The 72,089-nt window shown below is 42.2% G+C and overlaps 3 protein-coding genes across 3 annotated transcripts in view; 2 read left to right on the plus strand and 1 right to left on the minus strand.

The window, feature by feature from the left end:
* Positions 1 to 2,156: 2,156 nt before the first annotated feature.
* bin2b (bridging integrator 2b) lies at positions 2,157 to 16,244 on the minus strand. The gene is made up of 12 exons (XM_085272982.1): positions 15,891 to 16,244; positions 13,573 to 13,653; positions 12,603 to 12,657; positions 12,091 to 12,185; positions 10,059 to 10,154; positions 9,827 to 9,934; positions 9,638 to 9,723; positions 8,820 to 8,895; positions 8,652 to 8,734; positions 6,175 to 6,796; positions 5,925 to 6,017; positions 2,157 to 3,139 (listed from the first exon to the last, which is right to left on the minus strand). Exons 1-12 carry the CDS (start codon positions 15,981 to 15,983, stop codon positions 3,026 to 3,028), a joined length of 1,602 nt encoding a protein of 533 aa, XP_085129108.1. The 5' UTR covers positions 15,984 to 16,244; the 3' UTR covers positions 2,157 to 3,025.
* A 7,066-nt stretch (positions 16,245 to 23,310) lies between these two features.
* txnrd3 (thioredoxin reductase 3) lies at positions 23,311 to 34,457 on the plus strand. Its single transcript, XM_085272983.1, has 16 exons — positions 23,311 to 23,678; positions 24,270 to 24,330; positions 25,312 to 25,421; positions 26,060 to 26,161; positions 26,593 to 26,665; positions 26,767 to 26,886; positions 27,033 to 27,175; positions 27,526 to 27,641; positions 28,490 to 28,715; positions 28,937 to 29,029; positions 29,435 to 29,511; positions 31,032 to 31,188; positions 31,529 to 31,636; positions 31,890 to 31,985; positions 32,100 to 32,234; positions 33,462 to 34,457. The coding sequence occupies exons 1-16, from the start codon at positions 23,562 to 23,564 to the stop codon at positions 33,528 to 33,530; spliced, it is 1,803 nt and encodes a 600-aa protein (XP_085129109.1). The 5' UTR covers positions 23,311 to 23,561; the 3' UTR covers positions 33,531 to 34,457.
* Positions 34,458 to 48,814: 14,357 nt separating this feature from the next.
* Positions 48,815 to 72,089, plus strand: part of chst13 (carbohydrate (chondroitin 4) sulfotransferase 13) — a 26,410-nt gene continuing 3,135 nt past the window's right edge. Inside the window, exons 1-3 of the mRNA XM_085272986.1 lie at positions 48,815 to 49,422; positions 65,781 to 65,860; positions 71,075 to 72,089. The exon at positions 71,075 to 72,089 is cut by the window's right edge and continues 3,135 nt beyond it. Coding sequence (XP_085129112.1) covers positions 49,329 to 49,422; positions 65,781 to 65,860; positions 71,075 to 71,920 — 1,020 coding nt within the window. The 5' untranslated portion in view covers positions 48,815 to 49,328 and the 3' untranslated portion in view covers positions 71,921 to 72,089. The remainder of the gene's footprint in view (positions 49,423 to 65,780; positions 65,861 to 71,074) is intronic.

Raw genomic sequence — 72,089 nt, forward strand, 5'->3', positions numbered from 1 at the left:
ACTGTTAGCGTGTATTCCCACAGGTAGCTTGAAAAATATTCTGAACTGAGGCAGCCAGGTTTCTCTGTCAGTCCTTAAATCAGTGGAAACATTTCACTGCAACACAAAGACAGGAAGAAAACTAAAACTTAGAGCAGCTTTTTTTGTTTGTTTTTTAAGGAAGTAAAGAATGGAGCATGCTCAAAAAGGAAATAAAGCATTCGTTATATTGTGTTTGTTATGAAGTACAGAGGACCTGTAATAACCCCAACCAGGCCTTCTCCACCTCCAAAAGGCTTCAGGCAGGTTAACTACGCTAACGCTGAGCCAGTGCAACATACTTGGATTCCTGCCTCCTTGCTTTGAACTGCATCTCTGCAAGGCCACATTACAGAAGCTAGTTTTGCTAAACACCTGAAGTAAATGTACATTAACTTTCTGTAGCATTCAGTTTGTTGGCATTGGATAGCGTCTACGACAGCATAACAAAAGATTTGTTCGTCTTTATGGCAGTTCTACAAAACTCAAAGCCATCAACAGTAGGGAAAACGTGAGCAGGCAACTATGCTTCTCCTGTGTTGGTTGAAAAGTTGTAACTCTGATATCAGTGACAGATATTTAGCTATGCTAGCCAGATGTTGGGTCCTGAGTCAGCACTGAAATATCCACAGATATTCGTGCTGGCAGGAGCATGAACTGATATAACTCTCTGTAATTCCCTGACACTTGGGTCCAGTGCCACAAGGTCGTTTGCCTTGAACAGCTGCATTTCCAGTGATTTTAAATGTGGTTTCACAGAGGAAACCAAGGGCCAGTGACCATGAGAAACACCAAATCAAACCACTTGGAAACCAAAAATTCAGCAACTGGTGATTTTAGGTTAGAACAGAGGCCGGCAACCTATGGCTCATGAACCACGGATTAGATTTATGGTTAACTGTAACCCTATTAATCCATGTCCTATATTTATCAATTTATCATCTCCCAACTACATCTGCCCATCTGTCCCCGTCACCCCCTGCCACCAGCGTGTGCTGCTCCTTTTTTTCCTGTTGTTTGGTAGGAGGAGCTAAAATGGCTCTTTTGATGTTGAAGGTTGCCCACGCCTGGACTAGGAAATGATAGGCAGTGGATCAAACCACTATGAGACGCAATGCTTTGGTGTTTAACCAATTTTGCCATCGCATGGCGACTCTGGTCCCCATTACATAGTAGTAGTGTTCATGTTGCCATTTGTTTTCCTCTTTTGTGGAATTTGAGCGTGCTAGTGAGTCAGCCAAGGCAGAACTGAGACAATGGCATAAAAGGCTAAAGGGAAATATTGTGTATTATTATAAGTGGCAGTGGTAGGAAGCTAACATTAGCATGTTTTGCAATCACTGTACCACAGTACAGTGATGCACACTGCTAACAATGCACTGTAAAAACTCTGAATCTCAAGTTGTTTTTCATTTTGTTTTCTTTGTTCTGTTTAAATGTACGTTATGAGGCTAATGCATTAAAAACAGGCTTTTGTTATTGGGCCTGTTGAAACCCATTTTAATACATGTGAAACTCTGAATGTAACTATTATTTATGTGGCTATAAGACATCAGAAGCATTCATTACTTTAATTTAATTAAGTTTGTTTACATTTTTAGTGATAAATATCACAAAAAGGTTTTTGATCACAAGACTTCTTCAGTCTCAGCTGACTGCAGGTTTCCCCAACCTTATAAACAGTACATGTGCATAATGACCAAAACTAGCACCACTGACAAGGTTAGGGAAGATGACCGGGACTGATGAAGGTCGCTTCAGGGACTGAGAAGTGAAGAAATACAGAAGACAGCTCAGGTTGCAAGAAGTCACAACCTCTCACATGTTCTTGGCGAGTTATCGGTCTTGTGGCTAGTTTCAAGGTTTACTGGCTAGAATGTGGGGCTCATTTTGTAGACAGCGGTCCCAATTAGATTAAAAATGGAGGGTAAAGCAGACTACGCTTTGGCACAGACCTACCTTGTCACTGATGAGCGATGTTCCATCACCACAGAACACCAGCCAGGGTGGGAGTTTGGGAAAGTGCAGTAGCCCCATCACCTATGTTCACACTTAGAGTTACAATATAGAGAACTAAATATGTAATGACACCAACACCCTGCACATAATTCAAAATGAACAATAATCCAGGGGTGTAAATTTCTCTTTATTGCTTCGTTTTTCAAACTAAAAGTGTGATAGGAACTCATGTTTGTTTTGGAAACTGGGAGTTCCAACTTGCAATGTTGCACAGGGGAAGCCCCAGCAAATTACATTTCTACTTTAATGTCTCAAAACCTTATGTGACCAACAAATCACATCAGGCTGTGTCGTCACACAGAGCTGCCTCGTCTGGTGATAGACTTTCTCATTCAAACGACAGAGCTGCCAGGCTAAGGGTAGTCTGCCCCAGCTTTTTGTTTGTTTTTATATTTGACAGATCCCACTTCCAAAAAGCTCTCACAGTCGATCAGTCAATGTGTCTCGAGTTTCAAGTCCTGACAATATTTTCACATTCCTTTCGAGTGAATCACTGCAGCTCTTTCTCGGGCTCAGGCTGTTTATCAGCGGCCCTGCAGCGACATTATGCTTTATTTAAAAACATACAGCAAATGAAGCCTACTTTGTTAAAATCTTACATCAGAACAACAACTTTTTTTTTCTTACAACTTTATTAGGAAACATTACACAGGATAATAACATGGGCTTAAAAACATTTTTTTTTTCACAGTGTCTCATAGAGCAAAATGCCTTAAGATTTCCAAATGTCTTTTACAAAATGTTCTTCGGCTCGTTCGCTTTTGTTCCACAAGTTGCAACATCATAGCATGAGGGAAACCACGTGGGAATTGTGCTCATTTGTTTGGACAGCTTCTGCACCCATAACATATGGGTTCACTCCCTCTCAGTGTGTGTGTGTGTGTGTGTGTGTGTGTGTGTGTGTGTGTGTGTGTGTGTGTGTGTGTGTGTCACCAGAAGTGCCTGATGGAAGAAGAAACAGATTACAGACCGAGCAGTGACTATTGCCTCACTCTTCTTTAATGGGTCGGATAAGTTTTTCTGAGAAGATCCCGGAGTGATTTTCTGCATCCTGGTGCTCGTTCCAGCTCTGCTCCCTGACCCCCCTCACCACACCTTCCTCCTGCAAGACACAGTAAACACATGTGAGGACTCAGGGAAACAAATCCACCCTCTGATTAGATACTCGGGACATGACAGTAAGATTTACTAACAGGGTGAAATGGTGCTTCTGAATTCATTTCCACACTGTGTACACAGTGACTGGGAGACCAGTCCGTGAAAGTAAACTCAAACTCAGCCGTGACCAGAAAAGGAGTGTGAAAAGATGCTAGATAACCTCGACATGGAAGTTGAAAGATAATATAAAATTATGAACAACTTAGAAGGTTAACAGTTGTCACTATGGGAAGCCAAATGTGCATTTCCATCTTTTTTTCGGGACTCGTTGAATGCCATTATTATTTAAATATCCTGATCAGAGCAGCTCTTAATATGAATTAATTCTGTTTTTTCTGGAAAACAGGCCTGTGTGTCTCCTGTGTACATTGTTTTGTTGTTGTTGTTCTTAATCATTGTAAGTAAGCTTTTTCTCACAGCATCTGATTACAGACTCCATTCATGCATTTTCTCCCATCCGGGTCTGGGTCATGGGGTAGCATAAGCAGACATTCCCAGATGTTTCTTGATCCCAAGGCAATCTTTCCGGTACATCCTGGGTGGACATATCTGAAACGCCTCATCTAGGAGGTGCACAGGATGCATCGCTGTCAGATGACCCAACCACCTCGACTAGCTCCTTTTAATGCCTGGGAATCAGTAACACTAGTCTGAGCAGCTCCTTAATAAAAGAGGTCTGGGTGAGCCCAGACATCATTCAGACACAGCTCATTTCTGCCACGTGTCTTACTTGTTGTGTGACAACAACAACAAGGCATTCTTTATACTTTATTCTAGCTGCTCCATGCTTCTTCGCCATGGAACTACTTCCACAGTTTTTGTGCAATTTTCACCATTCAAATCTTTAAAAAAAAATCTGCTATTTCTGCTAATGCCAGCTATGACTTTTGGTGCTCAGAACTTCTATACTTTTTGAAATACTAAATTTTTTATGCAATTTTTTTGTCCCATTGAAATGAATGGACCACATTATCAGTGTTGTTACTGATTTTGCTTGCCGGGGTGAGCTGTGCTCAGTGAGATGAACAGCCGTTCTCAGAGCGGGAGGCCCGGGTTCAAATCCCGCTTTTTTCAGTTAACACTTTAGCTTTTTAAACTCTTTTCAACACAAATTTCAGCTTCTTCACCCCTTTTCAGCAAAAATACCAGATTCTGCAGCTGTTTTCAGCACAAACTGTTTTCAATGGAATTTTTTCACCAGTTTTGAGCACAAATTTCAGTTTCTTCACCTCTTTTCAGCAGAATTTTCAGCTTTTCCACCTCTTTCAGTTACCTGAGAACTAGTTTGGCTCAGTGAGATGAGTAGCTGCCTTGAGACCACAAGGTCTGGATTCAAACCCTGCTCATGGCAACATTTCTTTTCAGCTGACAGTTCAACTTTTTCACCTCTTTTCAGTACAAATTTCAGCTTCTTCACCCCCTTTTCAGCAGAATTTTTGGCTTTTCACCTCTTTTCAGCAAACATGTCTGCTTCTTCACTGGATTTCAGCACAGTTTTACTTCTTCAGCTGTTTTCAGCAGATTCCACTACATGGCATTCACACTGCATTTTCGCAGGAAATGCAACTTTTTCTAGTTTTCTTTCAGTCACTACTCGCAGCCATAGGTGAAAGCAGGAATGTAAACAGAACGTACAAAAAAGTACCGAACTGGAAGAGCAGTATCCCCACCCCTGTACTGTACATGGCCTCTCACTCAGAGCAGCTCCATAGGGGAAGCAGAACCTTTCACACTAGTTTGTGCCCTTTTCCCACCAGAGAGGTGAAGTTTCATGTCTCTTTGACCAGATTTGGCAACCAGGGATCAGACCATTAAGGCCTCTTCATCTTACAGCTGCTCAATCCAATTTTTGTTACGGCTGTGACAAGAAGTTAAAGCTCTCTCCAATCCCATGCTTCCAACACCTTGTCATTTTAGTGCACAAGTACATTCACAGTTTTATTTATCCCACCATTTAGTGCAGAAGAGTTAAATGTGGAACACTGTGCATGCCTTGCCCTCAATAGTGGCAACAACTGGCTTTGTAATAGAAACAAATAAATTTAGCATCCATGATGATGCTAACTATAAATGGCTAAAAGCAGATTTTTTTGTTGTGGGCTTGTTTAGTGTAGTAAATGTTAAAATATCACCTTGTCATTTTACTGCACATTCACAGTATTGTTTATGCTAACCATTTACTGCAAAAAAGTGAAGTTAGGTTTAGGGTCATCCTCACTACTGAAGAATTTGGTACCTTGTGTTATCAGAGGCGCAAAATGATGCAAAAGTTCAAAAACATGCAATAAGTAGAACAACAGAAGTGAAATTTTGCTGTGTTGTCATTTGATGTACATCCATAACACGTCAGGTGCCATTTCAGACACTCTGCTGTGGATATTCAGAATGCTGAACATAGTCTACTACATCAAACTACAGTGTAGTGTAAACTGCAGTGAATTTTGGTTTGATTATAGATTCTGACGACTATTCCAAGTTGATCAGCACAGCAAACTATGTACAAACTATCACCTCCCTGCAAACGACTGGACTACTTTGATTTGCTGGTGGGTTGAAATACACAGGCATGTGATAAAATGCACGTTAGCAAGTACCTACACAGAAAGGCCAGAAACAAACACAGTGGCCTAAATGACATGTCCAGGTCCAGAATGTACAGGATGTGTGTAATCTCTAGAGTGCAATGGGAAGTAAGATATGGTTTACAAGTACACACTACACAAACACACCTGTTGAGTGTCAGCAAGAACCATGATGACATCGCCCTCTTCAAACTGGAGCAGGCCTTCTTCAGATGCTGCGTGACTCTCTAGTGCCACCCCCTGGTGTAAAACAAAGCTGTTTTATTCCACATTACCACACGGCTGTGACGTTTAAAGGCTTAGCTCACGCAAATTATTAAGACTCTCCAGGTTATTTTAGGGGGACTTTACTGTTATAGAAATGTCAGCTGTAGCTGCTTTAAGATTAAGCGTGTACCTTATAGAGGAAGCCTGGTGGACTGGGGGAACCCGAGTCATCTCCTGACTCTAACCCTTCGTCCAAATCCTCCTGCTCCTTAGCAGGTAAGAGGGGGCTTTCATTGGAGCGGAAGGATACACGAGGGGCTGGAACTGGTGCCGGTTTGGTATTGGCCTCCTCTGATGTTGGATCGCTCTCAGCATCCTTATGTGGGGCATCGCCACCAGCAGAATCCGAGGGATCAGTGATCTCCTGGCTTGCTGCTGCCTCTGACTTTGGTTCTCCCTCCTTGCTGTCTTCTGACTGGCTTTCAGCGGGCTCCGACGCAACTGCTGCCTCTGGATTTTGACTGCTCGTGTCGCTGTTGTCATTGTCACATAGCGACTGCCTCTTCGGTGAGCCGGTGCCACTCGAGCTGAGATCGGAATCTGATGAGCTAACACTTTTCGAAGGGATGCTGCTCTCTTCTGCTGGGATGCTTTCTTCAGCGATGTTTTGAGTCTTTGGGACAGGGGAAGAGGGTGCAGCACCTTTGCCGTTTTGGGAATGCACGGAGACGTGGTCAGCTGGGAAAGCGGTGTTGCAGGGTATGGGATTGGATATAACCAGGGACTTTCTCTTCTTTGACTTGCTGCTTGTGCTATTTAAAGAACAAAAGCACATTATTTGTGACAGAGTTATCATTAACACCCCAGCATACAGGAAAGAAAAGAATAAGTGTCCAAAAGTAGCAGAACCCTTTAAATTTAAAGATCTAGAATTTTCTGTGAAATCAGTGGACTTTGTTGCAGTCAAGTATCAGTTTGCTATTCTTGACGCTGAAGCAAACTCCACGTCATTTGCCAAGTGTGGCTTCCTCCCATCTACAAGTTACATTTCTACCCAAAGTTGCACTGAATTCGGTGAGGAATGCAGGCAAAAATCAACAGACAACAGTCCTACAGTGTTTTAGCCAACCTCAGTACTTGTAGAGTTCTGTTTTAGGTTATTTTCCTGTTAAAGGAGCAATGACCTGCAACTGCAACTGCAACAGAGTTCTTGAACACTCTTGACAAGTTTTTTGCCTCAGAACACCTTTATAATTTGATCCAATTCAACTAATACTGCACAGCATCAAGCAGACACATCTGGGCCTATAGTATACCTGACATTTAGCCCTAATGAGAATGAGCTGTGGCTAAGATGTGTCAGCAGCACTGTGAGAAATAGCCAAAAGTGCATCAAAGAAAAGTGAACGCATGGGCCAAATATTATTGCATAACATATCTTAGACTCCTCTGTGTTTCATAGTGAAAGATTTTTACTCGTAATACCTAACATGCCTCACCAAAAAGCTTTAAATGGTTTAATCGAAGGTGCAAATTTGTTGTTTTTTCCCCCCATACAAAAATAATTAATAAACCAAAGCAGTACTATATATTCTGAAGCCTGTGGTTGACACACTGGAGAAATACTTTAGGACACTTTTAGGATTTTTGAGATTCTCAAAATGCTTTGAATTTAATTTGTCTTTAATTTAAATGATGGTAGTTTTCACACTGAAAAAGCAAGGCCTTCCGGCTTAATGAAGAGCTAAAATGGATCCACATCATCCCCCTCTACAAAGTTTCATTGTCTACAACAGGGGTGGGGAACTGCAGGCTTCAAGGGCCGGTGTCCTGCAGGTTTTAGACCCTGGGTCAACACATCTGAATCAAATGATTAGTTCATTACCAGGCCTCTGGAGAACTTCAAGACAAGTCGAGGAAGTAATTTAGCCATTTAAATCAGCTGTGTTGGATACATCTAAAACCTGCAGGACACCGGCCCTTGAGGCCTGGAGTTCCCCAACCCTCAGTCTACAAGATAGGAAGCACTGAAAGTGAATGCTAGTTTGAGATTTTGTTGTTTGTTGAGTTACAGCCCATTTAAAGATCCAGTATGGGCAAAAATCGCAACCTGGTTTACGAAAAACACGAAGAACAATCTCCCAGAAGCATCAGTACAGGATGCAAGTTAGAAAAAATTGTGGTCAGAGACAAAAAAAAAAAAAAAAAGTGGTTAGAGTATTTCATTTAATTTGGTTTCATGAAGAACTGAGCGTTCTTATACGAATACAAACACTTTTGTGCCAAACCCTTGCATGTCTGTGTCATTTATTTCAAAGATAAAACTTTTGCAAGGCTATGTATGCAACACCTTCCACTCGCCTATGTGGCCATCTTATCGCTTCCGACACAGAAACAAACAACTCTAAAAACAAGTGTCCACATTTGGGCAACACAATGAGAGCAATGGAGGTCTCTACTGTGCACGCAAACCCACATTATCTCCCATTGTTTTCATCTCCTCTCAGCACTAAGAACCATTTTAGCATCTTTCAGTTATTATTTTGGTTTCACGGGAGACTATTTTAAGCCTGAGAGACAGAGTTTGTATGCGTTTCAAGACAAGACATTTCTTAATGCGCACACAGCTGCCACAAATGATGCAACATGTGCAGCAGAACACCCTACCTGTTCAGGCCCTTGATGATGAAAGCTTTGCCCGAGTGTTGAGTCTCCAGTTTCTTCATCACATTGTACAGCTCACGGTTCAACTGTAAACACAAGCACACCGTCCACCTTCAATTCACATTGCCGGTGAGAGAGTGAGGAAGTTGAAGGCGATGTGTGACATCTTACCCCGCTCATTTCTTTATAGAAAACATCCCTCAGGTTGGAAATGTTTTCGAAGACCGTCACATAGCAACCTATCCGACTGCACAGACAAAAAGACAAAGTTGAACTTTCAGTTTGTCCACATGACACTTTTCTTAGGTTCAGTTATACTGGCTGACGTACCTTTAAACATATAAGCCACGTAAATATTGGTTCACATCTTTCTCTTTTAATTCAGCTGTTCTTAGTCTCTTTGCTACATGTGTATAAAATCAAGCACCTAACTATGCAGTCTACCCTTTATAAACATGCGAAATAATGGATTGTTCTAAAAGGTTAACTGAATGCCAGTGTGGTACCGTAATAGGGTGCTACCACTGCAAAAAGTCCATTTGTGGAATGTCTTCCCTCTTAAATATTCCACAATCAAGTAGTATTATTGCAGTGTGCAAGCCTTTAGGAGTCACCGCAACTCAGCCACCAAGTGGCAAACCACATGAAGTATTAACATCAGCACAGAAACTCCACACTGAGAGTTTCATGGCATGGGTTTCCACGGCCGAGCAGCTCCTGTAGGTGTAACGTGAAGGTGACCCGGGACTTGTCAATATAGTGTATACCCTGTCATCTCAACTTTGTATCCAATACAAACACAAAAGCTCCCAAAATAATACAAATCTGTATAAATTTAATCTGAAAGGTGATTTCATATAAGAATGGTCGAAATATGCAAGTCTTAAAAACCTACATCCATATTCTACTTTTATTTATCCACTCATGATCCAGATTCCCACTGAGATTCCACTGAGCTAGTTCTGTGTCTACTTGCTGCTGAAGCATACCTCTGATGGAGAACAGGCAGCTCCTCGCGCAGCTCGTTATTTATTTCTTCAAAGACATTCTGAGCTTTGTTGAATTCCTCTTCTGCCTGTTAAGGAGGATTTAAAAGAAGAAAATACAGTCGAGATCAGACGTCTTTGTCAGCGGCACACTGCACGTCTGTGCTGCGCAGGCTTTAACAGTAATGTAACCTTGGCTATTTTAGCTTCATCCTTTTTCTTTGCACCCTGCAGCGCCTCCAGGTGGTGTCGTGCTGAGTCATAGTCCACCAGTTTTCGTCCACGCTTGGCAACTCGTTCCTGAAAAAAACAGTTTTTCAAAGTGAACACAGAAATTCAAAGACCTCTTAGCACCTGAGAGACCAAAGTAGCTGTTTTAGCATCGCCTTGCAGTTCTGCAGGACTCATTTGAGCGTCGGCTTACCTTGACTTCAGGAAACTGGCTTGTATAGTTCTCCATGGTGCGGACAAGCTGGTCATTTATCTTCTCTTCGTAGTCGTTCCACAGCAAGTCTTCACTCTAAGAAAAACAGATGGTGCCACATTAGAGTTAAAAACTCTTGTTCCCATTGCACTAAGCCACAAATATAGGCAAGCATACAAACAGTGTTGCACATTATGGAAAGCTTCAGTCGCAGTTTGTCCAATGTGAGAGCTGACTTACTAATGGAAACCATCCCATCCACAAAATAATTAGTGACAAGGCCCTCGCTTTATAGTTGACAGTTAGTCAACAGTGGACATTCCAGGCTTTGGTGTGTAATTTAACCCAGTACTCGCCCAATGCTCTCCATCCATTGTTATTTCATCCTTACAAAGATATTTTTATTGACATTCCATGGTCTGTGTTTGACATATTGCTGCTTAACTAGCATTAGTCTAATTTTGAATGTCTCATATAAATATTTAAGACAACTATAAAATTTGCATTTCCTGCAAAAATGCTGTGTGAAGCTGTACGGCTGAAGCTGTCTGCTGAAACTAGCTGAAAAAGCTGAAAAGTTGTGAAAACTGTAATAACTTTGCAGAAGCATAACAACTTAGCAAAGATGTAATTACTTAGCAGAACTGCAATAACTTAGAAGAAACATAATACTTGGCAGAAACACTATAACATAGCAAAACTTAGCAGAAATATTGTAACTTAGCACAAACATGATAACTTCTCAGAAATACAGGAATTTAGGAGAATTATTATATTTAGCAGAAATACTATAATATAATATCTGTATTCAATGGGTATAACTTGCTTGACTCTTTGACTCTAGATGACGGTACTTTTAGCTGCTCCTTTATTTCCCATGAGGTCACCACACCAAACAGAACCACATGTTTGATTTGGCAGAAATTTTACACTGGATACCCGTCCTTACTCACACTCCCATTTATCTGGGATTGGGACCAGCACTAGCAGTACTCTAGCTTGTGACCCGTTCCTTTCTCCTCCCAGAACCAGGGATATTTCATTTGTAAGGCGAATTTCTTCACAACTACATCCCAGCACAGTTGAGTTCAGCTGTGCAGTGGCAGATATACCTGCTCACTGTAGCAACGATGTAGGTAAACATAATTATTGAATTTCAGACTGTTTGTTTTAGCCAGAGACTCCGTGTCAACTCTTTGCATTGAGCAGCTGGAGAGAACTGCATCTAGAAGGACTTTGGAATTAAGCAGCTCAAGACAGAAAAATAATATCCAAACTCTCCTCATGAGTTTCTGGACCTCACACCAGAGAGTGAACTTGCATTTAAATGTGGGTATTTGTTAGTACATGTTGCATGAAGGTCACTAATATTTTAAAGAAGTGTGTGATTCCAGCCAGTGAAACATATTGATGACATGATCCACAGTAGTCCTAAGTAAAAACTGTATCAGTAGGATTCAGTTCAATTCTATTCTATTTATGAATCGCCAAATCACAGTCAACATCACCTAAATCAACAATCACCTCAAGGTGCTTTAAACTGCAAGCTAAAGACTCCGCAATAATGCACAGAAAACTATCTATCAGATGACCCCCTGTCAGTAAGCTCTTAGCGACAGTGGGAAGGAAAAACTCCCTTTTAACAGGAAGAAACCTCTGCCACTAGCATTCTTAATAATGGCCAGCAGGGGGCAAATCCTTTATAGTCTGGTTGTACAGAAATCTATGGAAAAATTAGCCTTCTTCTCAATTAATCCATGCCCTCAGTAAACAATTTTCGTATCAGTTTATTGCCCCATTTGCTCGTTTGTAGTCATGGCGAAGACAAATAATGCCCAAATTGTAAATTAGAGTTAGTAGATTGACGACAAAGAAGGGCTGGCCTAACTTGTGACTGATAAGTGTTCAAACAGTCAGATCCCAATCTGTGCTTGTGGCATTTAGCTACCATGCCACAAGGGGGGGGGGGGGGAGACACACACAACCAAAGTGGGACTTCCCAAATAAAACAGTGGCTGCATCATAATCCTACTTCTGTTATAACAGCGAGATCTTTCACTCCATCCCAGTCCGATTCATAGATGTCGCTCAGCGTCTGGGATAGCCGCTTAGATGTCTCATGCATGCCTGTAAAAAGGAAGAAAAAAAAAAAAATTTAAAATGTAGTCATGACTCCATGGGAATGAGCCCATCTACCTTCTGGCAGCACAAACAGCACCACGGTGGTATTGTTTTTAATGTTTCTGGTGCTGCTGCTGCACCCACATTACAAAGGCCAAAACAACACTAGTTTCCTGACTGGAGCTCACAATGCAGGCGCAAAAGCTGACAACATGAAAAACAACGGTTTCTCATACATGACTCACATATGCGATGCTGCGTCTGCTATTTTTTTTTAAGGCGGGATCAGGGATCTTTACAACTTGGTAGCGCAGACAGGATTGCAAAAGTCTCCCACAAAAAAATAGAAGACTTTCACTTCCCTAGTTTTCAACTTCTCCCCTCAGTAAGACTGGGGATTCAATCCATGCTTTGCAAACCCACCTTTCACTGCTGCATAGTAGGCTTTGACATCTTTAAACAACCTGCTTCCGTCGATCTGCGTGCAGGAAGAAAGGAGAAAAGTTCAATTCAGTGACGCCCAGTAACAGTTGGACAATATAAGAAAATTGTGCTGCATCATTTCCTTGACATCAGTGTGCTTCAGCTGGACTGCAGGCTGTTAGTTTGCTGTGAAACTCTCTCTGCATCAGTTTGCTTGACATCGCAGCTCCTTGCAGTCTCACCACAACTTGGAGCTTAAATTAAATAACAATCACAATATCTTATGTGGTTTTTGTGAAGTGAAAGCAGCATGGAGTGTCAGTGGGTAGACTTCCTTCCTGTTGCTCTTCGGCAACTTCCCTGCAGTATGTAGTGTAGTTGTTTGCCACTCGGTGAACTTAAAACCTGAGCAACAGAAGCCCAACAGTGGCAGCGATTACAGTATTAATACAGTAACATGGAATACAGATCACCAGTACGCAACAATAAATGAAGGCATTTTGTTACTTTTAAAATGAAAGTGGTTTTGCTTCCTCTTTTCTAAATTTTAAATAGTCTACATTTAGAGCTGTTCAGAAAGGCCAGTCTGAGGCTTTCAGTTCGTCAGCCTGTAAAAACCTTTCTTAAATGACAGCTCTTTCACAATTTAGGGTAATGCTGCACACAGATCTCTAGGGGAGACATAGTAAGTCGTATTTACACAGAACAGATAAGAAAATAGGCAGGAGCTCTGTCTTGCATTTCCTGTTTTCAAGGCCAGGATGATTGCCTGAACTTGTGAGTTGGCACGTCAGTGCAGGGAAAAAAAGACACAAAACACTTTTTGGCCCTGTTGCAATTATGTGAAGAATTTTGGTAAAAGGAAACAAATGAGCTTCGAGATTAAAGATGTTAAAGGGGTTTTATCAAGGTTGTAGAGCAGAAAGCAGAAGACTACCATTTAGAAACTGTGGTTACGCTGTTGGAGTACCTGCTGTTTGTTGAGGTTCTGGGAACAGAGCTCAAACTGCTCATCTTTGGTTTCCATAGTTTTGCCCAGTTTCTGAAGGACCTGAAAGCATTAAAAAAAAAAATCAGATTGAGTAAATTTTAACAATATGCCACGAGAGGTTTCTACAGATTGTGCTCATACAGATTAAAGTTAAACTATATCAAAGCCTGCCTACAGGTGTTGTAGAGTACATGCAAGTGCAACTAAATAATATCGCCTAAAGTTGGAATTTGAAGAAAGCAAATAGAAAAATTAGGAACTGCAAGTAGTAAGTTCATCAGACCTCACCTAATTTTACCAATATTTAGCAGGTATAACACACCTGAATCTCCCACAGAACTGTTGAGTTACTTTATTGGTGATTGTTTGTGTTGTGTAGTTCAGCTCCACCATTTGTAACGCCTTTTTTTTTTTTTTTTTACACTATATAAATGCAATAACATTAAACCTAATTCATTGAGTTTTCCTTCACATGATGTTTTTGCAGATACTGTATATTAGGTCCACAATGATGCGTAGGCAGTCCAACATGTAGTAAAAAAAACATTTCAGCTTGGTCCTCTAGTTATTTAGTAGCTCTGCTTCAAGGGCGCCCACAACAGGAGAGCTCCGACATTCCCTCACATTCAAATGGTCTGTTTAGTGCATAGACTGTAAACAAAAAACGGCTCCCATCACATCACCAGTGGTTTACAGACTTTCATTCTGAAAGTTCAAGATTGGCATTTTGGCTGCCGCCAACTTGATGTTTTGAAACGAGACAAGATGAGCTAAGAAACCAAAGGATCCTGAATGCTCATACTGCAGCACCTTGCTAATCACATGGTAGGCCCACCCTAAATCACACCCTGCATTGTCATCTGTTCTGAACCTAAGAAAGACCGTAATTTACAAGATTAACATCATGCTTTTTTCACTAAGACTTGAAACCAGCATCTGTGTCCAGACGTTTACTGAGGTCACAGACATGTAGGATATGTTCAACATGTCTGATCTGCAACCAGCCATGTTGCCCCCTGACAGCCATTAGAAAGTTTACACCACTTTGTCACCACCTTTAAAATACAATCTATGACCAAATTACATATTTTTTTAAAACTATATATTAAACTCTGCCTCCAGCATCTGGCTGCTGAATCACTGAATGATGAATTTTTGAGGCTCAAATTGAAAAAAAACAACAACTTAAAAATAGGTTTTGCAAACACAGAAAATACAGATGACTGTTGATTCTTTAAAGGTTTGTGACTACGACATGCAGTGATACACACACTTTCAACATAACAAAATAAACCTGTGTAATGTAAAGTGGATCTATCTGACAGTGTGGATATACTGACCTAACCAGACTAACACTCTACATAGAGCACCATTTACACCCGTCCCAAAACTTAACCAGACACATGTGGCTAACTTTTTCTGAGCCCTTCACAGCCCAACGAGTGCAGCTGTTTGAAACCTTTGACTTGAAATCTGCATATAAAAGCTCATCATCATGCCCATTCTTTAATTTACCACCACAGAAATCACAGAGTCGCCCCAAAACAGCCCTTTAGTCTTCACTGTACCGAAAAAGCAAGCCTTTGTAGCTGCTGCTTTTAGGTGGAGTGGTGAATTCAAGTTTGTTGACCACAAACCGAGAAAGACACAGCTAGTGAGAGGAAGTGCACAGTCAGGAAGTAGCAGCATTTCTGTGTCCGCACACAGCTGCATAGCAGTGAACAACAGCATGTTGCTCAGACGGGGGAAATCTAAGCTACCGTTTTATTAGTGGTTAAAAAAAGGGGCCAGTTTAGTGAGGTTAACGGTGAACCCACACGCATGAACTGGAGTAAGTGGCTCAGTCTGGTACAGCACAGTGTGCAGACTGCTTTGAATGCTGTCTTGTGGTCAGGATCACAGTGCGTAAACGCGTCCAGATTGATTGATGCCCTTACAAACCATGCAACGAAACACAGCTGAAAAGACGGCAGTGATGAAGTCGAGCAGTTCTCTCTCACACACACACACACTGATTACAAAAGTGAAATCAGTGGGGGATTTTTTTCAACCAATCACCCTGCTTAGAAGCGAAACACGATTTCAGAAGCCTGTCATCGTGGGAACATGATGCCAAGGTCTCTCTCCCTCTCTCATACTGGCTTTTCCAGCCCTCAACACCGAGCAGCTTAATAAAACAAGCTCAATATGTCCGTCTCATAGTTTAACAGAGCCGTGGCAGTGACTTTCGGGCACTGTCAAGAAGTTGCGTGGGCTCAGTGAAACTTTTTTTAAAAAGTGGATCTCCTCTGGCTCACCTTCTCCTGGGCTCGATTCAAGGACTTCTGGACCCGTTTCGCGAAGATTCCGGCTCCAGCCTGGAGGTTCGGGCCCATCTTATTCTCCGCCATCGTCAGCTGTCGCGCTGTCTCTCTCTCCTCCCTGACTGCTGTGCGCTTCCTCCGTGCGATTCAACTGCGACTTCAGCTGTTGTAGGCGGAGGTGGAGCAACACAATGTCAAAACGCGCGCGCAGCCAGAGACCAGTCAGCTCGTCCTGTTGCGACTTGTCAAAGAAATTAGGCCATTTGGAAACGTTCCTGCGTGTTTTCATCTGCTGAAAACACGTCACGTAAGAGTTGAGAAATCCACTCCTGCACCTGCGGCCAGGTAAACTCTTCCAGCGAAAACTCACCTGAAAATTATGTGCGTAAATTACGCTTCTGTGGTGCAGCGCAGCTGATTCAGCGACGTGACGTAGGCGGGCAGGGTGAGGGTTAGCGGCAGCAGATGATGCTGCCAATTATTTTAATTTTTTCAAAGAGAATTACACAAGACCTCACGTATCAGCCTTTCATATTATATATATATATGTCTGACCGGAGATTTCTTTACGGTCGAATATTGTTATTCATATATAAAGGAATAATCGGATCTGTACGCTTACTGGCCACTTCATTAGGTACTTTTTATAATGTTCAAATAATTATAAAAAGCTAATGGTGGTTCGATTCCATCGGAGTATGAATGTGTGTGAATGTTAGTAAGCACTAGAAGCATAGAAGACAGTGCTTGTGTGAATGGGTGAATGTGGCATGTTGTATAAACTGCTTTGATGCTCCGGGAGAGTAGAAAAACGCTATATAAGAAACAGTCCATTACCATTAGCTGTTCAATCACATGTTCAATCACTTGAATAGCCTTTCTTGCCCATCAAGAATGGGCAAGAAAGGCTATTTAAGTGACTTTGAATATGGCGTGGTTGTTGGTGACCAGACGGGCTGGTTTGAGTATTTCAGAAACTGCTGACCTACTCGGATTTTCCAACACCACCATCTCCAGGGTTTGAAGAAGATATTTAGTGAGCAGCAGTCATCTGGGCAAAATGCTCAGAAAGCTGCTGTTGATGTCACAGGAGAATGACTAGACAGTTTGGAGCTGATAGGAAGACAACAGTGACTCATACAACCGCTCGTTACAACCAAGGTATGCAGAAGAGCATCTCTGGTCAAACCTTGAAGCAGATGGTCTACAGCAGCAGAAGACTACACCGCGTGCCACTCATGTCAGCTAAGAAGTCCATACAGGCTCACTGAAACTGGATAATAGATGGATAATGGAAATACGCTGTCTTGTCTGATGAGTCTCAGTGTTTGCTCTAACATTCTGAACTTGGTAGGGTCAGAATTTGGTGTAAGCAACATAAATGCATGACTTCACCTGCTTTCTATCAACAGTTCAGTACACTGGTGATCTAATGGTGTGGAGGACGTTTTCTTGGCACACTTTGGGCTCTTTAGTACCAACTAAACATCATTTAAATGCCACAGCCTAGCTGAGTATTGTTGCTGGCCACTTCTGTCCCTTTATGATCACAGTGTACCCATCTTCTGACATGGTACAAAGCTCAGATCATCTGACACTGGTTTCTTATACATAACAATGAATTTGCTGTACTCAAATGCCTCCACTGTCACCAGATTTTAATCCAAAACTGCACCCCTGCGATGTGGGGAAATAAGAGCATTGCATCATGGATGTGCAGCAACTGTGTGATGCTATGAGATCATTATGGCTCAAAATCTCTGGGGAGTGTTTCCAGCACTTTGTTGAATCTATTAAATGGCTGTGTGTAGTTTGAAAGAGCCATCTGTGATCTTTAAACCACAACAATCTAGCCACATACATAAAATGTGATTAGGTGGAACTGCAATGTCTATCTTGGCCACTGTATTCAAGATGATGAGTCAACATGGCGGCTTACACAAACTGGCGCCTGCTCCTATGTATTTTTAAGATGTAATTACACCCTAATCAGTGTGTCAACATTGTACAACATAATCAATGTACAATGTTTTTAAATAACCTAATAAAATTATTTATTGCTTCCTTATGAGCACAGCAGTTACTTAAAAGTTATTTAAAACAACAAGATTATATCCATTTAAAAGAAGGCGTCACTAACAGCAGCTAACAGCAGCGCTCCCCAGCAGCAAGCTTCACGGACCATCTCCAGTCAGACTCTTTCACAAAGTTTTACAGCCTCCTCCAGAGTAAACAAACACGGACACATATTGACACATGACGTGAGCTTCCTGACAGCCTACACTCGCTACAGATGAATGGCTGCCAGAGCTTTTTGTTCTACAGTGGCTACTGTAGCTAGGACTAAGGTATACTTGCCATATTGGTTGCTTTGCTCAACACCCACACAGGGGGCACACAGCTAGCATAAAAACATCATTGTACGCTTGAATTGGGAAGTGGTAAAACAGAATTCAGCTGCAATCTGCTGACATCTAGTGGTGATATTTTAGACATTGTAACTTTAAATCTTTTTAAAATGACAATACTTTGAATATTTTCCATAATTACATGTTTCATCCAGCTGGTGTTTTCACATTTCTACTTAAATGCGAATAAGTTGTTCTGTTTTCACAAACTTCTTTGTTATTAGCTTACATACAATGCAGTAAAAAAATATTCACCTCCTTCCTTTTTTGCATATTAGTCACACTTACATGCTCCAGATTATCAAATACATTTTAAGATTAGACAAAGATAACCCAAGTTAAAATACAGTTCTTAAATGATTTTATTTATTAAGGGGAAAAAGTTATCCAAACTTACCTGATCCTATGGGAAAAAGAAATTCCTCCTAAACCTAATGACGGTCTTGAAGTCCAGTCAAGTTTTTGCATTAACTGGCAATTAGTTGTCCACAATGCTCTTTTTTGCAGAACTGGTTTCAGCCACATTTGAGATTTTGCAAGCATGAACGGTCTGTTTAAGTTTATGGCAAAGCATCTCAGTCAGATTTATATTTAACTGCTTATTATTTTGCACCTTTTAAAAATATAAATCCTCTATATCTACATTATAACATAGTACATAAGTAATCAATAAACCCAATCCAGTACTATGTATTTTTATTTCAGCAAAGAACATCAATGCCTGTTTAAACACTTTGCACGACAGTTATTCCAGGCAATCAACTCTCCCTATTTAAAAAAAAAAGGATTCCTGGAAACTGCTCTGACTTCCTAACACGTTTTCTGATAGGAAGCTATTGACACATCTCCTTCTTGACACTATGACTAATATGTTATGATACATCCTACAGCATAATAACAGAACAAGGTCAGACAATCACGGCTGATTGTTAAATTCAGCTAATATTCACAGAAGGCTGTTTAATTAGACCTTTAGGGAACTTTAAAGCTATTTGGGAACTATTGTTAACCCTGCTGTCCTCATTTATTTCTTATTCTGTTTGTGATGAAGATTATGAAGAAAGTACAAATTCTGGGAAACTCTGTGAACACATGAAGTGTGGGCAGTAGATCAAGTTTTACTGGCTCCATATTTTGCTATCTTGATGGGGGTGGTGATAGGCTCATTTTAGTTACTTTGTATAATATTTTAGCTTCATCTAGCTGTAACTTAACATATCTAATTATTAATTAATTAATATTATATGAATATCTCACATGTACAAAAATAAATGTAATAGTGTATGAATAAATGTCACCAAAACTTGTTATACATTCGTCCTACTATCCAGTATCTGGATGTTACATGTTAATGGTTTATTGCCATGCTTTAACAAAGGTGTGGTCGTACTGGGGAAATACAGTCGTAACCACATACCAGTGCAGCAACTTATAGGTGTGTGTGTGTACTTGTATTACTCATTCATTTTGTTGGGACAGACCTCAGTGAAAAACATGTATCAATCATGTAAAGTTAGTTTTAGGTTAAGATGAGGACAAGTAGCTATAGTGTGCATTAGAGTGAGGAGGTGATTTATTTCACTGCTAAGTGATTAAAAGTTCCTTCTAACTTCATGTGGACAGAAGGTTTGTTTAGAGTTATTGTAGGGTGGATGTTTCTGCCTTTTGGGGACATTTTGGCAGGTCCTGGAGAAACAAAAACATCTGTTGTTGGGTTAGTGACTCACAGGCAAACACCATAAGCCTTAAAATATTTCTTAAAAATCCATCACTTGATCCAACTATCCCAGCTATAGGCCAATCTCCAAACTTCCTTTTATCTCAAAAATTCTTGAAAGAGTAGTTGTAAAACTACTGTGGACTATTAGGGCCAAATTAAGAGAAATAAATATATTATTGATCATTTTGAGAAAAATGTGGAGATTATACTTATTTCAAAGCAAACTGGTGTGGTTGCTGTACCCTCTAAAAATGCCTTCTATAGATGAATTAGTAAGATTGTATTTCAGAATAGTTTTAGTTACAAGGAAATGATTTCTCTTTTAGCACATAAACATAGTGTTGTAATCAGTATGGGGACTGGAAAGATGCTCCAGAAAGCTGCATCGGATCAGATGTGGAAGAGCTGATTTGTACAAAATGAAATGTCTGACAGTGGAGAGATGCAAGGATATCGATGGTTACACCCTCATACACTAAAGAGGATGTATGCTGTGTCACAAGACAACTGATCAAATTGTTTCAGTAACTCATCTACACAAACCATTCTGTAGATTGTATAGCAGACAGTTTTGGCTTGAAGCAACTGTAACCTCCACACTTTTTTGACTTTTTTCTCAAAATGATCAATAATATGTATATTTTTTCTTAATGTAGCCCTAATTTGTATAAAACCGCTAACTGATCATCTGCAGATGAATGGTTTATTTAAAAAGTTTCAGTTCTTCACAGCACAGAAACAGCATTAGTGAAGGTTATAAGTGATCTTCTTATGGCCTCTGACAGTGGACTCATCTATGTGCTTCTCTTTTTAGACCTCAGTGCAGCTTTCCACATTATTGAGGTGCTGCACTGTAGTGGTTTGACTCATATCGATCGAAAAGATTCTGATTTGTTCATGTAAATGAAGAGTTTTCTTCACACAGAAAAATTATCCTGCGCTAGGTCCAATTCTGTTTACATAATACATGCCTCCCTTAGACCACAGGTGTCAAACTCCAGTCCCCGAGGGCCCGTGTCCTGAAACTTTTCTTTATGTCCCTGCCGCAACACACCTGAATAAAATTAGTAGGTCATTAGCAAGACTCTATACACTTGATTGTATGCTATTGACTTCTATAGAGTCTTGCTAATGACCTACTAATTTTATTCAGGTGTTGCGGCAGGGACACATGTAAAAATTTCAGGACACCGGCCCTCGGGGACTGGAGTTTGACATCTGTGCCTTAGACCAGCAGTCTCCAACCTTTTTTGCGCCACAGACTGGTTTATGTCCGACAATATTATAAATACATAAATACAACAAAATAAAACCATTACCGGTACCAAAAAAAATAAGATTCCTTCAATGCAAGGCATCTGCTATGCAAATGATACCCGACTTTATCTATGCATGAAGCCAAATGACACACACTAATTAGTTAAAAGCAGGAATGTCTTAAAGACATAAGGACCTGGATGACCTCTAATTTCCTGCCCCTAAATTTAGATTAAACTGAGGTCCTTGTACTCTGTCCTAAAAATCTTATAAATACGGTCTCTAACTAGATACTTGGTCTAAATGGCATTACTTTAGCTTCCAGTAACACTATACTATAAATGGTAAATGGCCTGCATTTGTATAGCACTTTACTTAGTCCCTAAGGACCCCAAAGCGCTTTACACTACATTCAGTCATTCACACACAGGTGATGGCAAGCTATGTTGTAGCCACAGCTGCCCTGGGGTGCACTGACAGAGGACACTGGCGCCACCAGGCCCTCTGACCACCACCAGCAGCAAACATGGGGTTAGTATCTTGCCCACGGATATTTGCCATGCAGCCAGGAGGCAGCCTGGGATCGAACCACTGACCTTCTGATTAGTGGCTGATCTGCAGCCACCCCCTATAAAAAATAACATGAAGTCATTTTTGACCAGCTTATGACTTTTATTGTGAATGTTAAACAAAAATGACACAATGGGCTTATTTGAAAGTGAATTCACAGGCAGAGGCTTCAGCTTCCAGGCTCCCATTTTGCCTTTATGAGTTAGATAGTCTCTCTACTTTTAAGATTAGGCTTAACACTTTCCTTTTTGCTAAAGCATATAGTTAGGGGTGGATCAGGTGACACCGAATCCTCCCTTAGTTATGCTGCAATAGTCTTGGCCTGCTGCTATTATCAATCTCTGGTTCTCTTATACAGTGTGTCTTCTTTCCTGTCTTCCTCTCATCACTCCCAACCAATCACAGCAGATGCCCACCCCTCCCTGAGTCTGTTTCTAATTGAGGTTTCTTCCTGTTAAAATGATTTTTTCCTTCCCACTGTCACCAAGTGCTTGCTCATAGAGGGCCATTTGATTGTTGATGTTTTCTATGTTGCTTCTATACTATTGTAGGATCTTAACCTTACAGTATAAAACACCCTGAGCCGACTGTTGTTATGGTTTGGTGAATACCATATATGAATAATACAAAATTGAAATATTGGTTTATGCATGTCTTTATCAATCTATCATCTTGTCTATGTTCTTTCTTCAGAAACCAAAAAAATCGAGAGAAAAACATTTGTATTAATATTGGTTTACGTAGTTTTTATTATTTTAAATTAAAGTGTATTTAAGACATGACGTTTTATTATTAGGGTTACTGAACTTTTAACAGAAATTGTGCTACAGAGTGGACATCTGGAGTTTGCCATAGGAAGTTGTGACAAAAGGAAGGAATAGCCCGTTTAAGAAGGAAGAACCTGGAAAATTATTACGGCGAAAATGTACCTGTGGCACACTTACCAGCAGATGGCGGTAGACACCAGCCTGTAAGCGTTACAGGACCCACAATTAGACAAGTAATATTCACAATACTGCTGAAATACTCAGGGGCTAGGGGCTCACACGGTTGTCAACTTAGCTTTCTGTTGCTGTCAAACGTCAACAATACATCAGTACATTCCTGTACAGCTCCTCTTCAATTCACTCCTGTCTTGAATTAGGATTAGCTGTCTTCCGGAGACGCCTGTAGGCCCCCAACTTGTGTTAGCGTCCCCTTAACTGACAGTTGCTACTTATTTTTTACGTAGATGCGCGTTTAATTCTAAAATACTTTATTTTAAGCGGAATATTTTGATTGCATAACAGTTCTTGTACTTTACGGCAGGTAATTAGCCGACCCTGTGACGTTTATAGTTAGATGCGTGTTTTATAGCACGAGGTTTCCCGAGCGGGAGGGGTTCTTCCTGCCCGTAGTGATTACCAAGGGAGCTCACGGTGAGCGCGGTGACTCAGATCGAGCGCACCCACCGTAACGAGACAAGAAATAGTAAAAGACGTTTGGCGCGGTTGGTAGACTAGCTGCTGACAGCAAAGGGAGTAGATTCGGGATAGACCCGCGGCTCGAGTATATTTTTTAGAAGTACTTTCTCTGGGAAACAGACTCAAGAGATTTAGATCTGTTCTCGAGTTTGTACAGAGAGAGGCGGTTTGTTCGGTTTTTTTTCACCAGCCGTAGCCAGCCGTCTACCTAAGCTTGCCCTGCTCAGGCAGACGGAAATATCCGAAAATGCCTCCCGTCGAAAATGACAGTGGGAAGAAGGAACTCAAATCTCAGATACAAGCGCTTATCGACTCCAATCAAGTGATTGTGTTCAGCAAAAGCTACTGCCCATTTTGTGTAAAGGTAAGGCGTTTAGTTTGTCGTAGGCGGTAGAGGCTCCGCGCCGGTCAGAAACTTCCACCTTCTCCCGCGAAGTACACGGGCTTGGTCTAATTGCTGGTTTGGCCTTGCTGCGTTAGTACAGTCATCAACTTTGGTGGCTAGAACTTTACTATTACGCATAAGCTCGCTAAATGACAAAAACAAAACCGAACAGCATAGCCTTTAATGTAATTTACGTTAGGTCAACAATGGCGGAAGATAAATATCCAGTGTTATATATTTAAGCCTGGGACGCTTTAGCCGCCTCTGAACGAGCTCCTTGAAAAGTCAGCTTTACATATCGTATTGTTCTTAGTTAACTCTGCTAGTGATTCGCTACAATGTGCTGTAAATTCTGAACGCACTGTATTTAAAAAGCTGCGCTAATTTATTTAAAACTCATACTTTTCTCCCATTTTTAAAATGCTGCCTTCTGCCGCCATAACCTGGACACAAAGGCTTACCTGACAGTTACAAGATGACATATTTGTTAGTATGAAAATGTTCTAACGTGTGGACAAGTTTGTGTGCGTTTGATGTAGGATTAATCTTTTACCTTATTTGTGTTTTCAGGTGAAAGACTTGTTCAAAGAACTGCAAGTCGAGTGCAATGTGGTGGAGCTGGATCTTATGGGTAAGACGAGCATTGTGAGGTAACTGATAGCCGCTGTGAGGGATATTTAATGTGTTTGTCAGCAGCTGTTACACTCCGTGGCTGCCCATAAGTAGCTTTATGTGTATTATTCAGATCGCGAATGACTATATAAAAAAACAGCTGGGAGTATTGTAAAGTAAGTGCTTTATAGTTAGCTATAGTGTTGTATCAAGTTTTCCATTTAAAGGCTTAAAACTGCAGATTACTTTGAGCAAAACAAATGTTTCACTTCTTACAGCAAATAAGTTACAAAGAGGCAGGTATAAACAGGGGAGTGACCATCTTTGTCTGTGACCTGGTATAACTAAAGCAATACATGTTTATTGTTTGCTTTATTAGCTATGCTAACATTTTAGTGTAGGTTTTTAATAATTCACTCATGACAGTCCAGCTGCTTGTTTAAGGCCCATGTTTCTAGTTTGTCTGTTGAAAGCCTCTTCCTGTTTAATGTACATTTTGCTTTGTGCTGTCAGTTTCAAAGCCCCTAATTTAATATAAAATTTTCACAGTAGTTAATTCGGTTTTCTGTTCACATATCGGAAACGTTGTCCTATACTGGTTCACGGTCTGGGCTGTCTTTGCAAAAGCACAAAATGTGCTGAGTCATTCACCGAAGATGGCCCTGTGCCATTATCTCAGTGCACTCGTACCTCACTGCTCCTGTCTTGCTGAGTTAATTACCAAGGTTTAATGCTAGAGGTGGGTTGCACGTGGTGGATGTTAAACGTTAGTCAGTGGAAAACCTAACAAACTTAATTACCAGAGGCTATAATTGATCATAACGTGCAGTAAAAGTCAGCACAGGATCAGCTAAGGAAAGTGTTTATTACAGCAGTACACATTCCAGGGTTACCCTTCCCTTTTGTTATTTGTATTTCATTTGCACATCAAAGATGGTATAAACGCACAATGCATGGCTAAGTTTCAGCATGTGAAAAACTTGCCCCCCCCCCCCTTCAGATAATGGGACAAGCTACCAGGAGATGCTGCTTGAGATGACCGGACAGAAAACGGTTCCTAACGTTTTCATCAACAAGAAGCACATCGGTGGCTGTGACAAAACATTACAGGTAAGCAATGAAAGTCGTCTTGCAGCTCAGATGTAACTTGTTTTTTCTTGTAACTTGCCTCTTCTCATAACAGAAATGGGTTGGTTGTTTTTGTCACAACTGGAAAGAGGTGAAAACAAACCATGTGGTTGTCAGTGTATGATGCCACTAAGCCAAGCTGTGAGAAACTCATTGAAAATGTAAAAAAGAAAAAGGTTTATGGTGATTATTCCATCAGGGGTGCATGAACAGGGTGGGCTATGTCGTCTCATACACTTCATACAGCTGCAGGAAAAAGAAATAGAAAAAAAACACCACTGTTTAAAATCTTTAATGAAAATATTCAGAAACATTCAGTAAAATGGCTGCAGCTAATCTTTGTAGACCTAGTTACTTGTAAATAATAATATTATCCCGACCGGTAGCGTCCCCTGGAGACTTGAATGGCAAAATTTACCTCTCGCTTAACACACTGCTGATACGAATCCACGTCAGATAATGGGTGGCAGTGCTAATATCTGACTTGGACTGGGATATCTGTTAATAGCAACACCTAGTATGAAAAAGCTCAGTGTACCCTTTGTTTGTTTGTTTTTGTTTGAAATGATTAGCATTGCTAAGTGCTACAGTAACAAACGTTGTGTTGCTGTTTGTGTCAGGCCCATAAAGACGGCAGCCTGCAGCAGCTGCTTAACGGCGATAATTACGACTACGACCTGATCGTCATCGGAGGCGGCTCTGGAGGCTTGGCCTGCTCGAAGGTGATGTCAGAATTCAGTATTTAGCTCTGATTTGACTGCTTTGTGTGAACTGGGGATCCCACAGACAGCCGTGCTTTTGTACTTGTGTGGGGGTGCAGCTGTAACTTTGGTCACTGGCAGAATTTCAGACATTTGCAGGCTTTTGTCTTTGGGAGGATTGTTAGTGAGATTTTCACACACTTGTATGATAAACAGGGCACAGGACAGAAACTAGAGTACTAGTGTAAATGACAGGAAAACAGAAACCTGTGAAAGGCTAAAATGTGTTATCATAATGAAATATAGTGCAAGGTGGTTCTTGATCTGTGGTGGTTGGTGATTTCTCAGAACTAGTGTGAAACTATTGCTGATGATGTAATTCACTTACACCACTTCTGTTTGCTCCATAAAACTGTGCAACACAGCAGTAAGATATAATCTTTTAACAACAGGAAGCTGCTGCACTGGGGAAGAAGGTCATGGTGTTGGACTACGTTGTGCCCACACCAAAAGGAACCACTTGGGGTATGATACTTCCTTTTAGTAAGACTTTTGACGCAGGGTTTGTCTGGATCTGTAGTGGCTGCTAAACGACAGTTTTGCTGTGCTCTGGCTGTGACGATCAGGTCTTGGAGGAACGTGTGTGAACGTAGGCTGCATTCCCAAGAAGCTGATGCACCAGACGGCCTTGCTGTCCACGGCCATGCAGGACGCGCGCAAGTTCGGCTGGGAGTTTGATGAGACAGGTGAGGGCTCAGGGGACCGACCCAGGAGGTCACGCAGGGGTGACATCACACCAGCTTGCCGTGGTAAATCGGAGGCGAGCCCATTTAGGAGGCACCCCGTAGTCTTTCAACTGCTTCTACTGATGAGTGTCTGTTTCTGTCTTCAGTGAAACACAACTGGGACACGATGAAGACTGCTGTTAACAACTACATTGGCTCCCTGAACTGGGGCTACAGGGTATCACTGAGGGACAAGAATGTCAACTATGTCAATGCCTATGCAGAGTTTGTGGAACCACACAAAATCAAGGTAACCGACTGCTTTCAATGAAAATGAATCTTCAATAAAGTCATGCAGAGGTTTAGTCGTTTCATAACTTAATAAAGTCTTCGTTCTCTGCTTGCTCATGTTACCATCTCGCAACCTGTTACTAATCTGTATAAGCTGTCAGCTTTGAAATCATCCTGTTGAATTAACTGTTATTTTTGTCCTAAACAGGCTTTTCAAAAATACTTATCGGTGTTTAGAAGTTGTTGCTGTCGTTGCAATCACCTCACTAGTTGCACAAAAAGCAGATGTTTCAGAAACATCCACTACATTGAAAAAGCTTCCTGTTATGTTGCATGTGTGTCAAAATATCTGTTTGTGTTTCCTGACAGGCTACAAACAAACGAGGGAAGGAGACGTTCTACACAGGAGCCAAGTTTGTTTTGGCTACGGGTGAGAGGCCACGTTACCTGGGCATTCCCGGAGACAAGGAGTATTGCATCACCAGGTGACAGCACCGTGCAGAGTACACAGAATCTGACAATTTATGTTATAATGTGTGTGAGTGACTGAAGCTCCACCCAGAGCTCCTTTTTAGACCAGTGGATGGGTTCATGGCTGAAATAAGTGTCACTTCCTTAAGGTGTGATCTCTGAAAACAAACCTGCCCTTTAGTGATCCAGCAGGTTGTTGTGCCTCAGAGCAGCCGTCTGTCTGCCTGCTCTGCGAATGCTGACGTGAGATTATCCTCAGGTGTCTTTGACGATTATGCTCCTGTCTTGGCAGAGAGGCTCATTTATTCCACAAGGTCTTAAACCAGAGCTGTCTGAACAATGTAAGAAACAAGCCTGGGCTTGGTAGGGTTTATTCGGGGATTCTCTTCGGATCTCACAGCTGTTGTTGGACAGTCAGCCAGATTTGGTACTTTTGTTGTCAGCTACTGAAATTAAGCTACACATCCTATAGCTCACACCTGAAAACAGGATAAGCAGTAATACGGGATATGGTTGGATTTATTTGTTGTGACATGAAATATTTAATTATTTGAAAATCTTTGAAAAAAAGAAATGAATTTAAAATTTTGAGTGACCAGCTTGTAGGAGCAGAGTGCAGGGCAGCACTGAGCAACATCATGAACCTTGTTCTATTAAATAATCCACAGTGTGGCTCAAGGCTTTAAATAAGTATTAGACAGCATCTCTCCACACCCTGTGAGGTAAAAAGAAAAAATATCCTGAAGGTCTAGATCAGCAGAAGCAAGTGTCACACCTGCTAAATTCTTTGTATGCAAAACTAGCTGCACAAAAACCTGCTTTAACCTCACCTTGTTTTTGTTTGTTTGTTTTGTTTTCACAGTGATGACCTCTTCTCATTGCCTTACTGCCCGGGGAAAACTCTGGTGATCGGAGCGTCCTATGTGGCTTTGGAGTGTGGCGGCTTTCTGGCCGGCCTCGGGCTCGACGTCACCGTCATGGTACGGTCCATCCTGCTGAGGGGCTTCGACCAGGACATGGCCAACCGCGCTGGTGAACACATGGAGGGGCACGGTGTCAAGTTCCTCCGTAAATATGTACCCACAAAGGTGAGCGTGAACACAACCTGCTGTTTGTGATTTAGCTTATTGATCTCGGAGTATGCCTACATGCAATGGTAATAGCTGTAATCTTTAATGTTGTCAGGTCATGTGCTTAATAGGTCAACATTAAAAGCCTTTGATTTATAGTGAACGCAGGAGGTGGTCAGACTCTGATCAGCATATAGATGAATGATGTTTTAAGCCTTTTCTCTTAAATTATGTGTCAGATAGAGGAGCTTGAAGCAGGAACTCCTGGCAGGCTGAAGGTGACCGCCAAGTCCACAGAAACCGACGAGATCATCGAGGGAGAGTACAACACTGTATGTATCGCTTCGGTTTTCCTTCACCCCTCTCTCTGCTCCGTCGTCATGTATTTCCGCCAAAAGAGTAAACGGTTTCTCTCACAGCTTATTTCTGTGAAAGAAACTACATTTAGTGTTGCAATAATCACTATTCTGTGGTCACTTTAATATTAATCGCGCTCCGTAGTGTTTAGGGTACTTTTCTCTCTTTTTCTTTTTTTTTTAAACCCCCATTTTTACAGTTTAACTAAACCAAAGATATGATGATTTTACATAATCTGTGATATGTTGAGATACTGCCATGTAATCATCAGCTGTCATGTTAGTGTTGAGAAGATGCCATGTCTCTGGAACAATTGGCAATGACAAAGGATTAATATCACACTGCATTAAAGCTAACAAGCTGGGGTTTTTGTTCTTCAGGTGTTGATCGCAGTGGGCCGAGACGCATGCACAGACAAGCTCGGCCTGGATAAGGCAGGAGTCAAAGTCAACCCAAAGTAAGTTCAGTATGTTGTTACTGCCGAGGAGGCCATGTTTCGGGTGTATTTGCACGTGTCATTAAATCATCATTAAACTTGATAGGTCAAACTTTTTTGTGGCTTCTGTAGGCATGTAGAGTGGGGTCGTGGTCTGAGAAACTATGATTGTGACAATCTGGTGTGTATTGCCAACACATGGAAATTTTAAAATCTTTATATGGTATTAGCCTGTCACATTTGACCTCTGGCCTCTCCTTCAAGGTCAAATGAGATCAAACTTTCATAAAATGTCATCTTTAAAACTATTTTTAAAGTCTGCATCCAAATATCATGTGAGACTTGACCTTTGACCTCACATTTACATTTCACATCTGTCTTTCTGTCCAATTGGCCCCAAAATGTGTTTCTTGGAATGAGATAGAAATATACTGTAGTATAATATTTTAGTCCACTGCAAACTTCTTGAAGACCAGAGAAAACACAGTGAATATACAGAAAATACAATTAAAAGTAAACACCGCCCAGGGTGAGCTGGCTTGATTTGCTCTCAGAGTGCTTGTACGTGTGTTCCCCTGTCCCTTTAATACTCGCAGTACAGTCACAGTGATTCAGCAGTTCTTGCTGCTCAGGGCTCTCTGCCTGGTGTGAGTGTTGGGGGAATTTGGTGGGGAGGTGAGGGGTGGCTTGTGGGTAAGATGAGAACACTGCTGTAAATCACATTGGTATTAAGTGACAGAACAAAGGAAGTATCTATATTTTAAAAAAGGCTTTCTGTTCTGAGTTCGCTTGTTTGTTTGTTTGTTTGTTTGTTTGTTTTTGAAAGAGTAAAAGTATAAAATTAGGTTTGGAAAAACATTCTTACAGACTGACACCTCCTGCAGGTCATTATTGATGCTGTTGATACCAGCATAGAAATGCAGTGTTTTCTATAAGGCTTTCTTTCCACTCTTGTGTGAATAACTGAATGGCTGAGCCTGTGTTGTGAGGCCTGTAGGGATTAAGACGGCATGAGTCCAGCTTTAAAGAGTGTTCTGAGTCTCATGACCATAGCAATTTTTAGTTGAAGCCCAGCGTTAGCCAGAGGGCTTCTGTGCTCAGGGGCCTGTGGCTGTTCTGCTCCTGCGCAGCGCAGATCCAAATCACTGGCTACTGCCAGTGATTTGGATACTACTACAAGTGTGCTTCTCCTTTTTGCTAAGTATGAATGACCACATAGCCAGTTATCCATTTCTGCTTTGTCACTGACACACAAACGTTTATCTGTGTGGTGCTCTTTAACCTTGTTTCCTGCAGGCTTTTTGCTGAGTGTATAACTCTTTTTGGTGCTTTCTATAACGGTCCCCAGTCATCTACACAATGTCAGGCTTATTGTAAAGATTTATTATAAAGAAAATATCTGTTATTCACAGTTAAAATTGTGTAATTTTCTATTATTGTTACACCCACTTAACTTTGAACTTCAACACTCGGATATTTAATTTGAAGTCACAAAACGGGATAAAAGTCTTAAATGTATGCTCGATGATCCCATCCTGCAGGAATGGAAAGATTCCTGTGAATGATGAAGAGCAGACCAACGTGCCCCACATCCATGCTATTGGCGACATTCTGGAAGGCAAGTGGGAGCTGACACCTGTAGCCATCCAGGCTGGCAAGCTGCTGGCCCGACGCCTCTACGGAGGATCAACGGTCAAAGTAAGTACAACGTGACTGTGTCATGATTTCTGACTGTCATTCTAAAATCTATTTGTCCATTAAACTACAACCAACTCAATACTACCAGACATAAAGTGTCTGAACAGTCTCTTAGTACCTATTTAAGGTGCATAAAGGCCTGTTTCGTAGGATGGAAACTGAATGTTAAGGTGCCATTAAGACTAATCTTATTTTAAAGAGGTATAGTGTTAAAATCTGAAGTAAGCCATTGAAAGGGAAGGACATAAAGAAGGTCAGAGTGTTTTGTGCTCCAGATGATGAATCTGGTGTTCCATAACAAGATTTTGTTAATCACTAACCAAATGCTGTTTTTTTGCAGTGTGACTACATCAATGTTCCCACCACAGTCTTCACCCCGCTTGAGTATGGTTCCTGCGGTCTGCCAGAGGAGAAAGCCATCGAGCTTTACGGCGAGGAAAACCTCGAGGTAACAGCTGAATTGTTGATGACAGACGAGGCTCGGCTGACTGTGCGCTCTGGTCGCTGCTTTCACATTGAATGAAACTGTCTCCAACTTACTTGGTTGTCACAGGTTGCCATCAAGCAAATGCATGCGTTTAGTGTTTTATTCCAGGCATACAAACTCTTCAGTACATCTGTGAATGCGAGCTGACGTTGGACCGCAGAACTGCGTTTGTTTTGAAGCTTTTACATTCATGTGTTTCTGGTCTCATGTTCAGGTGTATCACAGTCTCTTTTGGCCTCTGGAGTTCACCGTGCCCGGCAGGGACAACAACAAATGCTACGCCAAGATCATCTGCAACAAACTAGACAACGTAAGATCAGAGCAACTAAAATGCAACCGACAAATGTGCCTGAATCTGTGGCAGCCACCAGCCTAAGCTCCTGATTTGTTTTTTTTGTTTTTGTTTTTTAATGCCACACTGCAGGATCGAGTCATAGGTTTCCACTACCTAGGACCAAATGCAGGAGAGGTGACGCAGGGCTTCGGTGCAGCCATGAAGTGTGGCGTCACCAAAGAACAGTTGGACACCACCATTGGCATCCACCCAACCTGTGCTGAGGTAAAAAGACGATGCTGCCACTTTATTTACTTGGGTATCTTCCTGTATTAGTGGACTGCCTTAGATCCTGCGTTTATGTATTTAGGATGGGGTTTGTTTTTTTGGGGGGGGGAGACACGTAGCCAGCATCCGAGAATCGGTCCAAACCGGGCCATCTGTAAAAGTTATCGCCACCCTGCCGGGTTGGCAGGTGGCATGGACACCAAACTGAATATGAGAACAAGGCGACACAGGATTTTTAAATTGATACCACAAGTATATCTACTAAAAATCTTGAAGTTTAAATCTCAGTGACCTTGACCTAAAGGTCAATGGTGTGGGTTTTTTTGTTTTTTTTTTTCTCTTCTCCTGTCTCTCTCTCTGTCTCCCGCCCTCTCCCCCTTTTTGTTTTATTTAGTTATTTTCCACGGTTTTGAGTCATGAACGTTTCATAGTGTTTTCAGTTCCTTCTGTTCTCTATAATTTCAACAAAGTTTTAATGACGGTAAAATGAATCAGTTTTTCATTGAGGCAGACCGCACAGTTCAGTGTCAAACCACTCCAGGTCCAGTATGACAGCTAATAACTGTTAATTTCCACAGCATGTTGCAATAGTACTTTCATCAAGCCAGTAAGAACAGGAAATGACACTGGAGCTGCCTTTAGCACACAAACTGCACAGCAAATATGCTGAAGGCAGAAAGAAAGCTGTGTATGTCTGCAGTTGTCCTATCAGACGGCCAGGATAAGACACCAGGTCCAAAGAGCAGCCATAGACGGCTTGTTTAAAGTGCTTGCTGTCTCTTTAGTGGTCTCACACTTTTATCTTGGGCTGGAACAGGATATTCATCGTGTGTAGAACTTAAACAATCAGTGTCTGAATTGTTTGAATAGTGTGTGTGTGTGTGTGTGTGTGTGGTGATGCATGCTTGGGAATAATTGGTGTAATTAGGGGACATGATTATTCATTATGTTAATCGTGCTGGTGCTAATGACAGTGCATTAGGCTGCTGAGGATCCTCTTGTTTGATGGGTTTACATCGTATTTCTATTTTCTGACGGTTTAGCCCAAATATGTTCATCTGAAACAAACGCAGTGCATTGATGTGACAGCCTGGTGTGAAGTTTCATGTTTGGCTGTAGATGACTAAACAAACGGAACTAAGAACAATTTCTTTTCAGCCAATGAGAACATGCCTGTGGCATTAAAGATGTTAATTATGTTCCTGTGTCCTCTTTACCTTCTAGGTCTTTACCACTCTGGAGGTGACCAGGAGCTCTGGTGGAGACATCACACAGTCCGGTTGCTGAGGTTAAACCCTGCATGTTTAGCAGGCTGCTCTCACATTAGACTCCCCTACTAAACATTTTCCTCTTGACTCCCAGTCAACCTTTAACTTCAGCCTCACCTCTAGCCCCTCCCTTTACAGGGCATTTATTTCTCAGGAGCACCTGAACGTAAAACTCTCGGTGTGACTGGGAGCTACGAGGTAAATGGAGATGGTCAGGGCTGAAGATCTGCGTGTCTTCTGCTCTGGCTGAAGGAGTCTGATGTGAAAGCTGCCTGCTGAACAGCGGGGTTACTCTGCTAATGTTTCTATTGGGCCCCACCAGCGTGTCACTCTCGGAGAAGCCCAAACACACACCATTCCCGAGTGTGTGTTTGGGCTGTTTTTGACGTCCTTACCCGTAACCTCAAATAATTAGGTGGGCAAGGATCGATTTCCCTCTGTAGAAGCACCTGATGGTGGCCCGAACCCTTCGTCCAACCCCCCCACCCCCCAGATTCATCTATTATAAATTGGCTCATTACCAGCGTTTGAAAGGATGCACAATTCTGGTGCGTACATAGGTTAGCACCATGCCTTCATCATTCCATACATCCTTCGTACAGGTTTATAAGTTGACTTATATGAATATACATGTCTTTGTCAATATTTATCTTTGCTTTGTGGAAGCACCAGAGTTTTCAAGAGAAACCTGTGATGCATCAAGAGCCTGGAGACTGTTTCAAATAAGCGAATGGCAAGTTTCCACCTGGATTGCTCTGGTCGTGTTTTTGCTCAGTTTGTAATTTAATGACTGCTTGTTGCATTGTGCTGTCTCGTGCGTCGTTTGGAAGACGGCGCTCCCGTTGCTGTTGACGACATTTCATCTGTATAAATGGCTTGTTTGTTTGTGTGGAACTTGTAGAGACTACTCAGTGTTAAATAAAGGCATGTCTATCTTCAGGTTTCATCTGTCTTTGACTTGTGTGACCCAGTTTGTGTGAAATGATTTCAGGATTCTCACAGAGCCTGCTCACAGATTTCCATTTAGTTCAAGAGTAATAAATGTAAAAAAAAAAAACAAAGGTACGAGTTACTTAGTCATACGGTGCTTGATAGTGTTTCTGCTGAAGGATATGCTGCTTAGTAAATGTCATAGGATTTAACTGGACTGATATTCACAACACTGGCAATACACTGGTGTACATGGTGTGAACTGGTTAAAATGGGACTTTAAATCTCTTGCATTGTAGTTAAACTTTGCTTTTAGATCAGTAGCACACCACACTTTTTAATTTGTCATTATTTAAAAAAAAAAAAAAAAAAAAGCATGTTAGCCTGGCAGTACCATCAGCAAACATCTTTTTTCCTTCTGCTCAAAAAAGAGAGAACACAATTTTGATTTTAAGAAGTATCCATAAGTTAACAGACTTTACAGCCGTTAGACCATTGCAGCTTTTGCTATCCTGGTCCAACTAATAGTCATATTTGATTTATTTCATTTTGCATTATTGGAATCAGAACAGTCAAGACTGGTGAACAGGAAAGAAGTTTGAGAGGAAGTTAATAGAAGAAGAGGGATGGAGAGAAAAAACAGAAAATCTGCTTCATCACCTGCTGGGGAAAAAACACCATGTGTGCTTGTGTTCAGAAGGTTTCTCCATCTAAGTTTTTAATAGTAGGTGTGGGGAGCCACAGCCCACCGCAGGGGGCAATTGTGGCACCCACCTAGAAAAGACCGGGGTCATCCAGCAGCCACAAGGGTGGCAGGCAGCTACACCAGAGTAGACCCAGCCCCAACCAGGGTGAATGTAGTCTTTCACCCTTAAATCATCTTTGTTTCACCCTGCATGGAAACCATATAGTGGTCAAAATGCAATGAATGAATTATGTAAATACTCCAAAAATGTAGCAATACATAGTAAAGCTAATAATAATGGTTTTAAAAATGCAGTTAATTATACATTTTTCTTTTGCAGTGAACTCATTAAATATTTTCTGTGAGTTAATGTCCAGTTTTCCATTTATTTATGTCATACCACATAGTTCCAGTGGTCTCGGTGCTGAAGTAAGCAGAGGCGGATGTTTGGCGTGTTGCATATATACACAGGTACACCAGATGAACATCATCCCATTGAAGTGGTCAGCCTATTCATGTGGCCTGCATCAGAGAGCCGCGGGGAGATAATAGCATCATTTCCTCCAGGTTTCTGTGGGACTATTCAGCCTCCACAAGTGGCGGTTGTGATCAATAGCATCCAGGCTGGTGTGAAGCCTTTGTTGGGTTCACCTGCTCACATCTGAAAACGCTGTCACCTGCACGGCTGCCATGACAACGAGCGCTTTGATGAGTTTTATTTGGCGGGTAATCATTTGTTTTAGGGAGTGTTGTGAGCTCAGTGATTCACTGATGTTTGTTATGCCAAAAGCACTCAAAGGCAGAGGCCTCTCTAAAGGTCTGTGAAGCTTCTGGTGTTGGTTTCTGAGCTGAAATGTCCCTGACTTCCTTCTACCTGAATCATGCTCACTTTAGGAACAGTTTATTTGTGCATGTAAAGCAATGAAGAAGGAGTGTATAACATTACCACTAGCTCAGGTTACCTGTCTACACATCAGTGCTGCTTTGAGAAACTGACCTTCAGCTGATATCAGTGGAGCAAATTCTAAACAACTTCAAAACTAACTCACTGTTTCACTTAAGGTGTTTCCAACCCCAGTACTGAACTGAAATCATACCATGGAAATTGCATTGTATTGGCAGTGTAGTGCACACATTAGCCATCAGTTAAAAGACAGCTTTTGTTGATCTTTGTGACAATTTGTGCCTCTTTTTTTGTGACTGATTAAACATAAGCATACAGTTATATGGGGTATTTATAGTTTCTTTTATGGATATTTTTTCCCCTTCGAAGTTATTTTGCATCTCTCTGTAGTTATGTGACGCCGCTTTGTGCCTTTCGTTGATCGATTCCATTTCTGTAGTTGTTTTGCATCTCTTTGTAGTGCTTATGTGTACATTTATTGTACATCTTTGAAGACGTACAATAAATTCCACCTTTCTTTGTTGTTTAAAATCCCTTTGTAATTGTTTTTGTGTCTGTTTTTTGATGCTTGCAGTTGTTTAATGTATTGTGTATACTCCATCTCTGTTTGTTTTTGTTTACAATTCTCTGAGGGTGCTTTATATGTCTTTGAAGTTGCTTAGCGTCTCTTTGTAGTTGGTTCGTGTCCCTTGCTAGCATTTTTCATCTTTTTAAGGGGTTTTGTGCATCTTTGTGGTAGTTTTGCATCTTTTTGTGTGTATCGTAAATCTTTTTTGTAGTTGTTTTGTGACTCTTTGTGCGTTTGCTTTTATTAAGTTTGCTTTTCATCTATGTCTTTTTGCATTTCTCTGTAGTTGTTTGATACCTTTTTGTGGGGTTTTCTCTTTTCTTTTTAGGTTGAATTGGTTTTTCATCGCTTGTACTTGTTTGTATCTTTGTGGTAGTTTTATATGTTGCAGTTTTGTGTAGTGTGTGAAGTCTTTTTGGTGCTTGTTGGGCTTGTTGGATGTGTCATTATGGGCAGACATCATCGCTGTCTTTGTTCTGGATCCCATTTTGGCTGTGTCGTGTCTTTGTATTGGTTTTGTGTCTCTTTAAAGCTTCTTTTAATATTTGTAGGTATTTTGGCTCTCACTGTATTCCAGTCTGCAACAGAATAAAGGCCATTAACAAGTGAAGAGATTGTTACTCAAAAGGCTTATTTGTTTGTAAGTGACCAAACTTACAGTTTAACAGGGGATCGAAGGATTATTTCCTCGACTGTAACCCTATACTCTCCAGTGACAACAGCTCATATATGATGGCAACGTACCTGTCCTTTGCACAAAGGCTGCTCAGAAACAGCCCAAGGTACAAAAAAGAGCCCAAAACTTCTCGGAAGGAACCAAATAAAGCCTCCTGAGGCTCCACCTCGCATCTCAAAAGCCCCAAAGATTCAGCTGCCAACTTCCTGATGTCAGACACCATAGCATGTCCCAAGAGAGGCCATGTTCATGCCCAGTGAGTCAGTGCTATTATGGAGGCATGTGCGAGACTTACACAACAGAAGGCAGCTGCTTTTAATACTGTGGTAATCAGTGGGCTTCTTTTTACTGTAGTGCCACTTTTGTGTGTTTGTGTTTTAATGTCATCCCTCTTCTTAATAAGTTAAAAACCATCTATGTGGGTGTGTTTAGCTGTCCCATATAAGGGTTTAACACAAAATATACTTATAGTATATCTAATGCATCAAGAGTGGTCAAAATAAACCTAACAGTGATAAAATGTCTTGTAGGGTTTGTTTTGTTCAGTTTTTTAACTTTCTTCTCAGAGGGTCTTGCAACAACCAACTTGCAGTTTCAGTAAAATGTGTTTTATTTTTTTGCTCAACCGCCCTCAAATAGGGAAGTGACATTAGAAACAGATATCTAGACGTGCACAATCCACAACTGAGTCAAGTTAAATCTCCTTACTTCCTGTATTATGGCTAATGTGCGTCTGTAGGAAACGAAGAGCCCTGTCATTGTATTTTAAAAATGACTCATTTGTAAAGAGGTGGCGATGAAGCTGGGAGCTGCCAGCAGGAAATAGAAACCTTTGATGATATGTGGAGGGTAATCAATGAGAAGTGAAAAATCATTGCAGTTTCAGTACTGCATGACTTGCTGATTTCAACACACTCCTTCTCACAGCTAACCTGATGGTGAAACCTGTGCTTATGTAATCATATCTCACGTTATAACTGCACACTCATAATGACCAGACTTTCTATTGTACTTTTTGTGTGCAAATGATTAACCCGCACAACATAAAAATGTCAGTGTGTGAGTTTCAAATAGGTAACCTCATGTCAATGACATGCCTTTCTGTGTAGTTATTGATTAATTTCATCTTAACTGCATTTCCTGGAACTCAAGTCATCATTGATACCGATTTTACCAGGAAACGTGTCTGTTTCCTATAAGAAAATCTGAGGTGCCGACAGAGCTGAACGCACAGTCTGATTCACCTGCGCTCTGATCTCATGTACATATGAGGACAGAGTTATTAGCCCTCTTATGAAAAGCATTTCTCAATTGCTGTTAAACGGAGCAAATAATTTTTATGCAGCTTTCCCTGACATCCTAATTGTATTTCGAATGCTTACATTTTTAAAACTAATTCACAAAATCCCAAAACTACCAGGGTCAAAAGGGTCAGCCCCAGTTTTCTTTGTCTTTTTTTGTCAAGTCCATCTTCCACATGACTGCGTCCTGAACATCAATCCAGTAAGAATGAAATAACATCGCCTGCTCTGCTCAAAATCCCTACTTCAGTTAAGAAATCATCTACTAACAGTTTTTGTCATTGTTTTGTCGTATATATGACTTTCAGTGTATATGACTAAACATTTTGTCAGTTTTGTCGTTTCATTCTGGAAGCAGAGAGGCTGGAAGTACATCAGGGATCTTTATGTGGAAAATACAGGGAGTGCAGAATTATTAGGCAAGTTGTATTTTTGAGGAATAATTTTATTATTGAACAACAACCATGTTCTCAATGAACCCAAAAAACTCATTAATATCAAAGCTGAATGTTTTTGGAAGTAGTTTTTAGTTTGTTTTTAGTTTTAGCTATTTTAGGGGGATATCTGTGTGTGCAGGTGACTATTACTGTGCATAATTATTAGGCAACTTAACAAAAAACAAATATATACCCATTTCAATTATTTATTTTTACCAGTGACACCAATATAACATCTCCACATTCACAAATATACATTTCTGACATTCAAAAACAAAACAAAAACAAATCAGCGACCAATATAGCCACCTTTCTTTGCAAGGACACTCAAAAGCCTGCCATCCATGGATTCTGTCAGTGTTTTGATCTGTTCACCATCAACATTGCGTGCAGCAGCAACCACAGCCTCCCAGACACTGTTCAGAGAGGTGTACTGTTTTCCCTCCTTGTAAATCTCACATTTGATGATGGACCACAGGTTCTCAATGGGGTTCAGATCAGGTGAACAAGGAGGCCATGTCATTAGTTTTTCTTCTTTTATACCCTTTCTTGCCAGCCACGCTGTGGAGTACTTGGACGTGTGTGATGGAGCATTGTCCTGCATGAAAATCATGTTTTTCTTGAAGGATGCAGACTTCTTCCTGTACCACTGCTTGAAGAAGGTGTCTTCCAGAAACTGGCAGTAGGACTGGGAGTTGAGCTTGACTCTATCCTCAACCCGAAAAGGCCCCACAAGCTCATCTTTGATGATACCAGCCCAAACCAGTACTTCACCTCCACCTTGCTGGCGTCTGAGTCGGACTGGAGCTCTCTGCCCTTTACCAATCCAGCCACGGGCCCATCCATCTGACCCATTTTGCCAAAGGAAAGGACGTTGCCTAATAATTATGCACACCTGATATAGGGTGTTGATGTCATTAGACCACACCCCTTCTCATTACAAAGTTGCACATCACCTAATATGCTTAATTGGTAGTAGGCTTTCGAGCCTATACAGCTTGGAGTAAGACAGCATACATGAAGAGGATGATGTGGACAAAATACTCATTTGCCTAATAATTCTGCACTCCCTGTAAGTGTGCCTCATTTACACAGTTACAGAATGTTTGCAAAATGACTGCACCGGGTTTTATTGGATACTTACAAATTTGAAATTATGTCAGAAAACGCACCCAACTCCAAAGTAAGGCTTCACACTAATATTTCACCTGTCTGTCATGATAGAATAGAATTAGAATAGAATAGAATTCAACTTTATTGTCATTGCAGATGTCACAAGTACAAGACAATAAAATGCAGTTTGCATCCATGCAGAAGTGCTTTAGCAATAATATAGATATATTACAAAATATATATTAGCAGTAATAGAGATATGTAGATATTGGAAGATGTGCATTTATTGGAAGACGAGTTTTCACTGTTACTCTGAAGAATTTGGGAAGAGCTGGGAATCACCTCTTTGACATCTGTAAACAAGTATGAATGGATCACAATCCTGTTTGGAATAGTTACTGCAAAAAATAATAATACTGAAGCAGTGGGGTAAAAACTGAGTTGAGCTTTGGATGGTAAATATGTTGCATCTGGAGAGACTGAGACTTCTCAAAGATAACAGACTCAATATATGTGAGAGATCCTGGAATCCTTCGAGGACCTCCTTAATCCCACTGACACGTCTTCCGAGGAGGAAGCAGAGTCTGGGGATGAGGGGAATGACCCGCCAATTTCCGGGGGCGAGGTCACTGAGGCAGTTAAACAACTCCTTGGTGGCAGAGCCCCTGGTGTTGATGAGGTCCGCCCCGAGTTCCTGAAGGCTCTGGACGTTGTAGAGCTGTCCTGGTTGACACGCCTCTGCAATGTTGCGTGGATCGGGCATCTGACAAGGATGCCCCCTGGGCGCCTCCTGGGTGAGGTGTTCCAGGCATGTCCCACCCGGAGGAGGCCCCGGGGCAGACCCAGGACACGCTGGAGAGATTATATCTCTCGGATGGCCTGGGAACACCTTGGTATTCCCCCGGATAAGCGGGAGGAGGTGGCTGGGGAGAGGGAGGTCTGGGCCTCTTTGCTTAGGCTGCTGCCCCCGCGACCCGGTCTTGGATAAAGCGGATGAAGATGGATGGATGGATCCTGGAATCCTCTACTGACAGTTTTTAATCAGAACAATTAGTGTCTCTTCAAAATACAATAAAAGTATTGGGTAGGGGTTATTAGCCCCCCCTAATCGTAGTCAGTTTTCCATAAGTCTCACACGTCTCCTGAAACATCCCACCCCGCTCTTCTTTGGCGAATCTCTCAAGCTCCTCCAGATTTTTGCTCTGCCTTGATCTTGATCTTCAGTTCATCCCACAGATTTTTAGTGGGATTCGAGGCCAGTCAGGAACGTTCACTGTGGTCTTCTGGGGGTCATTCTTCACCATGTATGTTTTGGTTGTTGCTGTGTTGGAAGACAAAGCGACGTCTGAGGCCCAGTTTTCACACATCCTTCTGTCTACACGATTCTGCCTTCATTAATGCACTGAGGCCTCTCTCACTTGTTTTCTTTCCAGAGTCTTTCAAATCTTTCACTTCCTACCTCTATCAGGCTTTTTCTCTACTGTCTGGCTCTCTTTGAATTTCTTGACTGACACTTGGAAACTCAGAACTCAGAGCATGTTTTACGAGCAAAGGGTATTATGAAGTTAAAGCACATAACTGTACAGCAGCAGGCTCAGTAAAAAGGTCCGTTTTTCATGGCACTAATAATGTCGTCTGGTTATTTCTATTTTGAAATAATTGTTGCTTTCTAAAGAGAACTAGTATGTTTCGAAATTAATGCTATGTTGAAAATCCCTTGCACTTGTGAAAATTCTGACCAAAACTAATATCACATTTCTGCTGCTGATGACACTGTTTGGCCTTTAGAGGGCAGTGTGGTCTCACAAATGTCATGCTCCTGTCCTGATCGGTGTCTGTACATGAAAGAGCTTACACTGTGATTATAGTTAAACGTCATCTAGGAAAAAATTGGCATACAATGTGAAATGCTACATTTGTTGCTTTAAAATGAGTTTTATTACATTTACAACAGTTTATTCTATTCATTCACACAAACTGCATGCCACCAGTACATGTTTCACACGGTCTCTTTTCACCTCATACCAACCACTGCAGCCTGTTCTTTTTGCACATGATGTTCCAGAGTCAGCTTCCTCCTCCCTCTTCTTCTTCTCTCTCCCAATCTTCCTTTTCCGAAAAAGAAATGTGTTTGCAATAAATTTTCAGGGCAGGTTTTCTAGTAAGGGGGGAAGCCTTGGGCTTGAGTCACAGATGGATTGCAGATAGAGATGGATTCTGCTTTCTTTAGTGGTATGTCACTTTTGTTGTCATTATTTATAGAAGCAAACTGCTGGACAGATGAGAGAGGGAGAAAAACAGAGGTTTTACTTGTTGATTTTTCCATGGACTTAATGTCTGACACAAACTCAGTGTGGTTATTAATTTAATCCTGACTGCATTTCCTGGAACACAAGTCATCACTGATGGTGATTTTACCAGGAAACGTGTCTGTTTCCTGTAAGAAACTCTGAGGTGCTGACAAACACGAAGGTACTCTCTGTCCTCACTCGCTGTCACATATCTCTGTTTAATTAAGATGTTTGTAATAAACATATACAGCAGAGTATCTGTTTCAGTCTGATTCACCTGTGGCCTGATCTGAAGCCAGGGCACTGATCTTCTCCCTTTTCTTTCTCCACCTGATCCTCCTCTTCTGCAAACGAAATGTGTTTGCAATCAATTTTCTGGGTTTTCTAGTAAGGGAAAGGCTTTTGGCTTGGGTCACATAAACTGAGATTGATTCTCTCTTCACTCAGCAGTGTCACTTTTGTTTTCATTGTACAGAAGCAAACTGCTGGACAGACGAGAGGCAGAAAAACAGAGGTTTGTGAAACTGTTCCAGTGTTTTTCTTCAACTTACTTTTTGCTTTATCTATGGACTTGAAGTCTGATACAGACTACCTCAAATGATGTCACTTGAGTCAGCGCCAGCTGGTCCTGACTACTACAACTGTAAAAACTGGGAGTGTGAGTGTGTGGAGTGAGAAAGGAGTGAGCTTATCAGTCCTGTCTCTGCCAAGGCTAGCTTCTCAAGGGTAATTGGCTGCTACTAGCATAACAAATAAAAATTCCCAATTCTCTAAATTTCTAATTAATTAAAATGTTTTTCACATCTAGTTTTAGTTTTAATTAACTACAATAACCTTAATGCAGTACTAAAGATTTTATCCATAATGCTTTATTTACACAGAGGTGCTTTGAGCTAAATGCTAACATGAGTCTGTCAACTCTCACAAGTAAATGCTAACAAAATGCTAACATGCTAATGTGTAGCAAATCTCACAGCTCTACAGCGACTTGAAGGATTTTCAGGCAGTGGGAACTTTGGACAGCTATTTCTCACTGACATCACAAAAAGGTCAGTATTAATAAACATAATGTTTTTACAGAGGCTTTCACTTTGTCTTGAAATTTGGTGGTCCGAGATACAGAAGAAACGTTTGAAGATCAAACCAATCTTTGTTACGTGTCATATAGGCAGTATATATAGTATATGAGTAACAACAGTATATAGGCAGTCGTCACTCATCCACCATGCTTTTTACATTTGATTAAACAGAAATTCAAATGTTATGTCTTATGAGTGTTATTACATGATAGAATAGTCAGAAATAATATCATCATAGGTATGATTTCACTTTGCCCTCCTGGTGATATCACACTTTAAAGTTTATCATGTATGTTTTCTCCACTGAATTAACAGAAAACAAATAAAACCAAATAGCAGGGCTCATTTGTGTTTTTCACTTTTCATGTAGATACTTCCTGTACTGATAGAGAAGAAAACAATGTGAATTAAAAAGCAACAGATTTGTACTTGAAGGACCTGTAACTTCACATAAGGGTAAAATGTGGCATGGCTTCATTCGATATACTAAAGTTACAGGACAACAAAGTCAGCTGATTCTGAGAGGGTCAGGAGAAAACCATCTCAGACTCACTAAACATGCCTGAGTTCATCTTCATCTCATCTTTTGGTTTTTTAAAAAACTCGTTTTTAAAATTCTTTGCTTTGGGTTTTGTTTTTGTCTGTGTCAGTGACATTTTGCAGGTGAAGCCCTCGGGCATTGGGCTTGTGCCCAGGTAAGTCCTTTCAAAGACCCCTCTGTGTTCCCTCACGGCAGATTCAAACAGACAGCTGGCCATGCCAAACCTGCTTTTCTGACCTTTGACCATGTATTGACTCTGCTTGACACCTCTCGTCTGATTGGTCAGTCGCTGGGGGAATGTGCCCTGACTTCCTGCCAGTAGTAACCCGTCAGCCATTACCCATCATTCCATTCTCAGACAGTAAACACTGGCAGGCTTCACACTGTCTTGCCATCAGGCCTGTGGTTTGATCAGTCGCGTGTCTCCTAACTCATTCCGACTTCTCCCGGGGATCCGAATCATGAGGCCTGGGACGACGTACTTTAGGAATGTGAGGAGGTCAGAGGTCAACAGTAGTTCTGCAGGAAGCCCTTACTGCTCTAATTAGCTAAACCTGAAGCTACAAGTTGCATTAGCTTTACCAGTTTCAGGCCTGAAGGTTTGGAGCAGGAGCGGTGGTCGGCTTGCTACAGTGGACTCTCCTGTGGAGGCTAAACACAAGCTAGGATGCGTATCACATGAATCACTGTTGTTTATGAACTAAGCTTTTATTCTTGTTCTGTAAATGCTGTGCAGGAGTCAAAAGTCCAACATGAATAAAGACATTAGTTGTTCCAAGGAGGCCATCTCCTTTATTTATGGTGGAAAAGTGACAGAGCAGAAATTCCTGCGTAATCCTGGACTGTGAATGTGAGTGTGCGTGCAGATAAGCTGGAAAAAGGCTGTAGCAGATGTGCGTCATCACTGGAGTATATATTTCAATTTTTGACGTTCTGGAAGAATCACCGGTCTGCAGCGAAAACAAACCTTTTGGGATTTATAACATGCAAACCCTTTTTTTTCTCTTTCAAAGCTTATCTCCAAAATATGTCTCATATACAGAAAGACGTGTTTGTTAAACAGAATGGCCTTTTTCTTTAAGTGCCTTGAGGCGACTGCTGCTTTGATGTGGCTCTATATAAATAAAATGGAATTGAATTTCTTGGCTAAAGCTTCACTTGTATCCTCGAACCTTTGTTTTGGTTTTTGTAATTTGATCTCCAGCGTACGTAATGAACAGTTGTGTATGTTATGTAGGTCATATACATGAATGAATATACAGATCTTTTTTATATTCCTGAAGATTTTGTGTATAGTTCTTTCATGGTGCTCAATAATGGGGTGAACATGACCCCACCCTTTCTTCCTATCTTTTGCAGATCTCTTTAAATATTTACTGAAGACTCAAACTGTGATAAAACAACATAGATTACTCAGGTCTCCTCGTGACAGACCAGTCCCTCAGTTTGTCACGCTTTGGGTGCTGGTCAAAAGCCAGAAATCACAAAAACTGCGAGAACAACTAGAAGCAGAGAGAATAGTATCTGTTGATATCTTTTAATCTTGATAACACAGCACAGAAAAGACCTCCTGTGATATTTATACACTGCTCCAAAATTTAAAAGGAGCACTTCAAAAGCACTACAGATCTTAAGGAAAAAAGGGGAAAAAATAATCGGGTAATTTGTTAAGAATGAAAGGATGGCACATCTTTTGATGGATATAAAATTATCAGCCTACAGAGGGCTGAGTTCAAAGACACCTCGAAAGTCAGAGTGAAAAAATGTAGCACCAGGCTCGTTCATTTTGACTAAAATGTCATTAAAAAAATGGTACCCAGTAGTTTGTATGGCCCCACCATGTGCTTGTATGCATTGCTTATAACATTGGGGCATGCTCCTAATAAGACCACCAGTAGGAACCAGGCCCCACAGCACCAGAGTAGGATCTGACAGTGGGTTAAAGGATTTCATCCTGATAGCTAATGGCACCTAATGGTGCTGTTGCCTGGCCTATAGAGGTCTGTGTGTCCCTCGGTGGATATGCCTCCCCAGACCATCAGTGACCCACCACCAAACCAGTCATGCTGAACAATATACAGGCAGCATGTCGTTCTCCACGGTTTCTCCAGACTCTTTTATGTTTGTCCCCTGTGCTCAGAGTGAACCGTCTTCGAAACACACAGGGTGGCAAATGCCAGGCTCCATAGTGCCACGTAGTGAGCACAGAGCCCACTAGAAGACGTTGGGCCCTCAGTCACCCTCATGAAGTCTGTTTCTGATTGTTTGGTCAGCGACATTCACACATTCACACCAGTGTCCTGTTGGAGGTTATTTTGTAGCTCTGGCAGTGCTCATTATGTTCCTCCTTGCACAAAGGTGCAGATACTGGTTCTGCTCCTGTCTCCTGGAATCTCCTCCATGCTCTTGACACTGTGCTGGGAGACACAGCAAACCTGATGATGATGTCACATTGATGTGCCAGCCTGGAGGAGCTGGACTACCTGCACAACCTCTGTAGGGTCCAGGTATCACCAGCAATGACACTGACCCTAAGAAAACGCAAAATAGTGAAAACACAGAAAAGCTGAGGAGGGGAAAAACTTCAGAGGACCTCGTCTGTAGAACCATCCCTGTTTTGGGGGTTGTCACTCTGATCTCTGCCATGCACAGTGAAACTGTTCCTTTAAGCTGTGTGCACTCAGTGCTTATGCCTGATGTATTCTTATTATAATGATTCAACCTTTGAGGAGTCATTCTGAGGCATTTATTTGATGTCTGAGTTTTCAAACGTTTATATGGTGCAATTAGTTTATAATGTGGGGACCTCTGTGACAGGAAGGACTGATATTAAAGCCTTTCTCATTATTGTCATTATTTAAAAAAAAAAAAAAATTTATGGATCCAGTAACAGATTTACACAAGACCGATCAGCTGGAGAATGTTGGTGGTAAAAGAAATTCTCCCATTCACATACAACTTACACAAGAAGAATTTTTAACATCACAGTTTTGTATGATAGCAGCTCAGTGGACCAAAGGTTAAAGGTATCATCTCTGTTATTAAAGCAAAAGACTGGTTTTCCCCTGTTAAGGTACTGTGAGGTCAGTATATATGGACAATGACTTATTCTTTGCAATTTTGCCTCTGTACACCACCACAGGGAATTTTAAACAATCAAATTCAGTTTTAATTCAAGGTTTAATAACAAATGCATTTCATTAACTATTTAAGAATTACAGGCATTTTTATACATAATCTCCCATTTTCAGATGCTCAAAGGTAATTGGACAACTGACTGACAAGCCTCAGGTGAAGCCTCCTTACTTGTTGTTCCATGGCAAAATAAACAGATAAAAGATCTAAAATTGGTTCAAAGTGTTGAACTTGCCTCTGGTGGCTGTACACTGGAAGTATGAATATGATGTCTGTGAAGGTGAACATCACTAGGCTGAAACACCAAAACAAACCAATCGGGCAGGTCACAAAAACTTCAGGAAATTCTAGGAATAGAAAGTTAGGCGTAAATAGCTGGTAGAGCAGATTATCTGCTAATCGGAAGATTGGTGGTCCAGTCCCTGGCTGCTCCAGTCTACATGTCAAAGACAAGCATGTTGTGAATGGTAGATAGAAAACACTTTGACAGAAAGACCATAGCAAAAAGTGCTTGTATGGATGGGTGAATGAGGCAAGTTGTGTAAAGTGCTTTGATTTCTCAGATAGAGTAGAAAAGTGCTACATAACCTTCTTAAAAAGAAGGAATGAACTTGTCAGTATAGCAAGACCACAGAAACCTGAAGTGGATGATGACAGAATTATTTCCATCGTTAAGGAAAATAACTTCAGAACATTTAGCTAAGTCAGGAACGCTCTCAAAGAGGCTGGCATCTTAGTGTCAACATCTATAATTAAGTCTACAAACCACTCAAGAACAGTATCACTGTGCAAGCATTTTTAGATGTTGCCAAAAAATAAAAACATAACAAATAAAGAAAAAATATCTAAACATGTTCAGTGGTACAAAATTGACTTGCTGCAAAATGAGTGGAAGAGAAAAGCTTGGAGAAGAAAAGGGGCCGATGGTGATCTGAAGCATCCTGTATGATCTGTTAAACATGGTAGAGGAAATTTCAGTCACCCAATCTCAAAACGACAGAGCATTGTTTTACAGTTATTATATACAAAACTGAAGGCAGAAAGACCCACAGACGAGCAGCAACTAAAGGTGGCTGTAGTAAAGGTCCAACAGAGCTCCGCAAGAGGAGAGCCAGCATTTTGTGATGCTCATGGTTTCTAGACAGGCAGGTTTTGCATTTTCTCATTTAAAACAGTCCATATTATCTCCCATCCTAAATGTTGGTTTTTCCAGCTACTTTTGATCCTCTGGAAATGGGGGTGGGAACTGATTTTTATAGACCAGTCCCCCACTCTGAATTGGAAAAGAACCACACAGATCTAACATTTCAGGCTATATGAAGGCTTTCTCTGGGTGTTTCTTTGCTAATCTTAAAATTTAGTCTTGTCCCAGCATCATAAAAACCATGTCTGAAACCAGTGATGTCTTTAATATTTCTGGTATTAAATTTTGTTCTATTTGTACGAAAATTTTACACATTTTTTAAAGACTGAAATTCAGCAAGTTTTTAAAATCTAACGTTTGAAATTCATAAAAGGTGCAAGACTCTTATTCTGAAATGCCTCTAGAAGCGTTTCCACCAGTGATATTAATTTATTTTTTTATTAATTTCGCATTAATGAATTGTAAACCGGTTCAGTCCCAAACTCACAGCAGATTTCATACTGTCTGTATAGAAGTTTTACTTTGAAAGGTCTCCCCGGAACCCGCCCTTCTTCTGAAACGTGTCGCTTATTTCTCGACCACCGGGTCGTTGAGTGGTTGGACCCTTTCTGTGTCCGCGGGGAGAAAGGGGTTAAGCGGACATTTGGAAAGACCCTGTCGTGGCGTATAAAGGGCCCGTTACCCACGCAGTCCGGCGGCCTGTGCTGGCACCACAGCGGCAGTGATGCAGCCTTCTCCGTCGTCTCTACAAAGGCACACAGAAACGCGTCGGTAACCGAGAGAGACACGGCAGACCAGCGGAGTCTGCCGCCCGGGGCCCCCTCGTCCTCCCTCACCGCTGCCTCCTCCTGACCCGGCATGCGAGGATGTCCAGGAAGATAAGGAGCGGCAAAGGTCGAGCAGCGAGCCGGATCGATGCTCCCACGGCCGGTGAAGTAGACTCGACAAAAACCGTGTAGTTCGCCTGAACCCTGGCAGGATTGGGCTCGGCTTCTCGGTGGCTTCCAGAGACTCTCAGGATGAGGAAACCCAGAGTGATCCGGATGGTTTTTGCCTTGTCCCTGGGATGTTTCGTCATGGTCATATTCTACTTTAACAGCAGTCTGAAGCCAGGTGAGTATAAATCCCATAAATACACAATATTTCCCCCTCTGCTCTGCTTAAACTTGCTTCCACACCCTGCCATCGGAGCGCTCATTCTCCTGCATCCCCGCTCTGTCTGCCTGCCGCTACGCTAAGAATAAAACTAAAGCTAACATGAAACATTAGAAATTAAGCGCCCCGTGAATAGTTTACACAGACGTCCCAACCTGACACCTTTCAAGCAAAGAAAATATTTCATCACTTTTATCAGTTCATCTCCATCCATCTGCAAATGACTCAAGTATTTAAATATGAGGGTTTGTTTTTTTCTTTTATCAGTAACAAAAGAAGTTTGATTAAATATTAATTTATAAGTTTTTCTAAATTTACATCTAACTTTATCTCATATGATCTATAGTCCCATAAAGGGTTGTGTGTTTGTGAAGATCTCTTGTGTGGAGACAAAAGTGTATCTGATGTATGGGCTCTAGTTTAAAGTGTGCAGCAGACCAGCTGGTCCTTTTCTGTTGGCATATGGGTTTGCCCATGCCTTCATAATAAAACCCATTCATAACCCGCTGTGTTAATGGGTTGTGGCATACTTGTAATCCAATACACATATCAGTGAAGTGCATGAAAGCAGGCTATTGAGACATTCTTAGCCCAGCTATAAAGGATTTTTTTGTGCGACTTGTTGGTCCTTGTCATTCCAATACTAAAGCGTGGCCTCCAGCCCATTGTCATTTCACCCCGTTGTGCTCCATCCCGATGTCTTTATTTTCCCATGAAGCTCAGATCTAAATTGAGGAACAGGAGAAAAACTTCCATTAGCAGAGTGTTTAGCACAGTGTTTCCTCAGCTACAGGGAGGAGGGCTGGGAGCAGACGCAGCTGGCTGGCAGTGGGGTTGTCCCTTCGGTGGGATCTGCTTCCCTCTGCCACATACAAAGGCCTCTTTCACACGTGCTCAGCTATTTTAGGGGCCTAAAAACTGTAGGTATAGCCCATATTGTGAGGTGGATTCACGTTTAATGGCGATCCCAGAAAGTTTGGGTGTGTGACATGTCCATAAGTAACTTGTGAAAGACGTTACTGTCAGTGTAGTGTTACACTGTTAAAGTCAGGGGTATCGGTTATGATAGCGTGACTGATATGCTTTTCTGTCAGTAGGTTAACGTGTCAGTGCGGTAGGTGTGATTGTGTAAGATACAGTCACAAACCGTTACAGGTGTGTGGTTGAAATCAAAATCAAGGGTGTGGTTCTTCGGAAATGATGCGATAGTGCTGCAAGATGGTCTCAACATGCAGTTGTAAAAGAATAAAGTAACAGTCTGTGCTGTTTAGTGTATTTACATTAAGTGATGTTTGCATTTACAGTAGGATCTCGCACTCGCATTGCTTTTGATTTGATAGTCATACTCTAAAAATGGGACACTAAAAGCTTGAGGAATTCTTAATCATCCAGGTAGAAAATCCCAGAAAGTTTTCGTAACCAAGTTTCTTCTTCAGCCTCACCTGCATTAACAATAAAGTTGGATAATAATTGAAACAAGCACCGCAGACAAACAAAGAGCCAGAAGATCAGTTTCATGATCATTATTATGCAAAGCGCCATGACCATTGGTCAGTGGCCACGTGTACTTAAATCACAGCAATGTAAGATGGTGCAAAATGTACTCTTAGCCCCCCTCACCGTGAACGTAAATAGGAAATGATCACCTCTAAACTGATCAGGGGGTTTCCTCATCATCTTACAAACCTGTGTTCATCTAAAAGCTTCTACTGCTGATCATAACAGCTTAAAAATGCCTCCACCAAATAAATATTGTCTTTCAATATTGCTCTGAAACATGGTGCTTGTTGTTTTGACAGTATTACAGAAAGCTTTATCGCGCCAGTCCAAAGGACTAACAAAAAAATGTGTCCTTGATAGTACTAGAGGCTAAGGTACTGCTATCCAGACGCAGGACTTCACATTTCTGACATTTTGAGGAGCAAATTCAAATTAAGAGATAGAAAATTACAGATAATCCAGGCCTTTGTGACATGTTTTTAGTGCCAGCTTCATAGATTAACAAAACTATGTTTCATCTGCATGTCAGTGGAAATGTGTATATATTTATTTTAGCAGGCGATCTCATAGAACTTCATAACTAACCTTTGACTTGACTTTTACATTTGTGACTTCTAGATAAAAACATTGGTTCATCTGTGTGCACGTCCTCGTGTAGCTATACTGGACAAATTGCTTTTGCTTCATTGTAACTAATAAAAACGGGAGACATGTCCTAGCAGGAAAAGCAGGGGTGTGTTAGTGACAGTAATGATGGTTTGCTGCTCGGTGATATAATGACTTAACGAAGCCATCGGCGGTCTTATTGGCCACACCTGTGCTTCTACTTCGTGGGAAATTCAGCGTTGGTGTGGAAGAGCAGCACACTAGAGCTGTCCCATCAAAAAGTGGCACTGCAAGTTAAATTTTTTATGTCCTTGTTAAGTAAGCAGGTCTTAAAACAGCGTCATACCCTAGTCTCTTGAAAAAGAAGGTAGCAATCTTGATCAGTCACCATCCATTTAAACTGGCTTTTTCACAAGGTTGTGCGCTTCACTGTATAAAAGAAAGGGGAGCGCTTGATTCGTTACAGGTCCAAACGAGAGCTTTCTAGCCAGGATAAATGCACAAAAGCAATTGTTTCCTCACCAGCTACAAAAATCGGCACTGAATGATTTTCCAGTCCGATCGACAGTGCAAACCCCCAAAATTAAAGATGCTTTTGTTTACGATTACTGTAAATTGCTATTGTGTATTAATTTGCCTTTGTGAGTTAATTTTGATTGAATAGGTTTACAACCAGTGCTTTGATGAGACACATGGCATAAGTGCACACATTCCTAGATGCTGCCTCTGTTTTTTTTGGGGGGGGGGGATTGGCTCCACGTATTCCAAACACACCTGGAATGCAGCTCACGCGCCGACCATTAAACCTGCCTGTCTGCTCTAAGTGAATCTAAATTGGTTTCAGATATGCAGTTAGTTAGGGGAGGTGAAGCCGCTCTATCTGGGGTAAAGGTCAGAGTGTTTTTAGGCGATGTGAAGCTGAAGGAGAACAGCCGCATAACAAAGGAACATAGTGCCAAGTCAGAGTTAGCATAAAATTACAGTGCTTGGAAATGCAGTGCTAATCCAAATTTAGCATAATTGCATAGATGCAGAGTGGCTTTACTGTAACATCCTGGACAGAAATAGTTTTTCAGAACACGAGTTGCCTTTCATGCTGCAGAAACTTAACCCTTTGTGACGTCTTCGTATCCGGTCTTTGAAATTCACATCTGTTTTAGAAAAGCTGACTTTGTAAGATGGGCTTATGTGTCAGCGTGAGAGGTCTTTACTACAGTCGCCACTATGATTTCGCCTTTGGGCTTTTAGACGCATTGACTGAAGAGGAAGAAGTATATCATAGTCTGGAATGTGGTGTTGTATGTTACAGCACAGTGAGGGACTTCTCCCTTTGTTTTCCTGGGAGTAAAATCCAGGAACATCACACATACAGATGTGAGCTGACTGCTATGAGTGTAGCTAGTTGTAGCTGTTTAATCACAAACAGAGCCTGAGACTATTGTGTGGGCCTCGGGGCAGCTGTTGTTATTCATGTACTGGAGACTTACCGTACCCCCATCTCATACCTCCCTTGTCTAGGCTTGACTTGAGGCCACAAAAGTCATAAAAATTAGCTTCCCAGAACTCTGTCGGAGCACTGACGAAATTGTTGCGGCGCTCTTTGGAAACTAATTTTCACACATGGTCACTTGTGGATGGGACATTATCCAATTAAAAGCAGACGCATCCACACGGGAACAGTGTGTGACTTGATCTTCGTATGCTGCGGCGTGCAGTTGCCAATTGAAACCGCTCGCTCCTCCTGGCTGCTGTCAGATCCCCGTCCGTCTGCGGTGACATGGGGGGTCGGGGTGGTCCTGCTGTTCCAGCCTGTTCTCCAGCCAGCTGCATATTCATGAAACGGCACAGCAGGAGCTGATAGCACAGAAAGTACTCTGGAGGAATTTTTTCAAAATTACATTAGGACCATCTGCTTTCAGAGCCCGTATCCTCAAGTGATTTGATTTTTCTGGTTTGTCCTTTCGCAATTAAAGTTACTGAATAAGTCTTCTGCTCTACTATTTCAATCCAAGTGCTCTGTGGTAGCCAAATAATTCAACTCATCCCCACTTTGGTCCAGACTAAATTACACTGGCAAATATTGTCTGGGTTAGGGTTGTTCTGGTTCAGTAATTTTAGTCGCGCTCGATTAAAAAGCCCACGCAGAGCCAGGCTTTTATTATTCCTCACTCAAAGAGCAACAAGAGACATGACATCATGTACAGGTACATGTTTCTACATAAATTTTACATATACAGGTGCAATGATCTTTTCCTCTTTATCAAGCCTTTTCATAAGGCATATATGATATATATTGATCATATAGTGTATATATAATGGAAGCAATAACATTTTTTAAAATATTTTATTTTTATGTTAAAATAATAAGTGGGTATACAGAGGGCTGTCACTCCTGGATTCCTATTGCAAATTGATTAGAATGCATGTCCATGCACGTTAGGCTTATGTGTGGTTGTAAATTGGCTGGTGGGATGGTTAATGTTAATCTGAGGTAACTAAAGTTTATACAATGAGGTGATGGTGTAGAGTGCTCGGAGTGATCAGGAAGAGTGCAGAATAAATACCAATCTATTTGATTGTGTTTACTAATGCATGCAGTGTTTGTCACAGTAAAGTTACTGACCGCCCTAATGTATGGTAGACATTCAGTGTCCTCAGATGATGAACCTTAATAACTTGAATCACCCAGTAAACAGCTGTCATTGTAGGATCACAGAAATCTGTGACACTGACAGCAGTGACTAGTGGTTAAAGTGTCGCCTCACAGCAGCAAGCGTCCTCATTTTTTATGTACGTATAAAACAGAAAACTCTAACACCAGGCTGTTAAGGTCCATTAGTGAATTTAACACATCATTGCTTTTGCATATGAAGAAAGTCGGAGGTGCCTAGACCCACGGGAGATTCAGTTTAAGTTAAATGGACCTCAGGATTTTACTACACTGGTGAAACATGCAGTCGGGTCAGTATTTTCCTGTGTGATGGATATTTCTCTTTACGGCCAAATATGTGTCTATTGTCACTGTTTCCAACTGCTCAAATGCAGATGTGATGGATTTTAGTCAGCCAGCTAAGGAGTCGCCCCACAAATGCACATTGAACTCTTTTACGCTTCTGCACAGGATCATAGGGACTCCTGGATCTGCAGACATTCTTCTAAGACTCAGCAAACAGACAGTACACCACCCACATGCTCCTGCCTATGCACTAACACCCTTTTCACACACACACATTTGTGGCCTAAAAGGATCAGGCTTTCCCTTGTACAGCGTCAAAGCTACTCTTTGGCAAGTCAGGTCAAGGAAGGGGGGGGCAGTTTTCCCAGTGGGACCTAAACACAGAGCTCATTTCATGGCTCGGACAGCAGGAACACACATCGGCCTTTCTATATTTTGCATTTCCCCAGCATTTGGTTCCGTGCGTACCGTAAGGAATGCTGTAGGCTTTGGGGGTCCAGACAGGGTTAAACCAACAGGACGACGTCTTCCTTTGAGTCTGCCTTAGCTGGGGTTGGTGAGTTTCAGACGTCTTGTATCAGTGGAGGAGTTAAGGGCAGCTGAGACACTGTTTTGTTAGAGTGGTACACGGTTATAACCAGCAGCTTTTTTTTTCTTCCCCCTTCTAATGGCAAAACATAGCACACATTTTTCCACCTATATCTATGCTGTGCAGTGTGTCCTAGTGTCTGCGCCCAGTCCTGATATCCAGCTATTCTGACATTTTAAACAGTTTCTTGATATTTTCACCTGCCCCCCTTTTAAATACCTCATGACAAAACTTGGACTGTAAATTTCCTTGCTTGCTAATTGATGCCAAGTTAGCAGATGACAGATGAGACACAAACCTTTTCAGTGTGCCGTCTCACCCTGTTGCTGAAACACTCAGTTTTCCAGGTGTTTGTCAGCTTCTGAATCATTTCAGCCGCTACCTCTCTGTTCCATTTTAGTGCTCTCTTTGGGAGAGGTCGCAATGAAATGTGTTTAGAAAACAGGTCAGATAAATTGGTGCGCTGTGGCAGAATGATCTCCTCACCTCGGCAGCTCAAGGCAAAAGACAAAGCCTCCTTTTGGCAGCAGCATCCGGCTGCATGTGACGCTCTTGATTCCAGTAATAAGGCATCATCTGGCTTTTTGGCAGAGGTGAATCCACTAAATGAGAAGATTATTTAAGTGTCAAAAGAATTGATGCTGATTACTGTGAAGCTTGCTTCTTATGTATAAATCTCTGAGTGTTTGCTGTGATCAGTGATATTCTTGTTATTGCAACAGCTAAGTACTTTCTAAGTGTTTTCCCAGGCTGTTCGCCTGGTACCTCTACGTTTGCCTATGTCAAACCAGGAGCCAAGTTAATGTTGAGGGTGCTGCACACTCACAGCAACTTTTTATCTCAAGGTGATTGCAAAGTTCGGCTGGTAGGAAGAAACCTTTCTGCAAACTGAGTCTGACTTTGACTAATGGCAATCACTCTGTAAGATTGTTGAAGGTTTGCTGGTTGGCTTTTGGTTCTAATCCTCTAGAAAAAGAAGGCTGCTCAGCGCGATTCTAATTGCTAATTTGAATTGTTGAATTTCTGTCTATATAGAACCAAATTGCGTGTAATGATATCAGACTGATAGCACAAGCTCTGTCTCATGGCAACATTTACGGCAGGTTTTAGTAACATGGTTGGCATGCTTGACAATCTCATTTTGCAGCAAAGTAACTGAAATTAAATAAGTAAATCTTATTGGATTAACACATTGCATAGTATGGGCCAGTAATATTGGCCTGCTGGTAAACCAGTTGGCTGTTTGTACCTCGACGGTGTTCCTATGGTCAGAAAGTTTAGTGTGGAACTTTGTAAAACTCCACTTTTGATGGTTGAAAGAGCGACCACCACACCGTTTTCAGCTGGAAGAATCAGAATAATTTGTCAGTACTGACAGCAGTACCAATGCTAGCTAACTGAATGTAGTGTGTGTCAGGCACTGGCTTTATATGGGGTTGTAGTGGTTATTTGTGTTTATGAGTGATAAATTATCACATGTGGTCAAAGTGTAAGTCAAAGTGTAAACGATTGTAAAATGTGACGCTAACACAACAGTCATGTTCAACTGTTGAAATCCTGCTTATCAGTAAATCCACAAAGTACCAAGTTTGATATGAGCCAATGCTGTCCTGTCCGAATTCAGGCAAACTGTGCTTCAAAGACTGGACAGAAGACCACGTGCAGATTTGTTGACATTGACCAAATTTGACTGAAAACAGAACTCACTTTAGCAAAATAAGTGCAGTTTTTATAGGTGTTTTGGGGAAATGGCTGCTTTGTTTAAGTTCCATGGGTCATTCCACACAGTATTTTAAGAGAGAGTGCAAAAGAACGAAATGCAATGCATCCCTTTTTTAGCTTTTATAAATTGGTCCTGAATAACTTTAGTTGCAGCCAGACTGGGAATTTTGCCTCTAAATTGGGTGCATTCAAGTTAAGTGGGAAACACTGTAAACTGTTTTAATGGTTGCTATCTGGGTAGAAGCCAGTGCAAGCTAACACTGAGCAGCTTATATTTTTATTGAACTGAACATTAACATTTAGTGCTATATCTGTGGTAGGGCTGAACGATTATGGTCAAAGTGATCATTTTGATCACTTGTTAGTCAGTATTGGTGTTCATTCACTTGGTTTGAGTGAATCTTTGGCAAAGATTTTGGTGACGTCAGTGCACCTTTGTGAGCGCTGATGCACAGTATGCATGCTCGCTTTAATGGACTTTTATGGAGCTGATGTTGGACAGTTCACGTCAGCAGCCATGTTTTTTTGTTTTTTGTTTGTCTGTTTGTTTGTTTTGGCCGAGTTTTATTTAGAACTGCAGTTTTTGGTGTTTTGTTTTTTTGTTTTGTTTTGTTTTTTCAGCCAGCTGATTGCTTAAGAGTATTTCTGAAAAATGGATGATGATGATCCACTTCGAGGCATGAGTGTGGCAGACATTTGAATTCTGTTGTATATCTTTGAACGTAGTCTTACTAGTCCAGGACACTTCAGAACGGCTGTGACTGTCACATGCTGGCATGCAGTCGGAGCTCCTGATTTGCTTTTTGCTTTGCATTCTATTGGCTGAGCACATATTTTAAATATGTGATCGTGTTCATTTAACTGTGGGAAGCTAAAATCAAGATTAAAATTCCATTAACTGTGCAGCCTTAATGTGTGGTGAGAATGCTGGCCAGTTGTAAAAGATTGCAAAATGAGGCGGCTGATGCAACAGTCACGGTCTACTGTTGCAGTCCTCCTTATCAGTAACTGCACCTGGCATGCTTGCTATAGACAACGCTACGCTGACCAGATTCATACATTATGTTAATAAGTACATGGGGATGGAGTGTCTGAAATAAGACCGGCACTGATATATGATCTTTATACAATACTGTTGCACAGCTTCAGCATTTCTCTAGTTACTCTCACCTGCTGTTAGAAGCTAGTAAAGACCTGTGATTTCAGTTGTATGATCGACTGTGTGTCTCTCGCAGGTATTCTCAATGATTCTGTGTAGTATGCTCATTACTGCATGCTGGGCTGCCTGCAGTGAGCGTGTTTACAGCTCATAACCAGTTTGCCATGAGTGACCTGACCACACCACAGGGAGGAGAGAGGTGCACACATGTGGTCACTTGAGTCTCACAGTAGCCTGTGCTCAATAGTGTTGGGCCTGTGCAGTTTCCACCATTACAGCATCATTGTCTCCAATTAAAGCAGCTAATTAGTAACAGATCCTGAGCTTTTGTAAATCTAATTGTCTCCAGATGACAAATGTTGCTGTTCGTGCAAGTTTGGAGCGTAATGACTGCATAAAAGGCAGACTTGTACATAAGGCGTTTGTGCATACTGCCATTTGAATAATGGCACAGCACAGGAAGTCATTTGTTCAATGGGCAGTTAGTGCTGATCTACAATACGGCAACAGTGATCAGTGAGATGCTTGGCTACAAGTTGAACAGCCACAAGGGGCAGTACCCTCCATGGAGAAGGAGGCTAGAGGGCAAGATCAAAGTAGCACGGAGAGAGGTTAGCCAACTAACGGAGTTGCAGAAAGGTGCGACGAATAAGGTGCCTAAGAAATACAGCAAGCTGTCCATACCTGAGGCCTTGGAAACTGCCAAGCAAAGACTCACAGCCTTGGCCAGCCGCTTGAGGAGGTACACCAGAGAGATAGAAGGCAGGAGAATAAACCAGCTGTTCTCCACAGAACCAGCAAAGGTGTACTCTCAGTGGCAAGGGAACAATAAGAGAACAGCACCACCAAGGCTGGAGACGGAGCAATACTGGAAGAGCATATGGGAGAAGGATGCAACCCATAACGGCAATGCTCAGTGGCTAGAGGATCTGAGGGCAGACCACAGCGACCTCCCTGAACAGGGTCCAGTAACCATCACAGTGGCAGATATCCAAGAAAGGGTCTCCAGTATGAAGAGTTGGACAGCACCAGGGCCCGACATGGTTCACGCCTACTGGCTGAAGAAGCTGACTGCACTCCACGAGCGTCTGGCAGCACAAATGAACCAGCTGCTAGTTAACGAGAGACACCCGGAATGGCTAACTGAAGGCCGGACGGTCCTGATCCCCAAGGACCCCAAGAAGGGACCGGTCCCCTCCAACTACCGACCAATAACCTGCCTCAGTACTACATGGAAGCTCCTGTCAGGGATCATATCGGCTAAGATGAACAGGCACATGGGTCAATACATGAGCGGGACACAGAAAGGAATTGGCAAGAATACCAGAGGCGCAAAACACCAGCTACTGGTAGACAGAACAATCAGCCGAGACTGCAAGACCAGACTGACCAACCTGTGCACTGCCTGGATTGATTACAAGAAGGCCTATGACTCAATGCCCCACAGCTGGATACTGGAATGCCTAGAATTGTACAAGATCAATGGGACCCTAAGAGCCTTCATCAGGAACTCAATGGGGATGTGGCGTACAACACTAGAGGCCAACTCCAAGCCCATAGCACAAGTCACCATCAAGTGCGGGATCTACCAAGGAGATGCTCTGTCCCCACTGCTGTTCTGCATAGGCCTGAACCCCCTCAGTGAGATCATTAACAAGACTGGCTACGGATACCGACTACGGAACGGAGCAGTTGTCAGCCACCTCCTGTACATGGATGACATCAAGCTGTATGCCAAGAGTGAACGAGACATCGATTCACTGATCCACACTACCAGGCTATACAGCAATGACATTGGAATGTCGTTCGGACTGGAGAAGTGTAGTCGGATGGTAACAAAGAGAGGGAAGGTAGTCAGAACTGAGGGGATTGAACTACCAGAAGGCAACATTGCAGACATAGAGGACAGTTACAAGTACTTGGGGATCCCGCAGGCGAATGGGAACCATGAAGAGGCCGCTAGAAAAGCTGCAACCACCAAGTACCTGCAGAGGGTCAGGCAAGTCCTGAGGAGTCAGCTGAATGGTAAGAACAAGATCCGGGCCATCAACACGTACGCCCTGCCCGTGATCAGGTACCCTGCTGGGGTAATAGGCTGGCCAAAGGAGGAGATAGAAGCCACTGACATAAAGACAAGAAAGCTCCTTACCATGCATGGAGGGTTTCACCCCAAGTCCAGCACCCTGAGGCTGTACGCTAAGCGGAAGGAAGGGGGCCGGGGACTGGTGAGTGTCAGCACCACAGTCCAGGATGAGACAAGGAACATCCAAGAATACATTGGGAAGATGGCCCCAACTGACCGAGTGCTCAGTGAATACCTCAGGCAGCAGAAACCCAAGAAAGAGGAGGGAGACGAGGAACCATCATGGAAGGACAGAGCCCTGCACGGTATGTACCACCGGCAGATAGAGGAGGTGGCTGATATCCAGAAATCCTACCAGTGGCTGGACAAAGCTGGACTGAAAGACAGCACAGAGGCACTAATCATGGCAGCACAAGAACAAGCTCTGAGCACAAGATCCATAGAGGCTGGGGTCTATCACACCAGGCAAGACCCCAGGTGCAGGCTGTGTAAAGATGCCCCAGAGACAATCCAGCACATAACAGCAGGGTGCAAGATGCTAGCAGGCAAGGCATACATGGAACGCCATAACCAAGTGGCCGGCATAGTGTACAGGAACATCTGTGCCGAGTATAACCTGGAAGTCCCGAGGTCAAAATGGGAGATGCCCCCAAGGGTGGTGGAGAATGACCGAGCTAAGATCCTGTGGGACTTCCAGATACAGACGGACAAAATGGTGGTGGCTAACCAACCGGACATAGTGGTGGTAGACAAACAGAAGAAGACGGCCGTAGTGATCGATGTAGCGGTTCCGAATGACAGCAATATCAGGAAGAAGGAACACGAGAAGCTGGAGAAATACCAAGGGCTCAGAGAAGAGCTCGAGAGGATGTGGAGGGTGAAGGTAACGGTGGTCCCCGTGGTAATCGGAGCACTAGGTGCGGTGACTCCCAAGATAGGCGAGTGGCTCCAGCAGATCCCGGGAACAACATCGGAGATCTCTGTCCAGAAGAGCGCAGTCCTGGGAACAGCTAAGATACTGCGCAGGACCCTCAAGCTCCCAGGCCTCTGGTAGAGGACCCGAGCTTGAAGGATAAACCGCCCGCAGGGGCGTGCTGGGTGTTTTGTTTTGTTTTTTATATATATATATATATATATATATATATATATATATATATATATATATATATATATATATATATATATATATATATATATATATATATATATATATATACATACATACACAGAGACAAATATAAATAAAAATACAAGTGAATTGCACATTTCAAGTATTGAATCTATTGCACTGTTGACTATTTACAAAAAGTATTGCACAAGGTATTGCACAGTGAGGTGAAGAGGCACTACAGCTTAGTTGTTCCCCCCTCCTTTGTCCTCCTGTTTCCCCTCCCTCTCCCCTCCAGAGAGGAGTTAAACAGTCTGATGGCGTTTGGGACAAAGGAGTTTTTAAGTCTGTTAGTTCTTGTCTTGGGGAGAAGCAACCTGTCACTGAACAGACTCTTCTGATTGTTTATGGCCGTGTGCAGAGGATGCCCAGCATTGTTCATAATGTCCAGCAGTTTCTTTAATGTCCTTTTCTCTGCCACTGTCACCAGAGTGTCCAGCTTCATGCCGACCACAGAGCTAGCCCTCCTGATCAGTTTCTCCAGCCTGGATGAGTCCTTCTTTGCTGTGCTGCTCCCCCAGCACACCACAGCATAGAAAAGTACTCCAGCAACCACCGACTGGTAAAACATCCTCAGGAGCTTCCTGCAGATGTTAAAAGACCTCAGCCTCCTGAGGAAGTACAGTCGGCTTTGGGCTTTTTTATACAGGTGCTCTGTGTTGCATGACCAGTCCAGTTTATTGTCCACCCACAGCCCGAGGTACTTGTACTTGTTGACCACCTCCACCTCCTCCCCCTCTATCTGAACCGGCAGTGGACCTTCTCTGGACCTCCCGAAGTCCACAACCAGTTCCTTAGTCTTTGAGGTGTTGAGTTGCAGGTGGTTTGTGTGACTCCATGCGACAAAGTTCCTCACCAGACTTCTGTACTCCTCTTCCTGATCATCCCAGATACACCCCATGATGGCCATGTCATCTGCAAACTTCTGAATATGGCATAGTTCAGAGTTGTAGCAGAAGTCAGAGGTGTACAGGGTGAAGAGAAGAGGGGACAGCACAGTTCCCTGTGGTGCTCCTGTGCTGCTGACCACTGTGTCAGACGTGATGTCCTTCAGCCTGACGTACTGTGGTCTGTCGGTGAGGTAGTCGGAGATCCAAGCCACCAGGCAGGGGTCCACCTCCATCCTGTTCAGTTTTTCCTGAAGCATACAGGGCCGGATGGTATTAAAGGCACTGGAAAAGTCAAGAAACAGGATCCTGACCGTGCCTTTTCCCCCATCCAGGTGTGAGTGGGCTCTATGCAGGAGGTACAGGATGGCATCCTCCACTCCGACATCCGCCTTGTATGCAAACTGTAGTGGGTCCTGGGCATGTTGTACCTGTGGTCGGAGGAAGTTGAGGAAGCCACACAGCTGCTTGCAGATGTTTACTCCAGTGAAAAGCAGCCTGGCCTTGTCTCTGTGAGCAAACTGATGTCATTTCATTGTTGATGCGCTGTGAAGAGCACGTCTCTAACAGGAAGTTATGTGTTTAAACTTGAGTTTAGCCATGAGCCAGTGGCTTCAAGACAAAAGAACCAAATCCTAAAGTGGATTTTTTTTTTTTTAAATCAAATGATGAAGATGTTAATTGAAGGGACAGACTTTATTCATTCCGAACTTTATAAATAATCCCCCTTTTTCATTTGTTGAAAGTGACAGGTATCCCTGCAGTCCAGCACCTGTGGACATCATCACATGCTTCCTTCTTTGAGGTTTGCTGTTCACTTTTGGTCTCAGTAAGTGAAAAGCATGCTGGGCTGATGTTAGGTGAGCGACTCTGTTCTTTGCCCTGAGATTTGGGTTATGATCCGTTTGCATTGTTATACACCGTCTGAACAGTTTCGGAGCATTTGTCTGAACCTGAGCCTCTTTGGACCTCATAGTGGTCCAGTGAACTGCTTCTGTGTAACACTTGAAACAAGTTCAAGTACGACTTTTATCTGCTTAGTTTGCTGTCGATAATGAGGGAACCTGGCTGTTGGACTGCTTGTCAGTGAATTTCAAGCCTCTAAAACTGGGGGAGTTTGTGAAAATGGATGTAATCATTAAACAGTTAATGTGATATTTTTCTTCACATTGTGGTTATGGAGCAAGAAGAGTTCCGGTTTCAGAAATATGAGTCAAGTTAAATTTAAATGGCAGCAATACAGAAGAACATTTATGGAGTTTTCTGAATGAGTTTCAATGGATTATTGCCTGTATCGCTTGAACCTCCTGAGCAGCAAGGGGTGAACATTTGTTAGTGAAAATATGGAAATTTCGTGTGTGTGTGTGTGTGTGTGTGTGTGTGTGTGTGTGTGTGTGTGTGTGTGTGTGTGTGTGTGTGTGTGTGTATTTGAATACTTGAATTCCTTGAATCGTCAAACATACTGGGAAGTTCATGAATTGAAGCAAGGTCTAACTTGTGTAGAAAGGGATCACTAATTGCAGGGATTATTCTTCCTGGAATCGACACGCACGCTAAAAGCAAAGTTGGTTCAATGCTGGATTTTCCAGAAAGAGGCACCGATGTCACCCTGAAACTACACTGCACCAGGTGGTCTGAGTTCAGCAAGATACTGGAAACCTAACCCTCTTCAGCTGAACTGAATCAGCAGCATGAGGACTTATTCTGTGAGCTTTTCACAGCAGCTTCAGATTGCCTGATCTTTGGACGGAGCTACGCTAGCTGTTTCTTTTCCCAGTCTTCTAACGCAGCGGTCCCCAAACCCCGGGCCACGGACCGGTAGCGGTCCGTGAGTCGTTTGGTACTGGGTCGCGAGAGTTGAGGCTCGGGTGTGAAATGTATGGTTTTTATCAGTTTTCAGCGTTATTTTGTTATCGTTTTTATCGTTAACTCGGTTTTCCTGAGTCTTCACATGTGTTATGAATAAATCTTCTTTTTTTCGGTACCAGTACTAGTTTTATTTTGTTGTATTTATCCGCGACATCTTAAAGGCCGGTCCGTGAAAATATTGTCGTGTATAAACTGGTCCATGGTGCAAAAAAGGTTGGGGACCGCTGCTCTAACGAAGTGCCTCCTGGCTAACTTCATAATTTAAAACACTAAAATGACTCGTCTCATCTGAAGAAGGGGACAGATTGCAGTTTTATCTTCAAGCTAACACTTACTGGCTAAACACACCAGAATACATCTGCGTTTCATTTAGGGAGTGTGCGTTTTTCATAAAAACATCTGATGAAGCGGGGCTATCTATGTTTATCTCTGAGGAAAAAACAAATAACCTCCACACTACGCTGCAGATGGAGTGAAGATATGGCTTTTATAGAAAGTGACTACGTCCACAACATGCATGCAGATCAGATGGAAGTGTCTCTCTCAGTAACTCAGTCTCGTGAGTGTTGATTGTAACCTTACATCTGTGGCCGGAAAGTGTACGATGTGATGAGCTTGTTCTGTAAATCAAATAAGCTGTGCTCCTGTGGGGATGTTCGCAGTGTCTTGGAGTCCTGCTGCTCCCTGTTGTGTCAGCGAGTCATGGTTCAGCAGCGTGGTGCTCATCTCTGCTTTCACTGCAGGCAGGTTGGAGTGCAGAATACTTGATGGTAGATGTTGTTCTGAGAGCTCGTTTTCATTTTTCTAACTATGATGAAACTGTTTGAGTGAAGCAACCACTGCCTTTTCAAACCAGGCCGCACGCCTTTGCATCTTTCTTTTTTTTCTCCAACGAAGGCCTGCAGCTTTTAGGAGGAACACATCGACTACCTTTACCCAGATTAAATCTGAGGATCATGTGGTGAAACTCTATACATGTCCAATATCTGGAAGGAAACAAATGATGGCTCTAAGCCAAAGGACATAAATAAGGTCCTTTTATCCTTCCTTTCAAACTTGAGTCTGACATAACGTGGAAAATGAAATGTTCTGCCCGGCCAAAACTCTTGTTCCGTTTCTAAAGCACTCGAGCAAATAAAAGCAGCGATAACAAACCATGAAAATTTACTTTATTGTTTCAGTGCAACGTTTTTGTGCTCAGTTTGTGTTAATGTTCTACAGTGCACTTTATTCTCCTGTTTTATCTGTCTAATGATATACCACACTGTATTATTATTTATGATAATGGTAGTTAACACCAACAGTAGTAGTTAAATAGTAAATGAGCTGATTCTTGTGTACTGCTTGGGTTCAGTATCTTGCTTGAGGATATTTGGCTAATTATAATTTTGGCATTCAGTAATTCAGTGAATGATCAAATAAAATAATTGCGCTGCACCTCTTTATCCTCGGCCTTTGTTCCTCCCTGAAACCCTGCAGTAAGCTCACGCCCCTTCAGGCTGCAGCATGTTAAACTTCAATAAAAGCGCGAAGTCAGCGACTGATTGGTAATCATGGGATGGACACCGTCCCCCTTCTAACTCATCTCATGTTGACAGTTTGCAAATGTATCGTGCATATTTTCTTTAAAATGTGTCCACAGAAATATGAACACCAGCCAAACTACCACAGTCAGGGTCACAGGACCACATTTGGGCGTGATGACACACATTCACAAAAGCATTATTAGTGATAATTCAGCGGTGACTGCTCCATAACCGATGTGCTTTTTCCTCAGCCTCAGAGGCGGTGGGTGAAAGCGGCAGCAGACAGAAGTCGAGGAGGAGTCCTCTACAGACGCTGTACGATGGCGATCAGGTCAGTCTAACGTCATGTGCACTTTAAATATTTATTTGTAAGGATTTATTCCAGGATTACTCGGGGTTATTTTAACAAACTTGGCAAAGGTTATGATAAATAGTCATTTTGTGATTTTATGATTCTTTGTGTTTCTGGAACGTTCTATGTTTGAATGAAAGAGAGCACACATAACCAGACAGGATAGGCCGAGTGTTTAATGACAAACAGGGTCTCATTTTTAATATTTAATAATAATCTTCTAGCTGTGGAAATTCAGTCCTCCTGCAGTTTGTTGGCATAAATAAATCAGTGTCCAAAACTCTTGAGTCACAATTGTTTATACTTTGCTTGGGGAAAAAAGAAGTAGGTGGAGTGATTTACTGAAACATGCAAACATACATGGAAATGCAGTGTAACGGTAAAAACAGACTTTGTACAATTCTAACAAGCTTGAAAGTTCACATTTGGTGTGACCGCCTTTATTCTTCAGAACTGCTGGAACGCTAATGAATGCTTTCTTAGAACTGACTAGACTTCAGAAATAGTTCTGCAGGCTTCTTGAAAGACACTCAAAAGCTCTTCTCTGGATGTTGGCTGCTTTTCGTTCTGTGCTCGGTCATGATGATCCCACACTGATTCAGTCATGTTGAGGTCCGTGCTTTGGGGAGGCCGATCCATGGCTGATAGGAAAAAAACCACAGAGGTTTTTAAGGAGCTTGGAAAGAAAAGCGTCTGGACTTCTTTAAGTTTCCTTGAAGATGTTTCACCTCTCATCTGAGAAGTTTCTTCAGTTTGAAGAGCAACTGGTGGAGAGTCCCAGTTTTTAAACCCTATGGGAGTGTTCCCAAGTGGGTCATGGACCCCCCCTATGCGGTCGTTCAGTCTGACGTCACTAGCCGTGTCTGGGCCTAAACTCCGCTGCAGGTCCATATATCAAACGATCACTATGGCATTACTGAGAGTTGAAAAACTGTCTAAAGTCTTTAATCTTTAATAAAATGATCAGCGTTCTGCTCTACCAGGTGTAACAATTGAGTTTAACATCCAGGCATCCATGAAAACGGAATTTATGACATATAACGGAGTTAGAAGTTAGCAGGAAGTTAGCTCGCTAGCTTCTATCTAAATACAATATAGCATGTCCTGACTGCGGGGTTTTGGAAACAAATTAAAACGTACAGCTCTGTTATCACTTCCAACATAAATGAAGACAGAAAACTAAACAGCAGTGACGTTTGTAGGGTTACTGAAGTTTGGCTAGCTGGTGTATAATGATGTGCTACGTGACCGCTAGCGACACAGCTATGTTAGCATAATATAAACAAGCTTTTTTTCCACTCGATAAAAGTTAACGTGAGTGTTCTCGGTGATCAGGAACAAATGTAATTGCATGGCAGGATGCTGTAAAAGGACCAAACTTCAGCCAGGAGAACAACTTAGATAATCCATCCACAATACGAGGTTAGTCATTCATATACTGCTGCATGGGCTGGGCTGTAGTTACATCCTAAGGTTTTAAAAACTGAGCTTAAATAAATGATTAGCGGTAATAAAAGCCGAGGGAGGTCAACAGTGATCACTGACTGTTTTAGGAGCTTTTTGAGATCAAATATAAGAAAATGCATAACATTAAACATGTTAACAACACAAAAGCCATATTAAACGCAGACTACTTTAGGCCCGGAAGTAGGATTCGTCACGTCATCACTTAACGACCGGATACACCACCAGCTAGCGGAGAGTCAGAGAGACAATCAGAACAATACTGTCATCCTCTATGTACCAGATTTATCAGAGAAACTCAGGAGAGTTTTCTCCAATCACGACATCCCCGTGTACTTCAGACCCAGCCACACACTCAGACAAAAACTGGTTCATCCCAAAGACAAAACTCCTAAGCACAAACTTAACATCGTAGTGTATGCTGTGCAGTGTGGCGAGGAATGCTCAGACCTCTACATCGGAGAGACCAAACAGCCACTTCATAAACGCATGGCTGAACATAGAAGAGCCACCTCCACTTAATTCAGCAGTTCAGTCCACGTTTTGCTCCAGTCCTCATAAATCTGCTTTAGCTGCATCTAAAGGAAAGTAATACCTGCTCTTTGTAACGAAATGTCTAAGAGACAAATCTCCCCGGAAATTTGTGAAGTCTTGATAGTGATATTTTTCATGTCAAGGAGAAATACTTTGATGCACTCCCATCTGAGCAGTAAAGGAGGAGAAATAAAGGTCGGCCATTTTTGTGGAATTAAAGACACGACATTTATAGAGGAGGATTCACGACTTTGTACAGATACTGTCAGGCAGTTAAGAGTTTTATATTTAGAGATGCGTCTGACTGCTTTTCATCCATGCACAGGTTACATGAAGCTAAAAGCAGTAACAGGAGCCGCCCTTTATCAGGAAATACAAAAATATCACTTTTTCGGTCGTTAGCAGGTTTACTGTCTGCAGCTTAGTATTAGACAGAAACATGTCCATGTGCAGCCTTTCATTTCCACTCTAGTTATGAGTTGCGTATAACAGCTGTACACAACCATTGCCTCACTGGGTGTTGACATATCTGAACACACACTTTCATCCCCGCTTTGTTTTGACTCAAGCTCACTTGACATTAAACAGCGATGACTCAGCGTAACTTTTATCTATCAGTTTGTTCTTTGGAAACAGCTGCCATTATTGAGTTCAATTCAGTATTTGCTTTTTGAGGAGGCTTTCTCAGGTAAACACCCGTGGGCGGGGCTCTGAATGACCACTTTCCTCTACGCAGACGTTCAGCGTTCATGATCTGGGCTCTGCTATTAAAGCAAATCTTACAGCTGGTTCCAGTTAAATCTCCCTGTGAGGAGAAGGACGGTGCACATGCCAGAAAACAAACTAGCTCCAGTGGAGTCCGGTCCACTCGCTTCCAATTGATGTCATATTTTCACTGTTCCATTTCCACTTAAACTGTTTAGCAGCAGCAGGATGCTGGAGTGAGCTTGATTAATGTGAGGCAGATTTATTTAATTGTTTAATTCTGTAAACACAATGGGCGACTGATTCTGTCTCCATTTGTTGCTCTCTGCACATGTGCAGCAGGTAACTGGGTGAAAAGCTACATGTAGCGGAATAGCTGACAACCTGGCGACTGGAAGAAACTGAGCAATACGATTAAGAATTGAGTGCAACCATTGCTTACAACTTGTAAGAAAGTTGTAAGACTCTTTGCTGTCACTTTTTTGGGTGCAAAAATCCTCTTTTCAAACTGTTAAGTTTTTGTGATGCGCTGCTTGTAACAAAGTGCTTAAAGATACCAAGGAACTAAGATTTAAATTGTAAGTCGTCTGTGTAGATACAACATTGGTTGACTTGAGTAAGGCGCCTTTTTATACTTTAGTGAAGTGGGTTAACAAACCCAAAACGAGCAGAATTCTTCTAAAAATGGTCAGGTACAAAGACTGGACTAAACTTGAGTGAAAAAGCAGCCAATGTCCAAAAAAAAATCTTTGAAAGACCTCCACAAAATCTGGATAATTATTGCTCGAGACCCCTTTTAAAAACTGGCAGGAAAGTCTGAGGCCGACTAATGGCCATTTTATAATTGCACCAACAGCTGTCACCGTCTCACCAAGCTTCTGGCTGACTGATGGTCTTGCAGCCCAGTCCAGCCTTGCGCAGGGCTACAGTCTGGTCCCTGACGTCCTTTGACAGCTCTGTGCTCTTGCTCATGATGGTGGCAGGTTGGAAATGAAGAATGTGTGGTTTATATACATAATGAGTTGAGATCAGGAGTATTTGTAATCGCTTGTGTGCCACATAAGCCCGCAGCCAGTCTGTGAAAGCCAGTATTCAGGCTGGGTGATAGGGGATAACATTTCAGTTGATGAGACTACCGTAAAAATTTAAGACTGTTCATTTCTTTGAATGGAAAAAATTCAGCAGGGATTCAAATAATTATTTCCCCAAGTGTGAAAACACAGATATCTGAAAATCAGTTTTGATTAGTCCAGATGAAATTTCTACAAATAGATCAAAACACGATATCTTTAATGAATGTTTCCACACAGCAAATTGTCACTTCCACTAGCTGCTGCTCGCTCCACTGATTAAATGTTAAAGTGTTCAGCACACTTAAGAAGACTTTGGTGTTCTTTGAAGGTTTGAATGCCATGAAACACTAACAGCAGTTAATATCCTCAAACTATGAACTCATGCATCCTGCTCACATGAAAAGACTGAAACAGGAGTTTCAAACGCACTATTGTGTAACCACAGTGCACAAACCTCTGCTGAGAGGAAGGGTCTGTGTTGGCTCTGCAGTCGTTCAGGTGTCTGCCGCTAAACACAGAGGGTCAGGCGCAGAGTCAAGATGAGTCTGGGGGCTCCAACCACTGCAGTGGGATGCCAGGCTGAGTAAATGAAAGGAGTAAATAAGACATTTGTGCCATGCAGAGGCCAAGCTGAACTGGATGACCTGTGACTTGATTAAAGTTGGGGATGGGCCATAATTAAGACCAACAGAGGAGATAAATCTGTGAGTGCATTTTCTCTCATTCAAAAGGCTGTAAGCGGCGTCCGTATATCATCATAAGGGTGGAGTGAGAAGAGCCTTTTTCAGCCTCGGATGGCGCTGCACAAAATCTGCTAAATGTCCTTAAGCAACACTGAGTTGCTGAAGGTGAAAGTGGGGAAAAATTAGGGGGTGTTGCACTGGAAGGAAGCGAGCTTATTGGATCTGTTTGAAGCTGCAAAGTTCTGTCCTACCTGCATTGTTCAACATTCCTTAAAAATTGGACGAAGGGAACATTGGCAATGTAGGCAGTGCTGCTGAATCAGTGGAGTCCTCTCAGGAAGGCCAGATTCTCCCATTCGTCACATTATAACTTAAACTGTCCCAACTTTAAATCACTTTTCCTTGGGTTTAATGCCATGCAAGTCCTGCACTGATACCTGAGGAGTTGTGGGACATGAACCATCAAAGAGCCTGTGGAGGTACATTTACATGCACTCCTCCCCAAAACCAGCAGTGTAGCTATTAATAGGACAGATGCTGAAAGTTGGCTTGAACAGGGAAAAGAGCAACAGCAGAGTTTACCATGAAGAGGGAAAAATTTCTTCTGGTAACTTCTATCATCATAACTTACAATCAGTGCCATAAACTGACCTGAAAAACTCGTATAAATTGTAACTCAGGTTTTTCTTTTATTACTAAATGCCAATTCTCTGCGATTCCTCTCATCCCTGTAGGTTGAGTCGGCGGTACAGGCGATCCATCAGGGCAGACGGGAGCTGCTGGAAGAAGCTTGTCGCTCCTATACCCGCAAACGCAGAGTCCTCATCCCCGAGGACCTGAAGCACATCATCGTGGACGACCAGCACGGCTTGCTCTACTGCTACGTGCCCAAAGTGGCCTGCACCAACTGGAAGCGGGTGCTCATGGTTCTGACGGGCGTTGCCGGGTCCAACAGAGACCCTCTCGCAATCCCTGCCAACGAGGCCCACATCCCCGGAAACCTCCGCACACTTTCTGAGTACTCCACCTCCCAGATCAATCAGCGGCTGCGCTCATACCTGAAGTTCGTCTTCGTGCGCGAGCCCTTTGAGCGGCTGGTGTCTGCGTACCGCAACAAATTCACACGGAGCTACAACACAGCCTTCCATAAACGATACGGCACAAAGATAGTGCGGCAGCACAGGCCGGACCCGCAGCCGGAAGCTCTGGAGAAAGGAAATGACGTCTCCTTTGAGGAGTTTGTCTATTACCTCGTGGACCCAGCCACCCAGCGAGAAGAGCCCTTCAACGAGCACTGGGAGCGGGTGCACTCACTGTGCCACCCCTGCCTCATCCACTATGACGTGGTGGGGAAATACGAGACGCTGGAGCAGGACTCCCGCTACGTGCTGCAGCTGGCCGGGGTGGAGGACCAGGTCAGCTTCCCCGCCTCGTCCAAGAGCACCAGGACTACAGGAGACATGGCTGCCCAGTTCTTCCACAACATCAGCCCTTTTTATCAGAAGAAGCTGTATAATCTCTATCGCATGGACTTCCTGCTCTTCAATTACTCTGTACCAGCCTACCTCAAGTTTAGATGAGGCTGGATTTCACTCGTGCACACAGAAACTAAATTACAGAGCCTGGACACCTGCAGAAGAAGCTTCTCCATGCAAACACTGCAAGTTCTGTTTTAAGAGAAAGAAGAGCAATCCTTATCAGAGCTCCAAAGAAAACTAATTTTATTCTTGAGACCGAACATTGCGATGG

Source organism: Mchenga conophoros, linkage group LG5 (assembly GCF_057382185.1).
Source record: "Mchenga conophoros isolate Kocher_MC1m ecotype Shallow Benthic linkage group LG5, M_conophoros_male_GT1.1, whole genome shotgun sequence".
Classification (NCBI taxonomy): Eukaryota; Metazoa; Chordata; class Actinopteri; order Cichliformes; family Cichlidae; genus Mchenga; species Mchenga conophoros.

Bases quoted from the DNA above. Each gene is read 5' to 3' on its own strand.
- bin2b (XM_085272982.1), bottom strand. From the start codon at position 15,983: ATGGCGGAGAATAAGATGGGCCCGAACCTCCAGGCTGGAGCCGGAATC. The intron at 10,155-12,090 runs GTAGGATTATGA...TGTTTTTCTTAG, and splicing joins ATCTCGCTGTTATAACAGAA to AGTGAAGACTTGCTGTGGAA. The intron at 9,935-10,058 runs GTAAGCCGACGC...TGTTTTTTTCAG, and splicing joins GCCAGTTTCCTGAAGTCAAG to GAACGAGTTGCCAAGCGTGG.